Genomic DNA, 71,079 nt, shown 5'->3' with positions numbered 1-71,079 from the left:
CCTGGCTCTGAGGTTGTATCTGTGTCAGTAAATCCATTGTGTTTGTGTCATGATGGTTGTATTGCATCATAAAAACATGAGAGTGACTTTTACAGCCTGAAAAACTTTGAACCACAGACTGTTCAGTCAGCTGAACAGTCCATGGAAACATCCATCAGAGCTGGATGTTTCCATGGAAACGTGTTTGTTGTGAGCTGTTGTTTGGGGATTTTCACTCTGTACGTTTCCTTCTGTCAGGACACGCTGTGATAAAAAGCAGAAGGCTTGCCGAGGCTGGCACACTTTAAACTCTGACACAGTTTTAACGTCAGGCAGCTTGCTGGAGTGTGTTTCATAGCAACACACGAACACGTCAGGAAGAGGAGGAGGAACTCTTCCAAAGGCATTCGCCTTCATGGTTAGAATCTAACAGTGGCAAGGCGGCGGGGCTTGCAGTGTACAGGTGAAAGTATGTCAGTGGGAGTGTCCTCACACTCACAGCAGAGAAACAGCTGAATGAATGAAGGCTCATGTTTGTTACAACAGCAGCACAAGGACTTTGTAGGCATTTCTCACTGGACTTTCCCAGTGATGAAAAAATCTTTGAAACTCGTCTAGAGGAACAGCAGAGACGGTGTTTTGGCCGCCACCCTGTTGGCTTGTCAGTGACCAGAAGTGACCATATTTGGGTGAGAGGGTGGAACACTAAGTTATCTTTTAATACTACCTATGCCGGTTATCAGTCTGCACTTACCGACGTTATGGGAGCATCACACAAACACAGATACCTGCTGATTAGAGTTCAGTCACATCCAGGATAAATCCCAGAATTTCACTCAGAAAAGCTGGAACTCAGACTTCTCACTGTGTTAATACAGTAACCTCACTCCAGACATATTAATGGACAGATAATGTCATTAAAATGCTCCAACAGCAGGTGAAGCTAGCAGACAGCTAGCAGTCGGTTACTTACTGAGTTGAAACGTCGCCGAGACAAAGCACTGAATCGGTAAAGTAAAAAAGACAAATACAGGTGTCAGAGTGGTTAGCACTGTTGCCTCACAGCTGTGCAGCATTTACGTGTTCTCCCCGTGTCTGTGGATTCTCTCCAACTTGGGCCAAAGATGGGTTAATAAGGTAATTGGTGATTTTTAAATTGGCTGCAGGCGTGAATGGTTGCCTTTAGCCTTGCGATCGAATGCCAACCTGTCCAGGTGTACCCTGCCTCTCGTCCTGTAACAGCTAAGTGGCAGCACTCTCAAATACAGCTGCAATGTCAAGAAACCTCACTTAAAGGGTTAAACCTCTGTAAACCACCCCTCTGAAGTAATGCATCATAAACAGCATTTTTTCTTTGGGCCTCAGCTATCAGACCTTTTAGAACCTTTATGATCGTTATAACTTACAGAGCAAATGTTGGGAGTTTTTCCTTCCCACTGTTACTAAGTGTTTGCTCATATGGGGTGTTTCTCTGTGTTATTGTAGGGTCTTTACCTATATTAAACACTTCGAGGCGACGGAGGTTGTGATTTGGTGCTATAGAACTAAAATTTAATTGAAGCTCAGCTTTTAGAAATGTTCTGGTAATCAAATCGAAGACTTTAAACACAGTATGGAGTCCCACAGGGCTCTATTAGTGTGCCCCTACAGTTTAAAATATAGTATCAGAGCACTGCTATAAATTTGACAGCTGGCTTTAGATGTAAACATCTGGAACAGATCCAGTCGTTCCACTTTTGCTGCTGCTTTATACAGCAACAAACTGCCGTCGTAGCTCTGAGACCATCTTTAGGTGTTAGACTGGTCCAGTGTCAGAGTTTTGAAGTTGTGTGACCGTGCCGTTTGTTCACTTTCAGTTTTCGCCCTCGCGCTGCTGCCTGGTCTTCAGCTTTCTGCAGCAGAGTCTCCATCAAGTCTAACCTGTAACTCCACACGGCTCTCTAATGGGTCGGTCCTGTTCCAGCTGCCACACGGGCCCAGTTCATCCAGCTGCAGCACCTGCTGGGAGGATCAGAACGTGAGTCCACCACACTCAGCATGATGCCATTGCTGTTACTGCTGCACACATGCTCTCAGAGTTAGATCAGCAAATCACAAGCAATTACACATTTCACTTTCACAACCTGCTGCTATTGATCAACACCACGATTACATCATAGATTTTGTTCTTTTAACTTCCTTGTTTGGAGAACTCTGGACACTTCAAACATTGGGCGGGTCATTGGACTGGCTGTGCACCTCAGAGAAATCCATAAACAGACAGGGAATGTAAACCCGAGTGATCACAGGCGCTCAAGGTGACTTGGCTGCTAGGTGACTAGCAGCAGTGAAGGGCGGGGCTCACATAGCACAGGTGAATAATAAATTAATTGATAAAGGCTAAGAGAAGAACAGCATGTTTGCTCCTAGAGGACACATCTTCAGGTACATTCAGGCTCGTTGTTATGTCTGTAGCTCGTTTTCAGAATGCTCACTGAGTGCAATGTCAGATCCTGCCATACATAAATACCTGAATGTGTATCAAATCTAGTCCTTCCAGTTATACTTCCTAATGCCTCAGCTGCCATGTTTTGGGTGTGGCCTTCCTCAATTGCTTAAGTGTTTCTTTTGATTCTCAGACAAAGCAAAAATCAGCTGGCTGAGTGAAAAGTTGATTTTAGTGATCATGAAACAGAGCATCAGTGCCAGTGATGCTGTGAGCCAGCAGGAAGCTCTGAGGTGGAGGTTTGTGGTGTTTTTCACAGAATCAGGTGTCTTTGAAACTGAAACCAGTTTTCTTTGATCTGTGGCAGTAAATCCGTCACGTTTGTGTCATTTAAGTCAGACTGAAGCTAAACAGGAAACCAGATTCTGTGTTTGTGTGATGCAGACAAGTAAGAGATACTCTGCAGGCAGAAGGACTGAAGTCAGACTCTGACTTCAGTCTCTTTGAGACCGCGTCTCAAAGAGACCGCGTCTCAAAGAGACCGCGTCTCAAAGAGACCGCGTCTCAAAGAGACCGCGTCTCAAAGAGACCGCGTCTCAAAGACGGCATCTCTTTGAGACTTCCTCCCAATCCTCCCAGAGAATTCGATCAGCAATTCCCAGAGAATTGCTGATCAAATGCCAAACGCCTGTTTGTGAACACACTGAAACATGACAGCAGTGGGTCTGATCTCAGGCAGATTATCAGGAATGTTTGAGAATGTCTGACAGAGGCTGAGGGTGAGGTAATCAGACAGGAAGCAGGTTTGACTGCTGTATTACATCATAAATCATCAAAGCGACTTTCACAGGCTGTGGCGCAATGCACTGTAGGGAAAAAGGAGTCGCCCGGCTCAGTCAAAAGTCGGGTTAATGGGTTAGTTTAACTGCCGATTATAAATTGGCTGTATGTGTGAACGCATTCAACCTCACTGAACGCTTGTGGGATCAGCCTTTTGTGCCAGAGTGGCCAACACAACCACACTGGCTGACAAACGCTAGTTGATGAATGGGATCCATCCCACAGCAGTGTGTGACCAGGCCACTGACCTGCACGAGGAAGAGGTGCCAGGTGCCAACAAGCATTGTTACAGCAAAAATAATCAACCAAACACAAATCTCTTTACTTTTGGTGCCCTTATATACACAGAGTTGTAGCTTCTTTTTTTTATTATTTCTCATCTATTGCTTATTTTCTCTATTGTGGCATCTATTTTGTGTTTCATCCACAAATCTATTCTGTATGTTTTGGAAGCTTTTTGACCTTCCCCTTGGATGCTAGGACTCGGTGAATCTACGTATAAAGTTGATGAACAGAGTTTTAAAAAGGGAACAATAGCAGGAGGACTTTCCCCAGATTTCCACTGGACTTTCCCCGTGAGGTGAAGCGGAAGAAGCAGAGCAGAAGAATTTGTTTGTTTTCTTAGTCTGCAGCTCTGATGTAACTCAGTCACAAAGTTATTAACATTCTTTGCTTTATCAACCTCTCAGTGAAAGCTGGAAGCTTCGTGTGGTTGTAAAGTTGTGGCTGACGGCATTGCATAGAGTATGTGTGTGCGTGCGTGCGCGTGTGTGTGTGTGTCTTTGCTCTTTTGTTTTTCGTTTCATTTCTCGTCGTTCTGTGAAACCTGAAACTCGGAGGGTTCAGGCAAATGTTACACAGCAGTAAAGTAACGTTTTCACTTTTTAAACTCGATTATGGAAACAACACAGTTACAATAACAACATTTAGTGGCAACAGCGTGAAAAATGAAACAAAAAGTAAACCTCGCCGTGGAAGATGTGGAATCATTTGTCACCTCCAGTCAGTAATGTTTAGTCTGTGAACTCTTCACTCAAAAACACAGAATGACCCACTGGACCATACTGCATTCAGGTCCTAACACTGAGTGCTTACAGTCCAGCTGAAGATCTTCTTATTGCCTTTAACTGTGTTTGTAACATCAGCCTGTGTCTCTGTTCAAACCAAATGCACTTTCTAAATCCCGGAGCAACAAAATTTGACCTGTTGCTGGTGCTAGATGAAAGTTGAGAGAGTCTACCTCTGTGTTCTGGTGATCAATCATTTCAACCTTGATTAGCTGCTGAAGAATTACAATAACCCCCTCCGTGAATCGCCACCTTATCGTGGTGGAGGGGTTTGTGTGCCCGTGTGATCCCAGGAGCTATGTTGTCGGGGGCATTTAGCCCCTGTTAGGGTCTCCCAAGGCAAATTGGTCCTGGGTGAGGGGCCAGACGAAGAGCGATTCTGAGACAGTTATGAAAGGTCAGCAATAGGTGTTACCTGAGTCAGCCAGCTAGGGTGGTTTAGTGTCTGTCCAGGACATCTCCTGGCTGGGGATTATGTCTGCAGGATGGTGTGGGAATGCGTTGATGTTTTCAGAGGTTTCTGAGAAAGGGAGGTCTGAGAGTCTCTGTTAGACTGGTGCCTCCGTCACCTGCGTAAGCAGCAGTGGAAGGATGGACGGTAATAATCAAGTATTTTGTTTCTTTTGCAGAAAACTGTCATGGCACGAGGCTCACGCTTTCATGAAGTCTTTGTCCACAGTCTGACGGACAACTCCATCATCCTGGCTGACTGTCGTCCCCTGCGCTACATCCTGGAGTGCTCTGGGGTAAAAACAAGCTTCTTGCTCAGATTCAGACCTTTTTTTCTGTGGTTTTATTACAAAAAGACTAAAATCTTCCACTGCTGAGCTCAGTCCTGAACTATCAGTGTGCAAAGTTTAACGGTGATATTTTAACTTTACAGAAACGGAGTTCATCATTTCAAAACACAGATTTACATTTCAGTGCGTGCAGCTGAACACTGAACACTTCTGTGTCACTGACTGAAAAACAAACTGTGCATCTCTGTATCTGATCTGTTTTTATTTTGTTTGTTTGTTTAACTTTATGACAGGAAATTTAAACATGTTATTTTTGAGATTATGGAGCTGTTAAAAGCAAAAAAGGAGCAGAAGAACGTGAGGAAATGGGGCGGGGTTACACATTGATTAACAGGTTGCAAATGTGAGCATACTGTTTCTTCAGTTTCTCAGTCAGAGGAGATATTACCAGAAAAATCAGATCATCTCCACAGTTTGACAGAGCGACTGTTTCCTGTTCTTTGTATGCTCTCAGAAAACTATTTTTTAGCTCTGACCTCAACTTTTTTTTCCCTCAGATGCTGCAGGAGATCGAATGCGCAGGTGAGAGCTCTAAAGAGTAATTAATAATTAATTCATACAGGTGTTCCCACACTCAGCTTAAAAGTTTTTTTTGTTTTTTGTTTGTTCGTTTTTCCAGCAGACAGGAAATGCTTTCCATCATCCGCTGTTTCATTCACCACATTTCTTTTTCTCTTCTAGTGAACTGCAGTTCTCACCTGGACCCTGCTTCACCTTCCCGTAAGTCACATGTTTCCTGAACAGGTTGGGGTGTTCAAGTCTCCTCACTCTGCTCTGACATGAACTGCAGCCTCACAGAGTGTCAGTAAACGCCACACCGCCTCAGCTCAGAGGAACACCTGGAGACTGTTTCTTTAAAGTAATGGATTACTTCACATATGTACTCCCTGTAGAATCTAACTGGTTATTTTGCATTAATAACAGTTTAGTGTCAGTTTAACATCGAAGACTAAACTGTTCATATCTGAGGAGAGCAGACAGGAGAAGCCACAGATATCAAACTTTTGCACGTTTCTTCACTCAGTTTAAATCGATGATCTTAAAAACTTTTTCCTGAAGGTTTGTGCCGCCCGTTCACTTTCAGCTGTGCCACATGACTTTGGTTTAGGAGCACGGGCACATACAGGACGTCTTTCCTGGGCAGGTTGTTTAAGTCTTAGTAAAAAGCTAACAGCAGAGCAGGCTGAGGGTTATATCTCAGCATCCCTGGGTCATTTCATACATAAGCTCCTCCCAGCAGAGCTGAATGAAAACAGGTCCAGACTGTTCTCTACGTTCTGTTTAATCGCTAATTCTTGACAGTCCACCTTCAATTAAATTTGCCTCATTAACAAACACTAAACAAATTCTTCTTGTCCTTCCTACGGCCTCATCAGAGCGCTCTGCTTTCAGCACATGCTCATTTGAAATATTTTTCGCCTCTATGGACTCTGCGGCGCTCTGTAGAAACGGAAGTAAGACTTTAAAAAAAATTCTGTTTCTGTCAGGGAGTCAGATCAGCACCTCATCATCTGGACCACACCATCACCATCCAGCAGGATGTTTCTGTTCGAGCTGTGAAAATAATAATGATCCTGAGAATGCCCTCATGTTTTTGTCTCCTCAGCAAACCCCACCCACCCAGACAAGCCGAAGTGGACAACCCGAGCCATCGTCGCTGTTAGCCTTCTGTCATCTGTCATCTTCATCATTGTCATGCTTTGGTGCTTCTATAAGAAAAAACGTTCTGTGACGACCCCAACTGCTCTTTACACTCCAGCTCAAACTGTTTAAACACTGCAAACAAACCCATTGCACGGCTCCATCATCAACAATAATAAAAACAATAATAATAATGATAATAATAATAATTGACTGTTAAATAAACATTCAGTGTATTATTAGATATTCTCTTTAAATATATATATGTTTAAAATGATGATGGAGCCAGATGTAAAGATAAACGTTTTGTTTTAGTCCAGGAGCCCCAAACAGATCCAGCTGTTTAAAAAAAAAATAACAAAAAAACCCCCTTTTTTTTTTTTTTGCTTTTTTTTTGCTTTTTAGCAATAAGTTCGTTGATTTCGTAGCTTCAGTCCGACCAGAGGTCAGGGCTACACAGGTACCCTCAGGATAAACAGAGCTTCTAAACAGGGAACGATCACAGATGAATCTGAGCGAGCAGCCAGCTGTGACTTCACTTCCTGTCCATCAACGCAGCGTCGACATTCCCGTGTTAATCAGAGAGAAGCTGTTAACCCTGTAAAGCCTGGATCATGAAATAATTACTCCAAACAGTCACATTTTTTAATCTTTAATTAAACCTGACAGACTTGTTTTTATTTAATATCAGTTTGTTTATGACTTTTACTTTTTAAGCAACTGCACAAAAATGTTACAAACGTATTGTTCGGTTTATCACGGTTACACAGGAAAAAAATCACGCTGATAAATGTAGAGGCCTCAAAGTCATGTTTCACGTGATACATTTGGCATTACAGGGTTAACCGCTTCTTCAGATCCTCACAGGTCATCCAAACCCCACCCCCACCTCAATCACCCACCTGCTGCACCAGCAGACGTTCCCACCTTGAGCAGTTCTTATAGAAACGTTACAGGAACTGGCCATGAATTCATTTTAATGCCGTCAGGATAGAAGTTAATTTCTCGTTTTTCTCACTGAAAATTTCTTTATATCCTGCCCGCACCAGTTTTACTGCCGATCCAAACACACACGACAGTGGACTCTTCCTTTGTTTATCCAGTGTTTGGGGTTAAAGGTGACCTTCGGGTCCCGATAGTTTATGTTCACGTGTTAAAACGAGCCAGGAGATCCAGTCTGAGGTTCTGCACAGAGATGGTTTTCTTGGTGAAACAGATCCTGGAGCAGCTTCAGGTCTGGCTCTTCAGGTTACAACGTAAAGCTGCATGTCTGTAAGCTCTGTAGCCCAGTGGGCCGTACGTGACGCGTTTACTCACTATGTGCAGCATCATGTTACTCGTGATGACTTCATTTATACTTGAATGTTCACGCTGTCAGTCCCACTGTGTCCAAACCATCACCAACATCCCAACTTCACAGTATAATTGTGCTGATGCACACCGCAGGTGCAGGTGCCCCGTGATTGTGTTCACAGCACAGCTCACACCTGATGATCCAGACTGACATCTCCTCATGAAGCTTCTAGTTCGGAGATGTCGTCTGAACGTTAAAAAAAAAAAAGCTTCCAAAAAAGAAGCGGGTGTTACGACCGGCGTTTTTTCCGTCCTGTCTTACTCCTCCTGGTATATGGACCTCCGTGTGTTATTCACCTGACGTTCGTAACCACATTCAGTGCCCCGACACACCAAGCTGACCTCAAACGACCCTGAAACCCACGCTGCCCACATCAGAGAAAAAAGCTTCATGGAGAATCTGGCCTCTGCTTAAATCCCACATGAATGTCACAGGAGCTCTGCAATGTTCATGAAATCACTCTTTAGTTTCCTTTAAGATCCGATCCTCTGGACGTCCAGGTGGAACAGGGCTCGGCTTGGTGCATCGGGGCTTTTGGCTCCTGGAGCCAACAACAGGCTTCGAATGCCGAATCCTACTAAACGTTATAAACCCGACAGTCTGTTACATATCGCCGCGTAGGACGCAGAGCCATGGTTTATAAACGAGGAAACGCGATGAAGCAGATACTTCTATTTATTTTCTGAAGTATCACATAAAGTTTTCAAGTCAGCAGCAGAGACACAAGCTGTGTTTCAGCTGCTCTGACTGGTCTTCCGCTGTGGAAGTTGGGAGATTTTAATCATATATATTACTATAATATAATAAATATATATGTATATATATGCTGATGGTTTTCATGTTGCACACAAAGACATGCAGTTTGTCTGGTTTTCTGTGTCAGGGCTCCTGGACTTAGATTCTTATATTGTATAAACATTGATGTAAAAATCAGGTCAGCTGGTGTAAACATGGTTTGATTTCCTCTTTTAAATTTATCTGCTCTTTGCTTTTTCTGTGGTTTGGTGTCATAGGTCTATTATGTTGTCCCTTCTTTGACAGTAACCGCGAGAACCTGCAGGGTTTCTCTCGTTTAAAGCTGCAATGATTGCTTTAACCTCGAGGTGACGGTTGTTGTGATTTGGCGCTATATAAGTAGAATAGGATTAAATTTATCAGCCTCTGCGATGTGATTGGTGGATAAAGGTTTTTGTCTGGTCTGATGTTCATTTTCTCCCATGTTTAATAAAGAAAAGCATCAAAATTGGTCTTTAAATTTGAAGTCAGGCAGTGAATGTCTGCAGAACCGAAACTGCAAAAGAGGCTGAAAGGCTTGAGTGATTAGTGCAGCTTTAAAGACTGAAGAGAAACTCATCTGCTTTTCGAAAATTGTTGTTGTTTTGGTTTTTTTTTTTAATCAGGCTGTTTCTCTTATGCAGTGAATTATCACGTAAAGCTTAGAATCTAATCGTATTCTGATCATCTGAGCTACAAAAATGAATTTTTAATGAAAGATGATTGTATTGATCTGTAAATCGGTGAGGGGTTATTGATTATAGCTTCATGGTTATCTCTGTGCTTTAATAAACTCTTTGAAAATGATTCCCCGGTGTCTGTCTGATGTTTACATTCTTCTCTGTGATGAAAGCTTTAGTGTTTTATGAGTTTCCTCTTCACATGTGTTTAAATGTCTTCAGTCAGGGAAAAAAAGGTGATCACGCTGAATATGAACAGGAAGTGATGACATCGGCATCACGATAGTCGAGTATGTGGCACGCACTTTAAATAATGAAAGTTAGAATAAAAAGGTCGAGTAAGGTCAGCAGTGAGAGGCTGGAGAGCCTGAGGAGCTGTACATGATTTAAAAATAAATCAATAACAATGCAGCTCAATATCAAGCAGGTAAAGTTTGGAGTCAAAAATAAAGAGCTGAGCTTCAGTCAGGTTTCTTTTTCTCTGTGCTGCAGCTGCTCTCACACAGACTGTTCAATAAAACAAGTGAACTGGATACATTTATAGCGACAGACACTGTCTGACACATCTGCCATTGACTGAACCACAACAAGAGCCAGTATCTGCTGCTCCTCCTAACTGTGTGTGTGTGTGTGTGTGTGTGTGTGTGTGTGTGTGTGTGTGTGAGTGATGCAGTGACAGGTGGAGTGCAGTGATTGGCCTCTGCCAGGCTCCTGTGTCTGGATTGGATCATTAGTTTGAGTCCTGGCTTCAGAGTTTTGGTGAGTTCTTGACAGTGACTCATACACACTTGTCACGCACTGAAAAACTGAGAAGCAGTTTCTAGGTTAGGAGCTATATATATATATATATTATAACAGCAGTTCACTTGCATGGTCTTAAAACCTGATTTGGCCACTTCAAATATCTTTATCAAACAGCAATGTTATGTTTGTTGCGATTTCTGCTGCCCTGTTGGCTACATCCTTTATATGAAAAGACATAAAAACAAAAATTTAATTCAAAGGGTAAAAGTCACTTTTGCCAAAAACTGACAGGACAGGAATGTCCTTTCTGCCTCAAAGTGACTTTATATCCTTCATCACTCATATGTTTGGCAAAGCTTTGGCAGATTATATGCCAAAAAGTCATTTACAACACTTTTTGTCACAACACCAGCTCCCAGACACTGAATGAATAAATTGAGTCACAGCGCCATCTACTGGATATACACTCTAAGCAAGGCTGAAATCACGGGGAAAGCTTTTGAATGAAATAAAGTTTCCATCAGGTACACTGTCAGGTTCTACAGTGGTTTCTCTGCAGGCATCAGGCAGGTGAGCATTTTCACCTGTTCTGTTTCAAATGTTGGATCATTGCAGATCCTTATAGTTTGTGTCATAATGTAAATGTTTAAAGAGCGCACAGATTCATATAAAAACCGAGGCAATGATGTGTAGAAGGAAACAAATGTGCTGAAAAATATAGTTTCTGCGAGGTGTGTGAGGTCAGTTTTGTGGGGCTCTGTGCAGATGCCTGCATGGTTGTAGGTCTGTTGTAACTGCGTGGTCTCGACTGCAGAGGCTGCGCTACAAGGCAGATGCCCTGCAGACGGGCTGCAACAGCTCTGCTCTGTGAGTGTTGGGGCAGCACATATCTTTCTACTTGTTCTACTTGTTTATTCAGTGAGCTAGTTTCAGTCATTGTGTAAATTGTGTCTCTTTTTAAAATGCCAGCCCCGCCCCCTGCTGCTCCACCTGTTCTTACAGCACTGCACCATCTGCATGTGTTTCCTGCACATGCATGAACCGATCAGATCCCTCAGCTGAAGTTTCTCACAGTGTGAATCTGCAAGTGTGTCTGCCTGCTGCTGCTGAGGATGATGATGCTGAAGATGATGATGATGGGATGAAGATGATGAAAATACTGATGATGAAAATAATGGTGATAAAGATGATGATGATGATGATGTGATGATGAGGAAGATGATAATATGATCATGTGATGAAGATTATGAAAATAATGATGATGACGAAGATCATGAAAATCATGTGATGATGATGAGATGATGATGTGATGAAGATGATGAGAATGAAGACAATGGTGATGAAGAGGATGAAGATGATGATGGTGCAGTAGTTCCAACAGGCTGCTGTCCTCGCGCTCCTTCAGCCTCCTCCGTTGTTATGAGTCATCGCGCGCAGCGTCTGCGGAGCGGCGCGCTGTGATTGGTTGAAGAGGAGCCGCCTGCGCGCGCACGGAGCCGCTCGTTGACCGTGGAAGAGCCGCTGCTGGCGCGTGAGGAGCAGCAGGAGTTGTGTGCAGCATGTCATCCTGCCGCCGTGCGTGAAACAGCTGCGCGCGGACAGATTCAGACTCTTCAGATCGTTTCACAGCAAACATCCGGTCTGCACGCGCCTCCTCCTCTCCCCAGCACAGGAGCCACTGCTGAGAACACACGGATTTTATCTGCACACCGAGACACCGAGAGAGCGTCCGATCCGCCCAGCAGAGGTGACACACACGGACACACACACACACACATACGGACACACACACACTGATCCAGAAACGTCGGTCACACCTGCACCGGTGCGACACCGGGGCTCGTGCATCTCTGCGATTTTCCTCCAGCCTCATCATCATCATCTTCACATCATCGTCGGTGATCGATGGCTTCGATCCTTCTCTAATCGATGGTTTGTATTTTTCGACGCTGAAGCTTGATGACGTCCATGTGGGATGATGGTGATGATGGTGATGATGAAGTCAGAGGTGCAGCTGGTCTGCGGGGATTCAGGCTGCTCCGTGGCTTCTCCTCCCTGCGGAGGCCCTATTGGAGGGATGGCTGCTCATTCTGATTATCAAACAGCACCTTCATCAACTTCACCTTTCATTTAGCGATAATAAGCGTGCTGATGTTAACCTGGTGATGATCAGATAATCCTCTCTGGTATGATGCTTCTGATCAGGAGAGCAGCACGTGAGCTCAGACCTGCTGGGTGTGATTCTGTGGTCCCTGATTGGTCCCGTGCCTTCACACACGTTTTACATGATACTTCATGAAGTTTAAACCTCTTTTGTTCGTTATACTTTTCAATCATTTTTATCCAAAGAAGCGAAAACGCGACTATTTCCATTGGCCTCTGCAGCATCTGTGTTAGTCATTGTACCCCATACAACGAGGTGACTGTTGTTGTGATTTGGTGCTATAGAAATAAAATAAAATTGATTAATTTTCTTATCCAGCTGATAAGTCTGTCCCAGCTGTCATAGGGTGACAGGCGGGCACGCCTGCACAGGTATCACAAGGTTAACAGAGAGAGAGAGAGACAACCATTCACACCTACAGCCAGTATAAAATCACTATGGTGATTATTGATTCATTAAACCACCAATTGTTGCTTCTTTAATGTGTTTATGACTTTAATGTTGCACCTTTAATGTGTTAATTAATTTATATTTTAAATCTACAGAAGAAGAAGAAACAAAGTACAACATCCAAAATAATTAAAGTGGCTGAGATCAGAAATACTTCAAGGATAAGTACATTAAGTACATTAAGACTGTATTTAAGTAAAGTACTTGAGTAAATGTACTCAGTTACATTATCTACAGTATGCTCTCCACTAGTGGTTGTTTTGGGGGTAACAATCATATTGCATTATGACATGCGCTAATGGAAGCGGCACGGGATGGCTCGGGTTCAGCTTCACCTGATGGATATTACCAGCTCGGGCTGAACCCTCTGCACCTGCAGTTCTTCTCTTCACGCTACACACAGTGCTTCCTCATGTTGTGATGTAACTTCCAGACCTTTGACCTCTGAATGGACCAAGCTGTGATGTGTCCTCTCCTGATGGATCTGCTTGATGTTTGCACCCAGAACGTCCTTTTTTATTCAGCTCCTTCAACCACACCTACAAATCAAACACCTGGAATCATCTGCACAGCTTTGACGATTTATTTACGATTTACATTGCACCGCGTCATTCTGTGGAGGAGCAGGCAGATACTGGATGCCGTGCAGAAAACACCCACAGGCCGTAGAAAAGACTAACGCACCTTCAGGTGTGAAAAATGAAGCCGGTGTGGAAAATGCCTTAAAGCTGCCTTCTTTTTAATGGCCACCAGGGGGCGAGAGCTGTGGCTGCAAACAGACTTCGGTCCTGTAGAAGTCTATGAGATCTCTGACCTCTGTGTGTTTTATCTGCTCAGCCACTTGTTTTAGGTTGTACTGAATAAAACATGAAGTCAGTGTTGGTTATTCTACGTTTCCTTTGTCTGCACGTTATGGACTCACCAGTGAGGCAGTCGCTTGATGTTGTTGGTGGTGAAGTTGACTGGTTACACTAGGTTAAAACGACGCTCATGCCACCATGAAATCTGCTCCTGTAGTCCACGCGTGCACAACACTCTGCATCCCACCTCAGAAACACCACTGAAACCAGCAGTGCATCAGACCTGTACGAGGTTCAGGCACCATGAGAGTGAGTTTTAGGCGACCACAGACGTCTGCTGTTCAGGTGTTCTCTTCACTAAATGTTTAATCACCTTCAAAGGATTTTCTTTACCCTTTTTCTATACATTCATGGGTCTAAATAATCAAGAGAGTTTGGAATACTGAGTGACAACACTGTAAGCAGACAGATTCTTCCCATCCCAACTGATCCCATCAAAGTAAAAGAGCTTTTATACCACTGACATGCTCAGACTGTTACACAAGCAAATGTAAACTCTGCAATCTCAGGTGAGACTTAAAAGAAGCTCTCAGTCTGGATGAATATTCATGTTGCTGATTCTTGTGTTTTTGTCCTTTTCAAATCTTCAGATGGCAAAGGCAGACCAGCGTTTCGGCCAGCGGGATGGCTCTGACCAGAACTTCGACTACATGTTCAAGCTGCTGATCATCGGCAACAGCAGCGTGGGGAAGACGTCCTTCCTGTTCCGCTACGCCGACGACTCCTTCAGCAACTCCTTCGTCAGCACCGTGGGCATTGACTTCAAAGTGAAAACGGTGTATCGCAACGACAAGAGGATCAAGCTGCAGATCTGGGTGAGGACGGTTTGCTTGTCTGAGATGCCGGAGACGAACTGGCTTGTGGAAACAGATGCTGATGTCACAAATTATGCACATGGTGTCTTGTTGCATTGATGTCTTCAGTCTCTGCCTCTGTGATATTCTTTTTTTTTTTTTAGCTATAAAGTAAAAAATAATAGAAAGAAGTTGTAAGGCTGGTGGTTAGATGTTAAACCTGGTTCGCTTTGACGTCAGAGGACACCTGCATTGGTGTCAGGCCTCAGAACCAGCCCCTCTGTTAGGAAGAAGTGGTTTTGCAACCACAAAATGTTTTAGTCATAAAATTAATTATTGATCATCAGATTATCAGTTTAAACTCTGTGTTTGTGTGTCTGTTTTTTTGTGTGGCTCTTTTGTTAGTCAGGGAATGCGATGGTAGCGTCAATTAGCAGTGAGGAGTCAGCAGGAACTTCTCTTTGTTTATATTTTGTCTCATTTGCATCATCCTTACCTGGGCAGGTGGTAGGGTCCATGCAGGTAAGGCTGAGACGGTGAAAGGTGATGCAACATTACCTGGATTCTGTAACAGCCCTTTAAAAAGTTGGTACCAAACAATAACCTCTTTCCCTCATACAGACTCAGGGCTCAACACTGATGGTCATTCAGGGACGTAACACACAGCTGCTTCAGTATCTCAGGATGTTGTTTAAAAGGGATGATAAAAGCATGAGATGCACCAATGTGTCAGTCGGACCTCGGACTTAATGCAAGCTTCTTATCGGTGTGTCGTGGTGACGATGAATGCTGAAGCGGAGCTGGTTTACAGAAAAGTTTAAAGGGGGAATAATGATTTGATCCCAGTTGAAATGAAGAGTCTCTGTTTTTTATGGTGGTTTCATTTTAATGATGAGAGATGAATATCAACCAAAAAAACCCAAAAAAAACACATTACATAAAAATTATAAACTGACTTGCATGTCTTGTTGCCTTGTTGGCGATCAGAGCAGTAAGATGTTTCTTGTTGTTGGTCATTAGGTTTGCTCACTTCTCAAGTTGCCAACTCAAAGCCTTAGTAGCTTCACAGGACTTGCTTCTTTTTTAGCCACTCCTTTGTTGCCTTGGCGATATGTTTTGAGTCATTCTCATGCTGGAAGTCCCATCCTTGACCCATCTTCAGTGATCAGGCTGAGGGAAGGAGGTTCTGGTTCTAGTTTGGCGTCATACATCGGCCCCCTCATCATGTACCCTCAGCAGAAAAACAGCCCAAAGCATAATGTTTCCACCTCTGTGCCTGACTGTGGGGATGCTATTCTTTGAGTCGTACTCAGCATTTCTCTTCCTCTAACCTCAGCAGGAGACCGATTTTTGTTTCATCTGACCACAGGTCTTTCTCCCAAGCCTTCTCTCATTGATTTAAGTGTTCACTGGTAAACTTAAGATGGGCCTGAACATGAGCCTCCTTGAAGATTCCAATCCATTACAGTGTAACACGATAACATTATGAAGCTCATCCCATGGAGTTCTGGGCTGATCCACTACTTTTCCTATGATTATCCTCATCGCATGAGGCAAGATCTCGCATGAAGCTCCAGACTTAGACTGATTGATGGTCACTGAGTTTTTGATTGATTGATTGATTGATTGATTGTAATCTGTTCGCCACATGGCAAACAGCCAGTCTATAGGAGGTTCTGGCTGGTTCGCAGAGCATCAAATACTTGTTTCCCTCAATGAACATACAGATGTATTTATAACGTTTATGTAATGTCAATTTCTGGATTTTCAAATAATATTCTGTCTCTGTCCATTAAAATGAAACTATCATAAAAAATAGAGACAGTTCATTTATTTGTAAGTGAGCAAACTTACACACTCCTACCCCACATATGACCAAGAGCTGTGGGCAGTGATGGCAGACTGAGTATACAGGCAGCAGAAATGAGCTTCCTCTGAAGGTTGTCTGAGCTCACCAAATACAAAGTTAACCTCAGGTTACCCACTCAGATACAGTCGCTGGAAGAGTGACACATTTTCTCCAAGGTCTCTCCTTTTTTTAGATACATCTCTGTGCAAAAGTGAAGATGAACCATAGAGAAAGTCACAGTTTGTGAGCCAATCAGCCCCTCTTACAATGCTGAGCATCTCAGCTGACACAGCACCAAGTGAGCTGTTAACAAGGATGAAAGGTTTTCTAAGAGAGATCTTTCAGCTGAAAATGTTGTTGGGGAAATGGATGTCTGCTCACCTGCAGCCATTGGGGAAGTCTGGAGGTCGGGCCAGCTCCATGGACGCACCATGTTCCTCATCCTGTTCCTGGTGAGGTTTTGTGGTATGGCAGAACACGCTGTCCTGATGGGTCAGGAGGATGCTGACTGAGCGGACCCATTCTAAATACTGGAAATACTCCATGTGGTTTAGATGTTGAGCTGCAGAGCCAAAGTGCTTGAAGATGCACTTTTCACCAATCAGCAGAAATTCGGAAACACCTTAAAGCACTTGCCTGATCAAATCTTATGTGATTTAACTTCCTGTTCAAAGGGAGTTCTTTCTTCCTCCTGTTGCCACGTCCTGCTCACACAGGGGATCGTCTGATTGTTGGTGTTTTCTCTTTATCTTACACTATGAAGCATCATGGGACAATTGTTGCTCTGAATTGGTGCTGTCTGAATAAAACTGAATTGAACTGGAGCAGTTATTGTGAAGAATTACTGAAATTAACTTTTTTTTTTTTTTTTTTTTTAATTTTTGCTTTCATGTCCATAAATAAAAACTGCATGAATAGAATGATCTCACATTAAGTCGAGATCAGACCACATCTTTCATGCATACTACACCAAAACAATCAAAAACCTTCCACAAACTGACCACAGACATCATCTGATGTTCATTTGACAGCCCAACGCTGATCTAAGGTTTGATCGAATCTTTAGCCGCTGCAGATCGCACTGATGCTTCCTGCTCTGTTTTTTATTTGATTGGCTTGATTGATGTGGATTTAGCCTTTACTTGTTCCATTCGGGCAGTTTTTGTAAAATTGTCTGTTTATTCCTTTAAATTAAAGTTTAAAAAGCATCTTTTCCCTGCAGGTTAAACTTGTGCCTCCATCTTTACTGATGCTGAATCTCTCAGAGGGTTCAGTGATGTGTCTCCTCGTCCTTTAATGTCTCTGCTCTCGCTGCTTTAATACACTGCGACGAAACGTTACAATTCTGTGACGTCAGTTGTAATGTTGAACGTGCTGTGACAGAGCGCACGTCTTCATAAAGCGCAGTAATGATCAGCTGCATGCGTTTAAAGTGGATCAGCAGACTGAGCTCTGCTTGCAGCAAAAACACACTCACAGCTCCTTTTATCAGTGGTGATGTTGTTGCCATGGCAGCGGCCCTTTACGCTCACACACACAGGCACACACACACACACACACTCCGTTACTGTGTTGACTTTAGTGGCAATTAAAAGGAGCTCTCAGGGTGGAGAGGTTGAGACCTGGCGGGAGACAAAGGGCCCAGAAGGTGTTTGTGTGCATGCGTGCGTGTGTGTGTGTGTGTGTGTGTGTATGTTGTTGACATAATTGGAGCCAATCAGAGCCAGCTGATTCAAACTGAAAGCATCGTTGTGAGTAAAAATAGACTGAACACAAACTGTTGGATGGAGAGCTATGACCAAAGCATCATGGGAGGTGTAGTTTATGGCTGTTAACTTCAACATGTTAACACAGATTTTAGATCACTGGCTCTGCTTACAGACACATGTAGTCACTACGGGCGACACCTCTGGTTGTCAAAAGTGTGATTGGATAGAAGTTTAAGAGGAGATTGATCCTCCCGCTCAGCCGAGCTCAGTGCAAACCTCTGATGAGTTTATGGCCTCAGGTCTTATGGAATAAAACGTGATATTTATTTTGGACTTTTTGGCTCTGTTAGTGTCATACAGGAGTAGGAAGTAGGAGAGTGTTTCAGCTGTCTGCATATTTTTGAGGCTGATCATCCTCCATCGTAAACACACACACACACACACTCCACAGTCTGAATTAATTAATCGTATACGAGCTCTCGCTGTGTCTCTCCGGATAAAGGCAGAATCAGGAAGTGTTGAGTCAGAGCTAAAATTAGCAGAGTGACTCGGGGCAGCTGTAGTGATACGGAGGATGAAGTGGTGGAGGACGGTGGCGTGAAAGTCACACTGTGGCCCGGCTGCTTGTTGCAGAGATCAATGGCCTGAGACTAGCTGAAAGAGTCTCTGGTGCTTTCTTAGATCATTTTTATTGATCGTCTTCAGTTTCCACAGTAATGATGTGTATTCAATCTGTCATATCACAAGTCAGAGTTATTAAAGCAGCACTGACACATATACATTAGCACAGGGAGGGATGCTGATGCCGTTAGCTGAATGACTGTTTTGCTTAAATATTAAAAACGAACTTTTTATTCATCACCCTTTACTCTTCAGAAGTTGTTCTTTCAAGCCTTTGAGCTTCTGCAGAAACCCAGCAGGTGTCTAAAGAAACACTTAAGCTGAATCAACACACTCATATTTTAGGTTCCAAACAAATTATCTATAATGAACCTGCTGTGTAGTTTATGTATTTGTGAGGATGTTTGTTTCAGGAGTTTTTCCCCGCTGTGTCTCAATCCAGCGTCTTCCTCTCTTTTTCTTCTCCTGCAGATTTACAGACATTTTTACAGCTTTATTTCTGGAGCTTCAGCACTGATGGCTTCATCATGGTAGATTCATAGAGTGGACCTTAAATATGGATGCAGCCACGAAGTCTGGAAGTTTTGGAGTTTACTTTCGGCCTTCACCGTGCTGTTTTTTTTTTTTTTTTTATTGTTTCCAGATCATATTCAGACGAGAGGCTGGAATGCTAAGTTATCAGCTAACGCTCTTGTTATCAGTATGCATCTACAGACTGTATGGGTACATCACACAGACACAGATACCTAGAATTTCACTTCCTAGATGGTCTGTTAGTACAGTAACCTCACAGCAGCCATATTATTGGTCACATAATGTCATTAAAAAGGCTCTAACAGCACAAACAGGGTCCAGAGGTATTGACTGGTAGCAGCTACAGCCACTTGTGTCACCATTTACCTGTCAGTCAAAGAGGCCACGCCTCTAATAATGCAAACTTTCCAGGCGAGTGCTAAAACCACTCCCCCCATACTGTTGTTATAAAGGGGGAAATTATCGATAGAGACCAGACAAGCTTGTGTATCGAGCTGTAAATATGTTTATTTTTGCTGTAAACCTTTAACATCGGAGTCTGAAGGGGCTGACTCACTGCTGGAGCCTCTGCTGGACGTTGGAAGAACTGCAGCTTTTAGTACTTGGAGGCTGCTGATTAGTTAAAGTCTGTTTGCAGCTGGCACAGTCATGTGCAGTGTTGGTCAAGTTACTTGAAAAAAGTAATCAGTAACTAATTACTGATTACTTCCCCAAAAAGTAATCCCGTTACTTTACTGATTACTTATTTTCAAAAGTAATTAATTACTTAGTTACTTAGTTACTTTTTAAAAACATGATTTACAACCTGAATAGGTGATGAAGCGATAGATATTTCAGCCCAATTCTACTCTTTCTACATAATCCATCACACAAAATGTAATCAAATGGAAAAGTATCTTTTTAAAACTTGTTTTATTAGTTTTAATCTTTTAACTTTATGCATCAAGCAAAAATGTAATTATATGCAACATTCTCTGACTGGAAGAAATTTTGTTTAATATTTAAACCTATTTTCTGCACATTCCAGCATATAAAATAAAATATTTTTTTGTGTTTACACTCACTCTTTCAAATAGATGCAAGTAAAACACAGCAGAAAATAAATAAAATCAAAGACTAGCGGTCCTGTTGCTCTATTTTCACCTGTAAAGCAGGAGTGGGGTAGGCGGAGGTTTACCCTGGTGTAGGTGTGCCGCAGCGGTCAGTGGAAGAATCCGCGAGTTTCTCTGTGAATTTCCCATTACGTCGTAGCGCACTCGGTGCTTGCTCAGAAGTTTAGGGGGTTTTTTGCTAATAAGGGGAAGTTTTCTTCCCACGCACAACGGACACTAATGTTTTTGTCACTTTTTACGAAATCAAACTCAAAGTAAGGTCAGTACCTCCACGCTTTAAACGCTGCACGCTCATACTCTCTCCCGCACTCCATATATGATCCCTTGTTGATCTGCACACAGCTGTTGTCACGAACGTCGCACTCGCTTACGTCACTGTCATGAGACATTCTCGCAAAAAAAAGTAATCAGATTACACTAACGCGTGCCCATCTCTGGTCATGTGACTAGCTGTGTGTTTGTTTTCAGGACACGGCCGGTCAGGAGCGTTATCGCACCATCACCACAGCCTACTACCGCGGTGCCATGGGCTTCATTCTCATGTATGACATCACCAACGAGGAATCCTTCAACGCCGTCCAGGACTGGTAGGTGATTGGCTGGAAGCCTGTGATTCAGCTCAGAAAGTGAAACTCAGCTCAGGTCATGTTGCTGTGTGTTTGCAGGGCCACGCAGATTAAGACGTACTCGTGGGATAACGCCCAGGTGATCATGGTGGGCAACAAGTGCGACATGGACGAGGAGAGAGTGGTACCCCCTGAGAAGGGAAAACACCTGGCTGATCAGCTAGGTGAGACTCAGCTCTCTTTCACCTCAGGTGGTACAGACAGCAGAAGAAACGTTTCTTCTTCATTAGTTGAGATGGTTGCAGTGAGAGAAACACTGCCTCAGGGCCCCAAAAAGGAACCTAAAGAGAAAATTATATATACGAGCTTATTTAGTTTAACTATTCAAAGAAAAAGGGATGGCTCATCTCTTCCTTCAGCAGCTCTGTGCTGAGGCTCATGGGACATGTAGTATGTATGATGTAGTAAAAAAGTAGAAAAACCCATAGTGTGATTAAAATACATACACACAATCCCTCCCCTTCCTCATATTATCTAACATTTACCTGCAAACACTTGAGCATGAAGGCAGTGCAGGAGGAGCCTTCAGACTAACAGGGATGGTTTCTGCAAACAGGTGTGTTTTCACCAGGTGAGCCCTGTCTGCCGAAGAACTTTCTTTAAATTATACCTGTTGGAGGAAATCTGATTATAAGTTCATTTTATTTTTGCTTTTTCTTGGTCTGAACATTTAGAAAGTACTCAGTTTAGCTTTAATTTTTCTTTATGCACAAGAACACGAAGAACAAGAATATGAAAGCAGGTAAAAGCTGCGGCTCTCAGCACTGACAGGGCTAGTAGCTTTTTATTCCAGTAAAAGCAGCATTGCACTTTATTGTTGATAGATTTTATTAATGCACCACCCTACGTGAATTCATTTTCACACACCGTGTGCTGACTGCAGAACAAAGAAATGAATAACTGTGATTCAGAGCACCAGCATTGATTTTTCCTTTGTTTGATGGTGTTTAGCCTGAAAATTATTATTAATTAAAGCACACTCATGAAAACACCTTCAAACTTTTTCGGCCTAATTTTACATATGATCAATAATGAACATGCAGAAAAATAGAAATAAACATTATCATGTCTGTACTTTACTGACATCAGACTTCACTCCCAATGTTTTTAGACGAGCTCAGGTGTTATTCAGGGCCCTCTGTTCAGGTCACGTGTATTCAAAGCTGCTCTGAGGTCAGTCCATCAGAGAGCTGTGCTGACACTGAGCCGAAAGCCTGAAACACCTTAAACACACAAATATGGGATGAGATGCTTCACTCTTCATGCTTTCTGTCCTAATGCAGATAATTGAGCTGAAACTGAGCCTTGCTGCAGCTCTATTAACTGTTTAACTCACCTTTCATGTAGCCTGAGAAAGAGAGTGAATCAGATTCTCCACATCAGCTAAACGAGCGTCTGTTCAAGTGTCTGCTTCTCACACAGTCTGATTTATAAAAAAAAAAAAAAAAAAAAAACAGAAAATAATTTCCATGACACGGGAAAAACCTACTCGAATAGAAATGAGGAGGACCTCATGTCTGTCTGACAGCTCTTACATGAACCAATGTTCGCTCTCCAAACTTTAAGCTTTATTATATTAAGGATCTCTCTGGTATCAAATATGGAGTGTATTCCCTTTCATTTTTAAAACTAGAGCAGACATTGACACGTAGCTGAATGGCAACAGTTTTCATAAAGCAAACAGACAATATAAACAGTTAAAGTTCAATATAAACAGCATCTATCTTACTAAAGCTAGAAGTGAAAATACTCAGCTTAAAAGAAGAAAACTCTTCTGGTTCTTTTCCAGTAAGCGCCTCCATCTCATTCTCAGGGTTTTTTGTCTTTCCTCTTGCATTAATATTCAAGAATGTACTTAGTAAAAACATATATCTAAATGATCTTTCATATATAGCCCTTTTCTACTCTTGCAGAGCACTCAAAGCTATGTGCTTAAATTGTCAAAATCCGGTTGTAGGAACTCAGGCGCAGAGCGTTTAGACGCCTCCAAAAGACAGTTTATTTACAGCACCAGTGCACAGTATATACAGTGAGGGGAATCCAAAACTCCAGGGAATCACAGGGTAGCTCTCTCACACTCACACACGGCAGGGAGGTCACAGGTCCGGGGAGGAAGGTCTGAAGCAGAAGAGAAGGGAAGTCACAAACTAATCACGAATCTCAAATTACTAAGCACGAGTTCGCAGGAGCTACAAGAAACACTAACGTCAGCAGTACAATCATCCAGCGACGAGAGGATCTGTGTTCCAGCCTCAAATAGTGCTCCCGGTGATGACAGGTGATTGTTGTCAGGTGTGTGGGCCAAGGGCGGGAGCCCACAGTGAGCCCCGCCCAGGCAGAGAGGGAGAGTGAGAGAGAGAGAGAGAGAACCAAAACGGCAAATGTAGCCTTGTGGGGCCGGCCGGGCAGGCACGGAGACCATGACATAAATGTTTTCTATTGAACAGTCAAACTCAGGTTGATGCATCAGACAGCACGATGAGGTTAGTGTCTTGCCCAAGATGCCAACTGGAGCAGTCAGGAATCAAGCCACCAACCTTCTGATTAGTAGATGACCTGCTTTACCTCCTGAGCTACAGCCACCCCATCTGAGCAATACAATGCATTGTCATCAGCATGGAAAGGAAAGGAGATTTTATGTTTCATTCATTAAATTAAAGAAATAAACCCATGAGAAAGTTGTTTTCCTGCATAAATTGGAAGGTGGAGGTGTTGGAAAGGGTCCAAATCCAGAACACCAAGGAAGGTAGTGGAAAGAAAGCCTTTATTTGTTGGAATATCCAAAATTTTGCAATCCAAAGAAAACCCATGGAGATGCAGGGCAGCACAACACAAAGCACAGATAAAAACCTAATCTGACAAGAACACAGAGGGAGACAGGACTGTTTACACACACTAGACGAAGGGGGAAATAAGCCACAGTTAAACATATTCAAGACAATCAACAGACAGGAAGTAAAACCCAACAGAACCAGAAACACAGAAATAATGAAACACTACTGAAAGTGTGAACTGAAACTAAGTACGACCTAAAAACTAAAACAAATATCCATGAAAACACATCTGCATTACCACAAACTAACTTCAAAATGCTATAATAATAAAATCCAACAGAAAATTCAGAGAATTCAGACATGTAAAACACTAGGACAATGTCATTTCCACTGAGTTTAAAAGCACTTTGTTTATGAGCTATACAACATGGCATCATCAGCATAAAGGAGCATTTCGTTTATCACTAGTCTAATGTGATCCACTGAGTCCGACGCCTCTAAATGTTGCTGCAGTGGTTTTTAAGTAAAGCTCTTCTGCTTCCTCCTGCAGGCTTCGAGTACTACGAGGCAAGCGCCAAAGAGAACATCAATGTGCGGCAGGTGTTCGAGCGCTTGGTGGACATCATCTGTGTGAAGATGTCAGAGCGTGTGGACGTAGAGGCGCCGGCAGCTCCTGGTTCCAAGACCACCAGACTGACCGACAAACCTGCCCAGCTACCTCAGAAGTGCTGCTGATCGTCTGTCATACCCCAAGCTCTCAAAATAAGAAAAAGAAAAAAAAATATATAGATTATCTATTGTAACATTCCTCTGCACACTCGCTCTGCTTCATGTTTGTGAGCGGCCATCCATTACTACGCCTTCTCCAGGCCCTGCTAACTAACATCTATATAACCACTTTTACCATCCCAAGTGTCCGTGGGAGGCCCTTTAGCTGTCAGCGTACTCCATGCTAATGCGGATTTGGCGTGCTTGAAAAGGTTATTGTGCTGCTGGTGGTGATATCACTGTGACCAGTGACTGTTTTCAAAGATTTTTCTCTTATGCAGAAACAAAAAAAAAGAACAAAGCCTTGATTATACTAGAAAGTGACACAGTTACAGACAGGCTGAAAAAGTGACATCAGGTACTTCCGGTTCGTTCTCTTAGCTGTCGCATGGATAATTAGCATCTGATGATGAGCGTGCACGGTTTATTTCATAGTTAACTGTGAAATGCTGACATTCATGTGTGTGAAGTAGAGGCCTTTTACTGTGGAGTGAGGAGTCAGAGGTCAGGACTGTGAGGAAGACTTTTGGTAAGTGGGGGGAATTTGTGAGTCAGGGGTGGAGAGTGGACTGTTTCCGCCAAGAAACAAATGCACTGAAGGAGTTTCCAACAGGATGATTAGATCTGCGCATTTTCTGTGCTGGTGTGACTTCAAGGTGGAAACAATTAATGTCTAAAAAGCTGCACAGCTGGTAACCACAGACTCAACTTCTTGCAAGCATGAAAGTCGAATCCAACAGAAGCTGATCCAGAATGCTGCACAGATGTGAAACATCCAGCAGGAAACCACTGCAGGTCAGAGTGACAATAGGATCCATCCAGTCCAGCTGCTGCAGAGACCAAACTGCAGATGATTGTTAACACTAGTAAAAGGCTTTTTTCTGCAAGCCGTTGCGTGCCACTCTGTAGTGCAGACTTCTTCACAGAGAAATAACCACTACAAAGTCGGTGGCTCTTGAGTTAAACTTTCCTTAACTTAAAGGTGAGCGGTTAAAGCAACTACCAGTGGAGTGAAGGACATCTCTGACTGACATATCAGGGGGTGGTAAATACATTAGAGGGCTACCTAAGCAACCACAGCCAGGAACAGCCATAATCCAGCTGCCATTAAAATGATGCAAGATGAGTGAATCACTTCCTGTGTGGACACCCCTTAAGAAGTGTGCTTCATTCGCATGCATCACAAAGATGCCGTCCGGCTTCTCTTTGTTACCCTGAAGATGCTCTCTTTGATTGCAGCACTGTGATGTTGACCGAGACACCGAGGGTGAATCTTCTTACTCTGCCTGAGATTAGACGCGATGATTGACACCTGCTTGCTCCGTGCTGTAATGACACGTGTAGTGAGGCAGCAGGCCTCTAACTGAGTAACACTGCGGGTCAAGTTTAGTGTCTCAAACACGCCAAATGCCCATTTAGTTGGAGTGTGATGTCAGCAGGGTCACAGGTCAGCACAGCACTGCCTTTCCTCTCAAAGTGTAGCACAACGCCACAGCTGCTCATGTGTTTACAGTCCTCCTCTGAGTCATCACTCATGCTGCTTCTCTACAGCTAGCATTAGTTCCTCTGATATAACATGCCTATAGCCCACAAACTCTTACTGGCCTTACTCAGACAGACGCTTTAAGGCTGCACCACCAACGCACAACTCTGACAGGGCTGCAGTCCAGTCGCTCGGGTCAGAGGAGCCGGGTCAGAGGTGAAGAGACAGCACCCCCTGGTGGTTGAACAGGGTCTTAAGATAACTACAGAAACTTCAATGAGAAGGAAAACACTTGAAATGGTGTTAAAACAAAGTATTACTGAGACAACACATAAGTTTACATCCAAGAAAAAACCTCCATTGGGAGTTCTGATCTGTAAAACCTCAGATTAAATCATTACTTTCAAGAGTCATATCGGATGAACAGCTGTGAGTATTGATGACACCTGTAACCAGGTGTGAAATGAAGCTGAAACTGCATTGTGATTTTATGGATGTTTGTATGATGATTTCAGTCTTGGTTTCAGTGATGCTAAATCCCAGAGGTGAAGATATTTTCTCTGCTCACTCTGTGAAAACCAAACTGAGATACACTGATGCTCTTTGAGCATGTGCAAACCATCCACTAAAAAAAAAACTCTGAACTCTGACTCAAATTGTCTGCATCGGGAAGATTATTAACAACAAACAGAACAAATATAAGTCTGATGTGAGCGTGTGCAGGAGCACAAACAATCCCTGTTTGTTATCTCTGTCCTCTCTAATCTGCAGCCTCCAACAGCTGCCCTCAGTTTGATGTTCTGCAGGACTTAACGTGATGCTGCTTGACTTTCAGCTCTCTTTGCATGTCCTTCATAGCTTATACAACCTTCCTTTTTCTGTCTGATGAAGCAGTCCTTCAGATCTTCACTGTTCCAGCCTTCAGTCAGTGTTTCTTCTCATTGACAGGAAGCCCCAAAACGTCTGCCCCTGTACCAGCTGTTTCCATTGTGTTGTGAAGGTGTGGAAGGATTTCTGAATGGACCAATGGGGTCCAAGACTTCCAAGGAATCAGAGGCCTCAGAGCCATTTTTATTTCTAAAGCCCGGTGTGGGTGTGGCTGCTGAAGCCTGAGTTCAGGTGCATTTTGCTGTAATGTAAGGCTGCGCTCAGAAGTGAGATGCAGAGTTCCTGCCTTCACAGAGCCGTGAGATTCTTTAAATACACGGCAGAGAATCAGTGATGACCCCGAATGAGATATGCTTTAAACTGAAACGCTGTCCTTCCTGTGGGACTGAAGCTCTGGATTCACCTCTCTGACCTCTGAGCTTTAATTACAGAGAAACAGAGCACGAGTTAAGAAGACTGGAGTTATTTAAAGCCACTGAGACCTGACGACACAACCCAGAGCTGCAGCAGTCAAACCTTCCAGCACCAACACACAGTTTTTCTGGTTCAGGATCAAGCCAGCGGACTCACATTAATGGAAGCTGCAAACAGCAACAGGAACTCCAAAGTAACCGACATGCAGGAGGTTTGTTTCTGAGGTTAACTGACGACTATCTGACCGTCATAGCTGAATGATCATCCACTCCCTTTGGTGGTGTGAGCGTGCTCATAAGGGCTTAGTTCACATACAAATTCTGTTCCAGACAAATGGAGACATGCTCGGAGCTCTTTTGGTGTTATTATGAAACAATCTGAGATGGAAAATGAGAGTGGAAAGAGTCGTGTTTGCATTCACACTAATCATCAACCTTCAGGTGTGAAGTGAACCTGTTTGAATTGCACTTTGCTAGAAGCTGAGTCAGAGTTCACGAGTCATAGAAGAGTAAAAAGCATCCAGGGTCTTGCCTCTGGCCAGTGCTGGAGTGCGTGCTCGCTGTAGTTTTGGTTTGACTTCCATGTCTGCTTTTTTCCAAAATCACAGAAGAACAAAGACAGGAAAGGAGATCAGGATCAGAGCCCCTGGCCCGGGCCACACTGAGCGCTGCAGCCCTGCTTCATGGTGGCAATCAGCTTTTGCACCGGCGACCGTGCCGCCAAGGCCACACGGAGACTGATTTTTAGTCACGCACACACGTGAGTGGAACTGATGAGTGAGGAGAGCACGTCTCTCGCCCCCTTTAGCAGGTGTAGTCGCACAGCCGCCGTGTTTGCAGTGTTTCCTACATGAGTGTGTGTGTGTGCGTGTGTGTTCGTGTTGAGTATCATGATATTTATCGCGTGTTCAGTTGTACGGGTTCTTGTGATATTTTGAGATCCAGTGCGTTTGTTCATGGAAGACTTGAAGAAACATTTGTTCTTAAATATTCTGATAAACTTATATCCTGCCAAACTGTTGTATAGCAACCACAGCGCACGTTGGTGTGTAACTCCCTGCCGTGTGTCTTCATATGGATAAGAACTTACAATAACATGGACATCGTCTTCATATGATTATTTTCTAAGTGACTTTGTAAATGATAGAGGTAGATCTGATCCTGGTGTTGAGTTTATTTTTCTGCAGTGTAACCATGGACTAATTCTTAGAGAGTTCCTGTAAACTTGTTGTCTTATGGTTTGCTCCTGTTCGGGGAGAAGCACAAAGTGATTGTACAAAATATTGTGAATGTTTGTATATTATAGATCAGATTTAGTATAATAAAAATCACAATCTTTAATCAGAATGCGTGTCGCTTTTCTTTGGTAGAATACATACGTAAGCAGTCGTCACCAGAGAATCTTTTAAAAATTACATAAATCTGCAAACAGTTCTGAAAGTTGTGTCGAACCTCTGTGCGATTTGCTCCACAGGGGTCTGCTGTATCACTCCTGTTCACTTCATAATCCTCTCATGGGTCACAACACCTACAGAAGAACTTTGTTGGTTCTGCAGAGGTTGGATATCAGTGATGTCCAGGAGGACTGTACAGAATGTGAATAAAAGCAGAGAGATGGTGGTCAGCTTCAGAACGAAGATTGGGATGGGTGTGAGTGTGTGTTGGAGAAGTATCTGAGTGTTTACATCAACAACAGGCTGAACTGGAGGGATGACATAAGAAGGAGACAAGCAGGCTCTGTTTCCTAGGGAAGCCAAGATCCTTCACTGTGTGTAGCAAAATGATGGACATGTTCTATCAGTCAATGAGTTCTGCTGGAGAAGCAGCGTATTCAAGCTGACATAGGGCGAGAGGCAGGGTATACGCTGGACAGCTCACCAGCCTGTGGCAGGTCTAACAGAGAGACAGAAAACCATTCAAGTCTAATTATTAATCATCAACTTCATACTATGGGGACAAAGCTAGAGTACCCGGACATGACATGTAACCACACAGAACAACCTCAGAAACATCATGGATTTGAACCCATGACCTTCTTGCTGTGAAGCAGCAGTAATAACCACCACACGTGGTAGTTATTATCTGCATTATTGTTTTGGCTGCTGTAACAGCTTAACTGTGGATTTTCGCAGGGTTAAAAAAATCAAATCAAATCAAAATACAGTCAGCCCAAACGATGCAACTTTTTACTTAAGAAAACAAACGTTTCTTTATTTTAATGACAACAATAACCGAGACTGTGACAAACAGGAGGCATCTATAATTTATTAATTATTATATTACTACCGGTACCCCCTTCCCCAGCATGTTTCTCGCACAAGCTTTACAGCTCGATTAGTGGCAACCAATCAGACGGCCAGTCTTCTGTGATTAACGTGACCTCAGCCAATCAGAGGCCTTGTTTTGACCAGCTGGGTAGTACCGGGCTACTTCTCTTAAACTTCGGCGGCTTCAAAGACGAAGGTGAGTGTTTTATTCCTCCTGGCAGGTAAAAACGGCTCCTATCGTCCGTATGTTGGAGTCCAAGTGAAGCTGCTCCCAGCTGACGGACACACAGCCTCCACCTACCCAGCCCGGGCGGCTGGCTGACGCTACTTCCGAGTATCTGGAGTAGCTAGCAGTCCGCTAACCGCTAGGATTAAAGTATATTGAATTTATTAGCTGTGAAACGAGCCGGCAGAGCCTCCACCTGAAGCTCACGGAGCTCGGTGTGTTTGCGGAGACGCCGTCGGCGGTTATATGGAGTTTGCTGCCTCGGTCAACCCGTTAGTGCCTCCGCTAGTTTCATAACGGGGAAGCTAGCAGTTAAATAAACTGGATTTCACATGAGCTTCCGCTCAATTTAAATCCTTGTTAACGTTCAACGTTGTTCTCGCGAGAGACGATGCCGAGTCACCAAAATTCCCTCATAAAATCTGATATTTACCTTTTACCGAAAACCCTTACTTGCTGAAATAAAACCCGAGGTACTTTTCAAAGCAGGAGGCGTTGTTCTTCAATTCGGCATTCATTTAATCTATATATAGTATTTTATTATTGGCTACTTGATGCTGATTCTTTCTGTAAATTAGGAGTTTAGTTTTATGTATGAAGTGATTCCAATAACATCCATGATTAAATAAAATCTGCACAGTCTGGATTCATGTTTCTCCCACGCTGTCCTAAAGAAAAGTGACCAGTTTATGCCGATTATCACAGTCAGCGCTGATACGTTTATTTCCAGTGAATTAGTCATTGATAACTTGTTAATGTGTGTGTCTCACTGTAGAGGACTCTCCAAAATGCCTCAGACCAGCAAATCGAGTGGTGCTGGTGCTGCCAGTCCAGCATCTGCGCCAGACCAAGGTGAGCCTCCGCCCCCAGAGGGCGCCAGGGCTCAGGTGGCTGCTGGAGACGGGGAGGAAAGAGCCACTGTAGATGACCAGGGAGACCCAGAGATCGTCAAATCACCTAGTGACCCAAAGAGATACAGGTGAGTGACACAAGCATTTATTCAACCCATGATGAGGGTTCAAATGCAACCAGAAAACTGCTGAGTCCAACTGACAGTTTAACCCCACAGACCTCCATTTCACATTTCAGGTGTTTGCTTCACAAGTGAACTCCTACCTGTGATTGGTTGAAACAAAAGTGTTCCAGCCAGTGAACTGTTAGAAATACTTTGTTTTGCCCCCCCCCCCCCCCCCCAGGCTGTTATTTTTGTAAGGTCCTCCTGAAGGTTCATTTTATTTTTCATTTCAGAAAATTAGTGTTCGTTTCTGCATTTCTTTCAGGCTTTGCACTTTGTTTCTCTCAGTTTAGTCTGACGCCTCTCTGACAGGAACGTCAGTGTTTAAAGTTGTTACCTGAGATCCAGGTGTGACGTTACTTGAGCGTTCACTGTATAAACTCTTCTGGTCTCCTGCAGATACATCGAGCTGAGCAACGGCCTCCGAGCACTCCTCATTTCCGACTTCAGTGGGGCCGACGGGGAGGGAGGCGATGGAGAGTCGGCAGAGCAGGAGGAAGAGCAGGAAGAGGAGGAGGGCGGGGAAGAAGATGAAGGGGACTCAGGTGAGGGCTCAGAGGAGGAAGAAGGGGACAGAGCAGAGGAAGAGCAGGACAGCGACTTTGAAGAGCTGGAAGAGGAGAACCCAGTGAAGAAGAAGAAGAGCTCTGAGAAGCAGGTAGGTGTGTGGAGGATGGGTGATGAAGGCTCATCCTCTTCCTTGGAGTGTCTCTGAACAAAAACAGTTTAACTACGTCAGCTCTCTGTGACAGATCCACCGGCAGTGACCCTTATGTGTTTTCAGGCTGCAGCAGCTCTGTGCATTGGTGTGGGGAGTTTCAGTGACCCTGATGAGCTGCCCGGCCTCGCACACTTCCTGGAGCACAGTGAGTGTGAACGTCATCGCAAACATCACCTGAGCTTGTCTTACAAACGATCATCCATGGTTTTAATTAGAATAAAGCTTTATTAATGAGATGTTAAAGTCAATGAACAGTCATCATCAGGTGTCTGTTTCCAGCGTCAAACCTACCCACCCAAATCTACCCACTCTCACGGTGTGCTCACACCAAACACGAAGCAATCGTACACCTCGCCTCACTCACATGAATACAGCTGCGTTGGCCCTCACAGCCAACGAGACAAGGAGGAGTCCAGCCAACAGCTGGAATCAAATTAAACATCCATGTTTTCAGAAGGGATTGCAAAGTCCTCACTTTCCTCCACGTGCTTTCATTGTTGAATCGTGCAGCTCCAGCTATCCCTTAAACAGTGTCACTAAACCCCGCCTCACCGCCTCAGGAGAATCCTGATGATGCAGCACAAAGAGACTTTATTTCAGAAGCTAAAATGCAAATGCAAACTTGCCTCTGTTAGCAGTACCTGTTGTAAGTTATGAGTAAATAACATGAATTTACTGAAATCACTGGAGAAACTTTAATATTAAAATGCTGCCAAAATATTAGAAACATGCTTTTTTTCACTTGTATGAGTACTGCTGGAAAAAGAAGCTGTAAACGTGGTCAGTTCAGCCTGTGTGGCTTCGATCCGAGCCTCCAAAAGCTCATCAGGAAGTCCTCACTATGAGAAATGTTTAAAAAGCTAAAGACTTCCTGCTGCAAAGGGAACATCTGGGTGCACAAATCAGCACAGTCTGACTCTTACAGGTTGTTCTGACGCGTGGTGACGCGGCACTGACTTTTTAAGTGGTATTTCCCACGTAGCTGCTTTCACCAGCAGCCTGAAATAATCCAGACATCACCGTGAGGAGCCTCAAACATCTGAACGTTAACACGTTAACCTGCTGGACCTACAGACGATTACGTAGTTTAAACCCAGGATTGGGTCACAAGTTGCCAGGAGCTGCTGGCAACTTGTGATTGGCCAGCAGAGACATGCTCTGACCGCTCTGTGCTTCTTCCTCCTCCTCCCCCTCAGTGGTGTTCATGGGCAGTGAGAAATACCCGGCGGAGAACGGCTTCGACGCCTTCCTGAAGAAGCACGGCGGCAGTGACAACGCCTCCACAGACTGCGAGCGGACCATCTTTCAGTTCGATGTGCAGAGGAAGCATTTCAGAGATGCGCTCGACAGGTGAGCTCCTCGGGTTTCCTGTTACCTGCTGTTCGTGGGATCCGCTGTGAGCTTTCAGGCGTGTGAAGGCAGCGCCCTCGCTGCGAGCGGACGGAAGCTCTTTGGGCCATCTGGACCTCTGATGGGAGGTCAGCTGTTCACTGCAGACGCTGTGAGGTAACATTGTCCTGAGGCTGTTTTTAGAGCAGCGGACAGACGGACGGCTGAGGACACGAGCGATCTGGAGGATGGAGAAGCTGTTATACCCACTGTTTCCCGACATGTATTTGTGGTTCAGAAATATCAGAAACTGTTAAAAAGTTCCCACATTCTGCTTTCTCTGTGTGTACACTGCCAAAAACAGCTCTATTTGAAATAAGCCAAATACTCTTAAATCTGACAAAATTGTGTTGTTTTGAGAAGAAAAATCTGCCAGCAGCGGTTGCTCAAATCCAGGCCGGCCGCTCTCAGCTGTCAAATACAGTTCTTAAATTGAAAAGTTGTCTCGTTCTTCCAGAATAAGATTATTTTTCTTATTTAAAGAGTACGGTTAGATTAATTTGCTAATTTTAAGGAGCAACATTTGCTTTCCCCATTGGCAGATTTTTTTTTTTTTGTCAAAACAAAACAATTTTGTCAGATTTAAGAATATTTGGCTTATTTCAAGCAAAGCTGTGTTTGCAGTGTACCCTGTAACTGGTAAATAAAGCTGGAAATGAGCTGAAATATCTTATTGAGAAAAAGCTAGACATTTTTTTCTAGATTGAGCTTAATGTTCTTATGCAAAACTTGCTTGTTAAGAATATGAATAGAATAGAAAAAAAGTCCATAACCAAGGTTTTTTACTTTCTTGAAAATTTTTTTTTTGCAGTGTCGTCAGCTTATTTGTTTCCCATGTCCTCTGCTTGGCAGACATTTCCTTAACATTCAGGGACAAATGTTAACATTTCAAATGAAGAGGGTCGCCGTTTACAAAAAGGAGGAAAAGCAGCTTAACTGTTACACTCTTGCCGCCTGGTCGTTGTAAAAATCACACACATTAGTGTCATGAGCTTAAACTGTCCTATAACACACTGAGCTCTCCTACCAGACAAACTGTTGGACACAATATTTAAACTACACATATTGCTGCCTTTCTCAGTCTCAGCTGACACACCAGCTGTGGCTCTGACGTCCTGTCTGCGTTTCAGGTGGGCTCAGTTCTTCATCTGTCCTCTGATGATCGAGGACGCCGTCGACAGAGAGGTGGAGGCTGTCGACAGCGGTGAGTCCAAACATGTTTAAATATTAAAATCTGCCATACATTACGGCGCCCTCTCGCGGTCTTCTCCTCCCTCTCTTTACATCTCCCTCTGTGATGTCACTTCCTGTCCTCTGATACTCAGAGTTTCAGCTGGCGAGGCCGTCCGACTCCCACCGGAAGGAGATGCTGTTTGGGAGTCTGGCCAAACCGGGACACCCGATGAGCAAGTTCTGCTGGGGTGAGAACACACACACACACACACACACACACACACAAGCTGACTCCACTGGCTTTGTTTGATGGTTCAGTCTGATCAGGGCTCAGTAACAGGGAACATTTCATGAAGGTGTAGTAACACGTTTTTAACAGATGTCTAAATCAGTGGGCTTGGGCTCATAGCCTGTAATCTGCTCGGTCTGTTTTCAGTTCTTTTGCTGCACCTGCTGCATTGTGTTTCCTGCCCAGGCAGACCTGCACACACTTGTTGGTTGTGGACAGATTTTTGTGTTTAACAGGTGTCGTTTTGTTCCTGTCAGGTAACGCTCAGACATTAAAGCACGAGCCCCGAGAGAAGCAGATCAACTCCTACGAGCGGCTCAGGGACTTCTGGAGGAGATATTACTCAGCTCAGTACATGACACTCACTGTTCAGTCCAAAGGTAACAGTAGAACCGCCACCATGCCGGTCTGTCACGTGTTTTCACTCTGAGTCTGTGGGCAGGACTTGTCCTGCTGATGAGCTGAGTTCAGCCTTGCACCTGTTTATTCCTAATGTGTCACAGAAAGCAGCAAAAACACAAAGTGCCAACAGACTGGACTGAACGCTGTTTATTTATAGAGTAAAGTTCAGCTTTAAACTGAAACTGCGGATAGAAACGAGCTCTGTAACAGCTGGATCACAGTGTTTGTGTTCTTCAGAGACTCTGGACACACTGGAGGAGTGGGTGAGGGAGATCTTCATCAGGGTGCCCAACAAGTAAGACACACACAGACACACACACACAAATATTTAGGTGATGTCACATGTCTGCATCCAATCACGTGTTGCTGTAGAAACCCTGAACTTTGTTCTGTGTAGAATTAATAAACAGTGATCATCAGAATCTTTAAATGAATAAATGATGAGTTCTTTCATCAGTTAAACCTGTTGATCAGCTTCTTACCTGATCTGTTTAAAGTGAAGAGGTTTGATATTTATTGATATTGATTACTGGACAGAGTGCTGATCAGATGGATCAGTAATGGAAATTACGTCAATGTGCCTGTGTTTGTTTCCAGCGGTGAACCTCGACCTGACTTCTCTCACCTGCAGCAACCGTTTGACACGCCGGCCTTTAACAAACTCTACAGAGGTGACTCATACTGATTATTGATTTTTATGTCATGTTGTTGTTATTATTAGCAGCAATCCTTTGGTTATGAATATGAAGCATGAGCACCTGCTGCTTCCAGGTGTGTTTCCTGTCCCTGTTGTAGCACCTGGTTTATCACCTGTGGCTCAGCATCAGGTCGTCCTTAGTAAAACTGAGAGAGGCAGAAATCTGAATCTAAATCTAAACACCTCACAGTCAGGAGGAGACCCACTGCCTGATCAATACAGTTTATCAGAATCAATCTGTAATCACTAATGTCAATCTCTCGGGCTAATAAGACTATAACACTTAGATAACACTTCCCCTCTCTGACTGGCCAGTCTTCCATCACCTGACAGCAGAGTTCCAGGAAGTGAAGCCATTCGGTTTCCTCCCACATTGTTTCCATGGAGACGTCCTGAAACTCTGATAGTAATGATGTTTCAGTGAGAAATTGGGATTGATGAAGACTGCTTGTGTGTTGCAGTGGTGCCTGTGAGGAAGGTTCATGCTCTGACCATCAGCTGGGCCGTCCCGCCACAGGGGAAGCATTACAGGTGAGTCACTTTCTGACCTTTAACCCTCGACTGTTCAGCGCAGCTGGCTGGGATGTATCACAAGTTAAAGAGCAGGAGTCTCAGTCAGCTCGCACTCAGATTTCATTGCACAGCAATCACTGATCACCATTTTGATCGTAACACGCAGCCTGGCTAGTGCACGTGGCTGTTGTCTAACATCATAGTCACCATCAGTAAGACGAATCCTCAGTTTGAAGCTGTTTACTCTCCTGAATGAATCTGAAAGTTTTCCTTGTGCATCAGGAAATAGACCAATTCAGACGTGTTCTCAATCAGGAAATACTCAGAAAACACGATGACCACTCACTCGCTTTGACATCACTGAACTCTTAAATGCTTTATCCTCACATCATCGCAGACCGCCGTCACACAAAGCTTGTAGTGTTGAACGTCCGGTCTGATGTTTGTGTGTATGTGGATTGCGGCTCGGTCATTTGAAATGTTCACAGCTGAGTGTGTGAACACGTTTGTTTGTGTTCCTGTGTCAGAGTGAAGCCTCTTCATTACATCTCCTGGCTCATCGGACATGAAGGGACAGGCAGCATCCTGTCGCTGCTCAGGAAGAAGTGAGTCATGAAAACAGACGTGTGAATGAAGGAAGGCACTGCCCTGTGTGTGTGTTCTGTGTTTATAAGTATGAGTGTGTGTGTGTGTGTGTGTGTGTGTGTGTGTGTGTGTGTGTGTGTGTGTGTGTGTGTGTGTGTGTGTGTGCAGATGCTGGGCTCTGGCTCTGTTTGGAGGAAATAGTGAGACCGGCTTTGACCAGAACACCACCTACTCAATCTTCTCCATCTCCATCACTCTCACTGATCAGGGCTACCAGAACTTCTACCAGGTACACACACATACATACATGTTGGGTTTTCATATCTTGCTTTCCCTAGCCCCTTACCGTAACCACAACCATAACCTAACTGTAACCCTGACACTAAAACCACATTTTGAGTCTCAAAAATGCCTTCAAACTTAAAAAACTTAAAAGATATTAAACTTCTAATTTTTGTCTTTATTTTTAGTTAGCACAGACCTTAAACACTTAAAGCTGTAAGCTAATGATAGTTATATAAGAGCAGATGCTGCTGGTGCAATAAGCTGTACGTTTTACGTCCAGTGGATGATGATCTGATTAGTCGACTAATCGCAAAAATAATCGGTGACTAGTCGACTATCAAAATAATCGCTTGTGGCAGCCCTAATGCTCACACACACACAAAAATGTGTTTGCTGATGTAAAAGCTTAGGTTTGGGGCCTCACCGTGCTGCTGTTCTCTCTGCAGGTCGTCCACTTTGTGTTCCAGTATCTGAAGATGCTGCAGACTCTGGGCCCCCAGCAGAGGTCAGGCTTAAAAACCTAATTCCCATCTCAGCTGCAGACGTCCATAGACAATGCTTTCTAGGTCAAATCTGGTCATCATCATTTAAAAACAATTCTATTTAGGATTTATTTTGTTGTTGAAAGACTATAAGTCATCTTTGCAAGCTGTTCCAAAGGTGTGAATTTAGCCCAATTCCAGCTGTGACTTCCTGTTTTCCCTCTGAGCAGCTTCCTGTTGATTAGAGCTCTAATTGACATCTGATTGGCTCAGATGTAGAAGCTAAAATCTGTCACGTTTGGTTGAAAAGTGAGAGCTCAGCAGATGTCTCCATTACACCATTCTTCTGTTGAAAATCAGGTGTGTTGTTGCTGACATTGTATTTATGTATGATCACGCCACCGCACACCATCCACTCAGCGTCCACCGTCACTCATCTTTAAATCTACAAACATGTTTGTGTCGTTTCTCTTTTATCTCCATGTAAGTTTCTGTATCATTGTGAGCAGCATGCTGAGATGATCCATGCAATGATCCATGAGCGTCTGATAGTTTGAACTTACTGTTCCCTCGTCCTCGTGCGGCGTGTTGCTACAGCATTTAGTGAGGAAGAGGCATCCTCTCACTGAAAACCACACCCACACTGGACAGGAGATCTTTCTTCTACACATCACTTAACCTAAGTTGTCTATTTAGAGTTTAGAGACTCAGCTGCACATGCTCACATTCCGATACACCATACAGGCATCATACATGTTTTGCTCCTTTGTATCTGCTGTTGCAGTGCTGGATGTTCATATTAAACCGTAGTAATAACGAGGTCAGTGTATGTGTAGTAGTCTCTGTGAGCCAGCAGCTCAGATTGCTCGTTACCTCGGTGAACTGACATCACCGTGTCACAGATTTCTTTCAGACACGGCACGCTCAGAAATGAGAGAAGATCTACAGTTTCTGCTGCAGGTTCAGACTCTGGCGTGTTCAGATGGATCTGAGGAGGTTCAGGTTCAGTTTGTTTTTTAGAACTTTCACACTGGCCAGATGAGTGGGTTGTGCTAACAAGCTCCAGCCCCTCTGCAGGCTTTCAGAAGCTGTCCAATCAGAAGAAAGTTGTATTGGAGTGGGAGGAGCTAAAGCATCACTTTTCAGACAGGATGAACCGCAGGGCTAGACCCAGTTTAACATAAGGAAGGATTATTTTGAAGTCTGAGAATAAAACTGTGGAACGGCTTTAATCTAACTAACACTCATTAGATAAACTAACACTAACAGACACACAGTCTGCAGTACCACATCCAATCAGAGAATCCCATCTGTAATGAAAAGCACCGTAATTGGATCGATTTATTGTTAATTTTCTTCTGTAAAAGATGCTTAAACAGAACTTCAGTGAAGGGCAGAGTTCTTATCACACACTGAAGTCAGATGTTATGTGATGAGGGGACATGGCACTTCTGGTGGGAGGAGCCAGACACTTGTTGAGGAAGCTATGATGTCATCAAACTTTGTGAAAAATGACGTCCAGGAAAAAAATCTTTTTAAGCATTAATCTGGGACGAAGTCACCGAGCTCTGAGATTATTTTATTTTATCTGCTTTTATTTCTTTTTCTTTGTCTGAATGAAATCCTCTGTTTCTGCTTTCTTTATTTTTCAGGATCTATGAGGAAATTCAGAAGATCGAAGCCAACGAGTTCCACTACCAGGAACAGGTAGAGGTATTGCACCACAGACACACAGTCAGGCTGAAGTGATGTGAGCTCAGGGAGGAGAGCAGAGGCTGAAGGTAGACACTCAGAGGAGGAGAAGGTGCTTCGTCAGGGACAGCAGAGACAGAGTAGGACAGAAACGATAGAGCCAAGCGTTGTGTAACTCCCCATGATGAGCTTCACTCTTTACTGTCTTTCTCTGTGAAACGCTCACTTCCAATTGTGTTGGGCAGACGGATCCCATCGAGTTTGTGGAGAACATCTGCGAGAACATGCAGCTGTTTCCCAAACAGGACTTCCTGACCGGAGACCAGCTCATGTTCGAGTACGACCCCCAGGTGAGCATCACCGTGATCCGGATCTTGATCCAGAATCAGTGCAGTAATCTGTCCTGTGTAGAGTTTACGCTCTCAGTGAACTGTTTGTGTTGTCAGGTGATCAACGCCGCTCTGTCCCTGCTGAAACCCGACAGAGCGAATCTGCTGCTGCTGTCGCCGGAAAACGAAGGCTGCTGCCTCCTCAAAGAGAAATGGTTCGGTACCTGCTACAGCGTGGAGGGTACGACGCTTTAACCACAGCACAGTTACTCTGTTAGTCTGCACCAAGGAGCGCGTAGCTAAAAGCTAACCCTAACCCTGAGGCAGGGGGAGGTCGTCGTGTTGGGAGGGCATGAAGCGCTTATTATTTTCATCACTTAACTCACACAGACCATTTTTATACGCTACTATAGTAACATCAAACTTCACCTTCGAGAACGTGGAGGTCTGAGGTAAAACGACTGTTTAGTTTAGTTTTTCAGCAAACAGTTGAACAAAATAACAAAAAACGTTTGTGTGCATGAAGCTGCAAAATTTGTTGTGTCGACATTACTGATACATGCGATTTTAAATCATTTATGGAGTAAATGTCTGCTTTGAAACAGAGTAAAGCTGTGAAGGCGACTTTGAGTCCTACCTGTTTGTGTAAATGTCTCAAATTTAAAATAATAAATAACGTAATAATAAACGTACAGCAGCCTGATAACTCAAAATTTAAAAAAAGCCAGATCCAGTGTAATTTACACTAAATGCAAATCAGCTGTTTATGTTTTCATGTACAGCTGATTCGGCTGTGAACCAAACATGCTTGTGTTTGGGCTGTGAGAGGAGGAACATGCAAACTGCAGCACTCCTGTTTCTTCATCATAATAAAGATGACTGAAGAAATCTGCCGTTAAACCTGCTTCTTTGTTCACAAATGTCTTCATCATCGCCATTACTGCAAAGTCTTCACAGGAAACAGGAAGTGACCAGACAAGCCAATCAGAATTAAGTGGTGTGAAGTTAGCGCAGAGTTTAAAGTTTCAGGGGGTCCTCGGCGGTGACAGTCTGACCCTGTGACTGCTTCCTGTTTGTCGCTAAATGTGGGTGTGTTTGTTTTGTCTCGTCAGATATCCCAGAGGAGTGGGCTGAGCGCTGGGCTGGAGACTTCGAACTCAACCCTGAACTCCACCTGCCTGCTGAGAACAAATTCATCGGTCAGTGTGAACGCATTTGGCAGCTTCAGATGATGAATAGCAGCTCAGGCTGAGTCCACATCAAGCTGATTTAGGATCAGCTGAAGGCTGAAAAGTTCAGATGTGCATCTTAGACTCCTACAGCAAAGCCGGGAACAAGTTTCCAGCCTTCGGAGAAGTTTAGATCTGAAATCAGTCAGGATTTAAGAATTTAAATAACAAAAAAAAACAATTTCTACATCCTGTAACATCACAGCGTAAAGCTGTACATCAGTACGTTTCAGTGTTTCAGTCATCACAGCATCATTACTGACAACCAATAAACTCAATCTTCTGGGTTTTTTGTCGCTTCTGCAGCAACGGATTTCACCTTGAAAACGTCTGACTGTCCGGACACAGAGTATCCTGTGAGGATTGTGAACAGCGAGCGCGGCTGTCTGTGGTACAAGAAGGACAACAAGTTCAAGATCCCCAAAGGTGAGCTGGGCCGGCCAGGTCTGCTGATGGAGCTGAACCAGAAAAGGGAAACCAAAGTTTGGACCAACCAACAATTCAGAACCAAATAATCTCACGTTTACCTTCATGTAAGACAAAAAAGCCATCATGGTTTAGCCCCGCCCGGAATCCTCTCCTGCTGCCTGGTCTTTTGCGACTCTAACAGGACCAAAATGAAGTTTGTGTTTTAGTGATTTAGACCTAACACCAGAAACTTATCAGGACAGACTTTCCTGAGCTCAGAGGCAGCTGAGCAGGAGGGTCACTTCCTTATAGACTTCTGTCCAGACAGACTTCTTTTTACAACCAGAGGAGTCGCCCCCTCCTGGACATTAGAAAGGGTTGCTGTTTAAGGAAATGCTTCCACCTTTATTTACAGTCTGTGTCTGACAGTGAGCGAGTGCGGCAGAGTTAGAGGAGTTAATGTGCTAGTCTGACTTCTGCTGAGTCTGCAGCATCTTCAGGCACTGAGCACAAAGATGACGACCTGCAGAGTAAAAACTTTCAGTCAGTGTTTCAGTCCAAGTTTAAACCATAAAAAAGATCTATACTGGTTTAATCAGACAGACCAGTTTAAACTATCCACCTGAAAACTGCTCAGGCATTAAAGCTCAATTTTATCAGGACATGCCTGATAGGAAGCAGGTGGAACAGCAGTGTCTTGTGGACACTTGATGTCATTACACTTTATCCAAATAAGAGTGATGCGGTGTGATGTCAACTCAATTAAAAACTGTATTTATACCTACAGTTACACAAAACACGAATCAGCAAGACAATAACGGCTGGAAACAGTCAGCTGTATCAGAATCTGTTTGGATAAATAATCACTGATGTGTTTTTATTTCAGCCTACATTCGCTTCCACCTGATCTCCCCGATGATCCAGAAGAGCCCAGAGAAGTAAGAGCCACCGACACACCTGAACATATTAGATCCACCTGCAGTGCAGCACAGTGTTACCTGGAAACAGTGACTGACACAAACATAGCTTTGTGTGCTACATATTCAGCATTTGTTAAATTTGAGCGGCACAGATGGAGAGTGGGCTGAGCCTCACTAAAGTCTCTAAATCTGTCGATGCAGTCACTGAGTTCTGAACAGAGAGGTGAGCAGAGCGTGGCGATCACAGCTCAGAGTGAGAGTTGCGCTCGGTCTGACGTGGTTCAAACGGACACGTAGAGAATTCAGATCTAGCAGTTCATTCACATTCTGAGATGATCACGATGATGATTATGATGATGAAGGTAACTCTCTCTCTTCTCCTCCTCCTCAGCCTGGTTCTCTTCGACCTCTTCGTGAACATCCTGGCTCATAACCTGGCAGAGCCGGCCTACGAGGCCGACGTGGCTCAGCTGGAGTACAAACTGGTGGCCGGAGAGCACGGACTGATGATCCGGCTGAAAGGCTTCAACCACAAACTGCCTGTGAGGAAACACACAGACACTCAGACACACACATTTTGGTATGAAGGTTATTCCTGCTCTGCATGAACCTGCAGAGTCAGCACTTGCAGCTCTGACAGTCTCCATCTCGGCTTTTATCTTCTTTATTCTGAAAACCAAAGATTGCAGGAAGTGTCCTGCAGATGAGCAGGTACTTATTTAGGCATTTATACTAAAGCTTTTTCTAAATTAACTTAAACTTCAATCATCACCAGTCACATGTGATAAACTACTGAAGGGTTGCCCCATAAAATAAAATCCCACCGTCTTCGTGTCACTGAATTCTCACAAACTTCAGGAACTGTGAGTGCCGGTCTCTCTGATAATTCAATTCAATTTTATTTATACAGCGCCTAATCACAACAACAGTCGCCTCAACACGTTCTATATTGTAGTATAGAGACCTACAATAACACAGAGAAAAAAATAATCTCCAAAAGATAAAAGTCTCTACAAAACACATGGGTGAGTGCTCTATGCAGGTCTCATCAGCTTTTTTGTTGTGGGCTTTTGCTGAGAGTAGTTCGATGCTACTTGACTGTGAGGGTATCTGTTAGTTAAAGATGAAAGCACACAATAATGAAGTTGGTTTGATATCTGCGAGTTGGAGTGTTAAACATCATTTCAGCTGCTTTGTTTTCCTTCCAGCTGCTGCTGCACCTGATCGTGGATCAGCTGGCAGACTTCAGCACCGAGCAGAGCGTCTTCACCATGTTCTCAGAGCAGCTGAAGAAGACCTACTTCAATATCCTCATCAAGCCGGACAGGCTGGGCAAGTACGTCCACACAGGCCTTTTGAGTTCAGTATCTAGAGGAGCGAGGGGTTGAACCAGTGATTAGTGGATGACCTTCTGAGGCACAGCTGCTCCTGAACCAGTTCTGTTCTGTTTTAACAGCAAATCGTGTCACATTTTAATAAGCTAATCAGAAACTTTTCCATCAAATAAACGATTCCCAGTGATTTCCATCAAGCTGTGTTCATGTTCTCTGCCCCGTGCTCAGTCAGAGCATGCTCACTGATGTCAATATGTGGGCTCGTACATTTAAGAAGATAAGATAAGATAAGATAGAACTTTATTAATCCCTCAGGTGGATTCCTCTGGGAAATTCGGTTTCCAAATAGCACAGCACCAACAGAGCACCAAAGTTACAGAATGTGAGCAGAATACCATATAAATACAGAGACATATATAAATAAAGAGTATACAAAAGGAATAAATAGGAATAAGAATACAAGGGAATTGCACATTTCAAGTATTGAAGTCTATTGCACCGTTGGTTATTAACAAAAAGTATTTCACAGTGAAAAGGCACTACAGCTTAGTTGTTCCCCCCTCCTTTGTCCTCCTGTTTCCCCTCCCTCTGCCCTCCAGAGAGGAGTTAAACAGTCTGATGGCGTGTGGGACAAAGGAGTTTTTAAGTCTGTTGGTTCTTGTCTTTGGGAGAAGCAACCTGTCACTGAACAGCTGTGCAGAGGATGCCCAGCATTGTCCATAATGTCCAGCAGGTTTTTTTTTTAGTGTCCTTTTCTCTGCCACTGTCACCAGAGTGTCCAGCTTCATGCCGACCACAGAGCCAGCCTTCCTGATTAGTTTTTCCAGGCTGGGCATGTACTCCTTTGCTGTGCTGCTCCCCCAGCACACCACAGCATAGAAAAGTACTCCAGCAACCACCGACTGGTAAAACATCCTCAGGAGCTTCCTGCAGATGTTAAAAGACCTCAGCCTCCTGAGGAAATACAGTCGGCTTTGGGCTTTTTTATACAGGTGCTCTGTGTTGCATGACCAGTCCAGTTTGTTGTCCACCCACAGCCCGAGGTACTTGTACTTGTTGACCACCTCCTCTCCCTCTATCTGAACCGGCAGTGGACCTGCTCTAGACCTCCCGAAGTCCACAACCAGTTCCTTGGTCTTCGAGGTGTTGAGTTGCAGGTGGTTTGTGTGACTCCATGTGACAAAGTTCCTCACCAGACTTCTGTACTCCTCTTCCTGATCATCCCAGATACACCCCATGATGGCTGTGTCGTCTGCAAACTTCTGAATATAGCATAATTCAGAGTTGTAGCAGAAGTCAGAGGTGTACAGGGTGAAGAGAAGAGGGGACAGCACAGTTCCCTGTGGTGCTCCTGCGCTGCTGACCACAGTGTCAGACGTGATGTCCTTCAGCCTGACATACTGTGGTCTGTCAATGAGGTAGTCGGCGATCCAAGCGACCAGGCAGGGGTCCACCTGCATCCTGTCCAGTTTCTCCTGGAGCAGACAGGGCCGGATGGTATTAAAGGCACTGGAAAAGTCAAGAAACAGGATCCTGACCATGCCTTTTCCCCCATCCAGGTGTGAGTGGGCTCTATGTAGGAGGTACAGGATGGCATCCTCCACTCCGACATCCGCCTTGTATGCGAACTGTAGTGAGTCCTGGGCATGCTGTAGCTTTTCACCTCCCGCTGTGCTGCTTTCATCTCCTCCTTCACTTTGCTCCTGAAAGCCTTCTTCTTCCTGTTGAGGACAGCCTTGACTTCCTGTTTTACCCACGGTTTGTTATTAGGATAACACCGTACCGTCTTAGCAGGGGCGACCGTGTCCACACAAAAGTTGAGGTAGTCTGTAAGACAGTGTGTCGCCCCCTCTATGTCCTCACCATGTTGGGCTCAGAAGCACATCCCAGTCTGTGGTGTCATAGCAGTCTCTCAGAGCATCCTCCTTTTCTGGGGTCCATCTCCTGATTAAGCGTGTTGTGACAGGCTGCCTTTGGACGAGGGGTGTGTATTGTGGCTGTAGGTAAACCAGGTTGTGGTCTGACTTCCCTAGTCTGACCTACTGTATGCATCTCTCACATTGACATACAGTAGGTCAATTGTCCTGTTGCTCCATGTGGGACAATTCACAAACTGGTGAAAAGCAGCCAGAGTAGAATCCAGTGTGGCATGATTAAAGTCTCCAGATATAATAATGAAAGCCTCGGGGTGTTGTGTCTGCAGTCTTGCTGTAACTGTGTGTATTTCCTCTGTATTTCTGAGGGTTTGATCAGTATCGGCTCCCAAACTGAGCATTTCCGGAGAGAGACTCCGTCTAAAGCGAAGCTGTAGGTGGATGTGATCAGTGTGGTGTTTCCTCTGCAGAGACATCCGTCTGCTGATCCTCGAGCACTGCCGCTGGTCCGTCATCCAGAAGTATCGCGCAGTCTCAAAAGGTCTCACTGTCGACGACCTGATGACCTTCGTCAGAGGGCTGAAGGCAGAGCTTTATGCTGAGGGGCTGGTGCAGGGAAACTTCACTAGTGCGGTGAGACACACACACACACACACAGACTTGTTTTCATATAGTGAGGACATCTAAGGCTACGTTCACACTGCAGGTCTTAATGCTCAAATCCGATTTTTTGATCAAATCCGATTATTTTGTCTGCTTGTTCACACTACAAATAAAATGCGACAGCAAACGCTCTCAAGTGTGAACGCTCAAAGCGGCCCGCATGCGCAAAAGAAGACGTCACACACAACGCGCTCTGTTTAGACCCAGAGCAAACAGTATTGTTTGACAGATGGCCCTTAATATAAAGACTTCGGACTTCACGTTTCCCAATTTTTTTGCTTTAAGTTATTTTGTTATTTACATAATAATAATGTAGATAACCTAATAATTATCCTTATTGCTGTTAGAGGAGCGGTGCTTCAAAGGATAGTTGGTGATTTCTGTCAGAATCTGCAGATTATTCAGTACAAATAAAATGTTCACGTTTCTCCAACGTTGTCTTCCCAACAGTTTCACTGACATCTACACGGGATGGCCAGGAAGCGTTCGCGATGTCTTCTCCGGCGCTTCTCCGGCGCTGATAATTGGCGTCTGTCTTCTGTCAGTGACGTAAAAGACGGATTTAATGCGACTTCACCATTCAAACAGCAGTCGTTTTCTAAAACATCGGATATGTATCAGTACCACATACGAAAGTGACCCGGATCGGATTTGAAAATATCGGATTTGTGCCGTTCACACTGTCATCTCATGATCGGATATGGGTCGCATAGGGTCAAAAAAATCGGATTTGATGCGCTTTCGCCTGCAGTGTGAACGTAGCCTAATTGACATAATACTTTCCCTAGCCGGTTACCCTAACCATGAAAAATGAATGACTAATCCTCAGCCTAAACCTAAATTTAACCATAACCCAACTGTAACTCTGACACTAAAACCACATTTGGAGTCTGAAAAAGGCCTTCAAACTCATGGGGAAAGGGCATTTTGTCCTCAAAAGGGCTGTTGGTCCCCACAAGTATAGTAGCATTCCAATTTTTGGTCCTCACAAGTATGTATAAACATGGTTCACATAGACAAACACGCACACAGAGCTGAGGTTAAAGGTAAAGTCTGTCAGCGTGTATCCTGGGACTGAGTTCCTCCTAAACAATATGCATCAAAACAGATAAAACCTCCACAGCGGCGCTGCTATACAAGAAGAAGAAACAGGAAGTACAGAAAATGCTGTTTTCTCTAGGAAGTTTTTTTTTTTTTTTAAACTCTAGAATCTCTGCTTCTCTAAGTCCTGATTGTGTCTTCAACCGCAACAGGTTACAAAGATCGAGGTGTGTTGAAACGCCACCGATGTGCAGATCAGAATCAAGTAGAAGAATATTTAGTTCAGGTTGAAGGTCTAAGCTCACTGATGATGTCATTTCCTCCCACAGGAGTCCAAAGAGTTTCTGCGCTACTTCACTGAGTGAGTATCTGCTGCTGTTCATCAGTTCACAGAGACATCTTCAGTCCTCTAAATGACGTCAGCGAGGTTTTACAGATTCAGGGAAGAGTTCAGCTTTCTGCTCTGATGTCACACCAACCTGTGTGCAGGAAGCTGCAGTTCCAGCCGCTGCCTGCAGACGTCCCCGTGCTGTTCCGGGTGGTGGAGCTGCCGCTGAAACATCATCTCTGCAAAGTGAAATCTCTCAACAAAGGAGACGCCAACTCTGAGGTCACCGTCTACTACCAGGTAAAAAAAACAAAAAACACAACACCACAGAACTGCTGATTCCCGCTTTGTCCAATAGGGGGCACTCTCAAGCTCGTCCAGAATGAACAAAACTGTAAATTTCATGATGTTCATCCTGGTTTTGATAGAAGAGCTCAAGACAACAGATATAATTCTATTTTTTATATTTTTGTGGTTTTATTTCAGTAAAATGCCTTAGTGCGAGTATCGGGGACATCACAGCGCCACAAGTTGCTTTACAGCATCCTCTATTTTACAGTTTTTTACAGACGCTAGGACACATTTCTCAATACTTAGGTCACTTTTGCAAAACTCCTCACACAGTGAGCACAACAGAAGTCTATGTGGGCTAAACTGAGGATCAGTTATCATTGTTTTGGCACGAAATGCATTCAATGACTACATCTCTCAAATTTCATGAATTATTTTCTCACTCAGACACAACAACTGCCAAAAATCTTTGTACGTACAGGACATTTTGCATGTACTTACATACTGTTTTCAAAACTGTTAAACTTCAAAACAATAACACAATGCAAAACTGAATAAGACAGCAAAATTCAACAGCAATATTTTATTGAAACATATTTTAAATCTAAAAATGCAGTTTAACCAGCCACAGCTGATTCTCATTGTAGATGAACATCTACACAGTTGTTACTCCTTCAATTTCATTACAAAAGGAGATAACTGCTGAATAGGTTTGTTTTGTGATGTAAACATGGACCCAGCCAGAAATGGAGAAGATTAGCATTACTATTGTATGTGTATCAGTGGATGGTGTGTATACAAATTCTTGTATTTTGGGATTACTTAGTGCAAAAAAATAAAAATACATAAACAAATATTAACGAATTCTGCATGATGTCTGATTCATTCCAGTAACATATATTGAAATTATAAACAGAGATGTGTCCTTGTTTTACACAGGAAAACACTGTGTAATGCTATATGTTGTTAGTGTTTTTTAGGTCATTGTTTTGTGGGTGACAAAGTGTGTTTGTCGGCTGTCAACCTTTGCTAGTGTTCTGGAGGAATGTTTTTATTTGAGACCTGAATGAAGTGTTTTGGTAGTTGTAGTGCATTTTGAATGTGGAATGAACTGCTTTGCCAAGCTGACGGTCAGTTAGGAGGATTGTGTGAAGAGTTTTGCAAAAGTGACCTAAGTATTGAGAAATGTGTCCTAGCGTCTGTAAAAAACTGTAATTTGGGGCATGAAGCCAGCAGCGGTCTCCTGATAGTATCACCTTCAATCACAACCAGCTGCTTCCTGCTGGGCTTTAATTCTGTGTGTGTGTGTGTGTGTGTGTGTGTTGCAGTCCGGGCTGAAGAAACTCAGAGAGCACGCTCTCATGGAGCTGATGGTGGTGAGTGTCGCCTCAAACACTGAACACAATTTTAACATTTAGAAGCAAATTGAATAAATCTAGATCGTTCAGGTTCACAAAGTTCTGTGACTCCACCCATAAGAACCTGTAGCCGATGTAAAGATGGACGATCACCCCTCTAAGGTCGTCTCCCTGTACACCTGCTCTGACCACTCACCCTGTGATTTGACCTCAAACACGTTCGCAGAGCAAACACGAGCCTCTGCTCTGGTGAGGAAGGGGCGGTCAGCACAGGACTAACAGGAAGATATTTAAAAGGTTCAGAGGAGACCGCCTTCAAGGAAAGATCATCCAGGTTTAAGCAAGTGGGGTTTTTAAATCTGGGTGAAGTGATGAAGCTTTTAGATCACACCTCATACACATTAATTTTATCAAGCTAACACCTGTTCACTGGTACGTATTCTGACTGAAACTACAGGAAGTGAACTCGTTACAGCTTCCTGTTTGAAGTTTATGTGTGTGTTCACAGATGCACATGGAGGAGCCCTGCTTCGACTTCCTGAGGACGAAGGAGACGCTGGGGTGAGTGTTCTTCCGGTTAACTGTCACACTGATTCAAACCACAGCATCAATGGGCCTTGACCCATTGTTGTGATCTGTACGCTCGAGTGGGATGGCCTTCGTTGTCCTCCAGGAGGTTTGTTCACTGGTGCATCTTTATTTATAAGGCCCTGCTTGGACAAATGCCCACCTACATTTGCGATCTGCTCACACGGAGGAGTACTGTTTCTTACAGCCTGCGTTCAAGCGATCTTTTTTTGCTCAATGTTCCATTTGCAAGAACTGAACTGGGAAAGAGGGCTTTTACTTATGCTGCCCCTTTCACATGGAACATGATGCAAAAAGACTGGAAGATAGCAGATCTTATTTCATTAAATGCTTTTAAGTCCAGATTGAGAGAGCCAGAGAAAAATGTTTTTAAAATGTAATTGTTATTTATAATATGTATGTAACTTTGTAATTTCAACATGTTGTCGCCTCTTGGCCAGGACTCTCTTGAAAAAGAGGTTTTTAATCTCAATGGGACTTTTCCTGGTTAAATAAAGGTTAATAATAATAATCATCATGTTGATAAAGCAGGTTTCCTGAAACAGGTTTCCATAGCAACACAATCACTGATAATGAGAACCTCCATCAGCGAACAACTCTCCACCCTGAGCCAACAGGAAAGGAGATCCCACCTTAACGTCAGCTGAATAAAATCAGAAACCTTTAATAACAAACGATCACGTGTTCATATCTGTGTCACACAGACTGGAGTGTGAGCTGCTTTTACATTCAAAGAAACAGCAGGGGGCGCTAAAACGCAGAACTCCCCACATCATCACTGAGTTTTTAACTTGCTGACCTCCAACTTCCAGGTACCAGGTGTACCCCACCTGCAGGAACACGTCAGGTGTGCTTGGATTCTCCGTCACCGTGGAAACTCAAGCCACAAAATTCAGGTGAGGATACCTGTGTGAATTTAGCTGAGGTTTTCAGGTGAGCCAGTTTAAAGCTTCTATTGGTCCTCCTCACAGCTCCGAGTTTGTCGAGGCAAAGATCGAGGAGTTCCTGGTGAGTTTCGGTGAGTGTCTGTCGGGTCTGAGCGACGAGGCCTTTGGGACTCAGGTGACGGCGCTCATCAAGCTGAAGGAGTGCGAGGACGCACACCTGGGGGAGGAGGTGGACCGCAACTGGTTCGAGGTGGTCACGCAGCAGTACGTCTTCGACCGGCTCAACAAGGAGGTGACGCTCATGTTTCTGCATCTGCATGTTACTTTACCAACATCCACCCATCCATCCACCTAGTCTCTTTTCTGTTTATGTAATTCAGGGTTGCAGTGGAGGTGGAGCCTATCCCAGCTAAGTTGAGATGGATGAATGTGAATCTTACCAGAAGTCATGCTATGAAGTTTTCTCTCAGCACGTTCTACAGGCTCAGGTTTAACCAAACCAGCCAGTGACCGTGCCAGTGCTGGTGAATGGCCTACCGACCACTCACTCTTACAGCTGGGATGGGCTCCTCCTTCCCTGAAACTCTGAACTGGAGAAAGGAAAGGGATGGATGGATCTATTGCGAGTTTGTCCCGGGAATTTGATGCTGAGAGGCTGTGTTGCTGGTTCTGGTCCCAGTTGATGACCGACTGTGGTTTGCGTTGCAGATTGAGGTTCTGAAGACGTTCACCCAACAGGAGCTGGTCTCCTGGTTCCTGGAGCACAGAAACAACAGCAGCAGGAAGCTCAGCGTGCATGTGAGTAAACAGGAAGCAGTATTTCTCTCTGAGCTGCGTTTGTAAGAAACAAGCTGTTTCAGTAAAGTTGAGTTGTTAAAGTCACACTCTTTATTTTCCTTCCTGTTCCTGTCTGCACTCAGGTGGTCGGCTTCGGCGTGGAGGAAGGTGATCAGAGCACCACCTGCAGCCCAGATTCTGCTACCTCGTCCTCGGCCTACGGTGAAGTGAGCGAGCTGACATTTGTGCCGACCTCGTCGCCATCTCTTCAGGACACCACGCTCATCACCGACATCAGAGCTTTCACCTCCTCCCTCCCCCTCAACCCCTACCACAAAATCATCAACTAGGCTACACCCCATAAAAGTGAAACGCCTACTGATTGGTCATGTTTCTGCTGTGTCCTTTTCCTCTCTGTGATTGGTTACAACAGTGCTACATTCACTTCTTGTGGGAACTAATATGCTCTGAGAATCAGATTTCAGGTCAGTTTTGGACAAAGAGTCCAGAAAAACTACAATCATGGCACCTTCATGGGTCCGATGAAATTCCCCTCCTTGTAGCTTTCAACTGTGAAATAATGATTTTTCCCACAAGACATGAATGCAGCGTGATGACTCAGGGCTGTGGTATCAATAAAGTCATTATTTTATTTGTAAACACACACGTGTTCTTCCTGTTATGCTCACTCCATGCTTCAGTTTGTCCTTCAGTAATAAAACATTTAAAGACATTTCATATTTCATCTCCAACTTCTTGTTTTCATTTGGAAAGAAATCAGAAATAAAGCAGACAAAAAAGGCAATCATTGACCTCCCTTAATATCACTGACTATAAAAACTATAATAAATCCTCAGATTTTTGGAATCCTGCAGTTTAGAAATTGGAATAACCACTAATAAAAATAACTCTTAGCTAGAATATGAGCTTAAATGAGTGGGAGTACATGCAGTGTTAAGCTTAACATATGCTTGGATAATGTGAAAGGACGCACAGGAGAACTGTTTCTTCTTTCTCGCCTTTTTATCCCCAGTAGTCCACACATTTATCACCGTATTTGATTCGTTGTTTTATTAGTTATTTAGGTAGTCTGATAACCTTTTTAAAAAGGCGCCAAATGCAACAATCTCATTACTTAAGTTTACTGTTAATATAATCAGACAATGGACTCAGCCTGATCACCTCAGAGGGTCACAGCTCCATTTCAATGCAGTGGACTAAATGTCCTTGAGCAGCACAAACACTTCTCTAACCAGTCGGAGATGAATTTGCATTGCGTTTTTTCCTGCACTGCTGTGCCGGCACACCACTTGCCTGTATATATTTGTGTTTGTTTAATTGATTTTATGAGAAAATTACATTTGAAAAAAGTGCCACATATATGTGGCACATATATATAGATATATATGTATATATATCTATCTCTCTCTCTCTCTCTCTCTCTCTCTCTCTCTACATATATATATCTATATATACATATATAGATATATATATGTATATATATCTATATATATCTCTCTCTCTCTACATATATATATATATATATATATATATATATATAGATATATATATACAACAGTGAAAAAAACCCAAATCAAAGTAAAAATAAAGTTAGCTAAAAAACAGTAAAACTAAGACTGACATCGTAAAGTACACTTTAACTTTGAGGAATACAGCTACTTGAAGTCATAATACAAACGTGTGTTTGTGATCTTAAGCCCGACAGGTGTGTTTACCTGTCATTATGTGGATTAGCAAGCGTAGATGGCGTTTCAGAAAAAAGGGCCCAAATGCAAATGCAGGACTGGTCCTAGGAAAAAGGCGAGCCAGATGATAATACATAAATACCCATTGAGTCCAAGTAGTACCGAGTTAAATGTACATACAACTTGTTTAAAACACGTGTATGAGCTCAAACATTTAGTAAAACAAAACTGAGCAACCCACCTAATGCATGAACCAAAAAACAAAAAGCAATACAAAAACTGGACACATGGATGAACACAACACAATGATCCCTTAGTGACTGTTCCACAAGTATTTCGTCTTTCCTTTGAAGTTTGCAAGACAGCAGTTAAAAATTCTTTAAAGAAAAATGAGTTCAATTCTACATGACCAGTGATGTTGTAGACAAGCGAATAAGGACTTGCAATTATAAGAAATAAAAGCTTTAATAAGCATCTTTAGGAAGATAAACAAAAACTATACTTTTAACACATTTTACCTTATTTTAAGGGTCAGGTGACCATGTAATTAAAATAGCATGATTTCATAATCATATAATACACCAGTGCTATGGTAAAGTTCTGTGGGTGATCTGCTTTTGGTAGTAAACGGTAAGAGAGACGGATGTTTTAAACGGGGCTGAAAGATGGGTACCCTGTGACAGATTTTTCTGTTTCTGACAATGGAGCTCACTAAATCCTGTGCACGGGTATTGCAGCAGTGATGTAAGCACCACAGGCATAGATACACATATACAAATAGAAAACACAGGGGCAGAGAATAAACACCTAATACTTCTGAATGTAAGCAGGACAGCTTGAAGTAATTAACACACATGCATATGAGATACTTCAATTTAGGGTTTTAAATGGGAGTGACAGGTGATTATGCACTAAAATGTTTGGTCTTATGAGTATAACATTATATTGATTATAGTATTTTGATTTTCCAATATATAAGTAATTGTCAGTGGCATTTATATTAATCAGGCTGAACTTTAATCATACTTTAGATCAACCTGTTTTACTTATTGTTTCATTTGTGCTTTGGTTTGGGAAGTTGTTTCTTTACTGATCCTTTCCTCTCTTCTGTTATTAGACTTGAGATATGACTGCTCTATGTTGTTGCTGTTCACGCCAGTCAATTCTATAAGACATGCTGTGTAAGTAAATACGACAACAGTTTGGTCTGAATTTCTTAAAAGATTATATCTCACAAACTTAGTTTAGAGGGTCCACATTGTCTACACTGTATATAGTGAAGTCTGCAAGTTTTTGAACAGGGAAATTTGCTTCTGCAGATCATCACAATGAAAAATTATTGTCCATGTTTGCATATCCCTTTTTAAAAAACTTGTTTTCATGACATTATTGTGTGTCGGTGGTCAGGGCTATCCAGACTGACAAGTGGGACATTGAGTGTCACCTTTCCGGTGGGGAGGGAGCCTGAGATTGTCTAAATTGAGGTCTGTTCTATAGCAAATGCAGGAAAAAAAATTGTTAAGAAAGGAAATAAGTTGGTTTTCTAAAAAATATGATTGTTTGCTTGTGGACCACCAGGACAGATGAGTCCTCCGTCACAGATAGTATGGTCAGTGAGGATGGTCACCTGCACTTTTAAGGCCATTACATCTCTAATCCACATCCACTGCCACTGTACCTAAGGGTAGTTGGGACAATGTTAAAGACTTTCTTCTGCACTTGCATGTGGAACACCTAAATCCATGACAGTCATTCAGGCAGTAATACCAGGCCTGGAACCAAGCAATCCTTAAAATATTACAACATACCAAGCTTCTGTGTTTGAACGCAAAACAAATGTTTTGTTTGATCCAAAGACAATAAATACATTTATACTGATTATATAAGTAATGTAACTTGCAAAACAAAGTTGTGGAAAGCCTAAACTTGGATTCAGAATAACTAAATCTGAGACTTTTTTTCATTGTAATATTATTACAATGATGGCAATGTAATTGTTTGTTGTTCAGCAGAGTCCAGTATGTTTGCTGATATACTTTTTTGCATTTGAAAATAAAAGTTGGGCTGATTTTAATACCATTACAGGAAGTGTTGTTAATTATTATTTTTGAATCATACTTGCATACAGTATAACATTAGTATAAGCGTTGTACTAGACATTTCAAGGATAATAAAACTGTTTTTTAATCACATTAAGTTACCACAAATTGATTTTTAATTTAGTAGAACTTGAAATTTTAATCAGTGGGTAAACAATTAGTATGACACAGTCAGTCAAATTATTCTTGGTACTGTATACTTGCAATGAATAAGTTGTTCTAACATAGTTATCTTAAGTAAACATTACTAGTTCTGGGAACTAATTAGACTTTATAGTGTATTTGAAGCTGATGGTGTCTCTGGAGTCGCGGTGTAAGATCCTTCAGAGGCTTGCAGTTGTGCATAAACCTGCCATTCAGCCATCCCTAACCAATACCCACAAGCAGAAGCAGTTGCAGTGGGCCCAGAAATGCATCAAGATTAATTTTCAAACAGTCTTGTTCACTGATGAGTAGTGGATGGCAACCATGTCCCAACTTGAGTGCAACATCAGCAAGGAGGTGGGGGAGTCATGTTCTGGGCTGGAATCACGGGGAGAGAGCTGCTAGGCCCCTTTTGGGTCCTGGAAGGTGTAAAAATGGTCAATTATATAGAGTTTCTGACTGAACACTTTATTTATGGTACAAAAGGAAGTGTGCATTCTGTAGCAAAATTATCTTCATGCATGACAATGCACCATCTCATGCTGGAAAGAATACCTCGGTGCCATTGGCTGCTATGGGAGAAAAACTAATGCTGTGGCCCCCATCTTCCCCTGACCTTACCCTTATTAAGAACCTGTGGAGCATCCTCAAGAAAAAGATCTATGAGGCAGTTCACATCCAAACAGCAGTTGTGGGAGGCTATTCGGACATCTTACAAAGAAATTCAAGCATAAACTTTTTAAATATTCACAAATTCAATGGGTGCAAGAAATGTGAAGTTTATATCAAAGAAGGGGTCCTATATTAGCATGTAATTTGACCTGTTAAGATGTTTTTGATTTAAATAGCGTTTGGTTTCAGTAAGTATGGCCACCCTAAAGCTGCAAATTGAAGAAATAACAGCTTTCAATTCTTTACAACCAATAAAATGTTTTTAAACTCTGTTGTGCATAATAATTTGGAACAGTGCATTTTGAGGTTTTTTTTTTTCTTTTTTGCAAAAACGTAGATATCATTGGGAGGTTTTGAATAATGCAATTTGAATTGTGCTCTAATGGCTGATGACTTGAAAATTATACAGACTGCCATTTGTATCAACTATATTATTTACATAATAATTTGGAACGCAGTGTGTTTTCAGGCTAAGATTTAAGACTTTTCAGCCATTAATATCTACGCATGCTCACAGATTTGACACATTTACAAATCTGGTTACACACAAATGGATTTCAACATGTACACATTTATTTCCACGCAGACCAAAATGCGCACACACATTGCTAAAACAAAACCAAGTTAAACCACCTGTGTAGTGATGGCCCGCTTGAAGCTGACGCTCCGGAGCGTGTGTCGAAAAAAACAACACACTGGTTCAGAAGCACTGTGTCGAGGCTTGCTTCGTTTGGCAAAAGTCACGTGACCACTGACGTCCGAAGCTTCATTACGCACGTAACTGCTTCGGTACCTGATTCAAACGGATATAAGGAAGTGAATCATCCACGGGATTCGTGGAGTGTGTTGATGGTGACAGAGAGCGACGAGGTGATCATTCCACTGACAGATATGGAGCCAGCGAGGAAGAGAGGACGTTCTGGCGTGTGGGAATATTTTGAGTTGATTTTGCTCAATTCTTTTTATCTGCCGAAGTGAAAAACTTGAAATGTCCAAAATCATGTTTTCATAATGTAAATATCATTACAGCATATGACTTTAGGAACACTTCCATGTGAATTAAAGCTGATGAAGACTACAAAAATGTATTTGACACTATACGTACATGACATTGCCACAGTTTAGAAAATCATTTTGTTTATTGTTTTTAGGTGATAGTCTGCAGGACCCAGGAATACCTGCATATCTACCAACTTGCAGTGTAGTTCCTGCACTCCACAGCCTCTTCTGTTCCATGCAAGTGGATTTTCTCCAGGGCAGGAGAAACTATTTCTAAGAAAAGAAACAGACTCAGCCAGCGCACAGTAACACTAATCCTCTTTTTAAATGTAAATAACAAAAGGGCTACCTGACATAGAGCATGTTTTTACTTTGCAAGTTCTTGATTAGGGGTGGGTTTTGATTATCGCCTTTCTGATTACAATCCATGCTAAATTGAATAAAGTGATATTGATTCATTAAAATCCCGTGTCGATTTGTAAATTAACGTTATTATGCCTGAAACGCCAGCATCTCAGGTTAAACCTCACAACATGTCGTCAAACACCATGCAGCTAAAACAGTAACTGGGAGCAGGTTTACGGATTCTGCATACAAACGTGAACACAGAGTGCGGACCCGACGCGTCAGAGTCAGATTTTGGTGCGTCGTCGGGTCCGCGCTGTGTTTGCCTCTTTTTTTTTTTCGCTGGCTTCTGCAGCTGCAGGTTTCATAACTCTCTGTTTACATCTCTAATTAAGTCTCACATGTGTCAGCTTTCTTTTAATAGATACGAAATTATGGATATATACTGTTAAATGATCAGAATTGTAATATTTCTGACTGAGGCAAAACTTTCCAGATTCCAATCAAATTGAATCGGATCCTGTATCGAATCAAAAATGATTCTACAAATCAGTGACGATGCAGCCGTACTCAGCTTCCTAAGCATTTTCCCTTTCCAGTTCACAATCAATCCCACCCCTAGGTCAAAATTATGTATAGGACAATTGGCCTAATCTAATATTTTGTATGAACCTGTCCAGCTGTCCAGTGATTAAAGGACAAGTAGATGGAGGCAGGACTTCACAGCAGGGGCATACTCCATAATGTGCTGTGCATTCTCATATGTATATTATATATATTGCTCACTTATTGTATTTACCAACATCAAGGAGTTATGAGCAAAGAAAGGCCACCATAGTGCATGTTTAAATAGGGAAAGTTTATTGATCAAAATGTATTACGCAGATACGCATTACATTTTTTTCAGCCCCCCAATCGAGAAAACAAAACCAATTACATGTTCAAAGCAACGGAACGGTGGCCCAATATCAGAGAGAACTCCACTCTTGAGTGAGCAGTGATAATTGAGCAGTCCGTTTTATTTTGCAGATTCAAGCTGCTCTTCAAAATTTTCACCACCAGATGTCACCGGAGAGGACTGTGTTGAAAAGCTTCGAGTAATGAACCGTTTTTCAATACAAGCTTCAGTGCTTCGGAAAGCTTCATTTGGCCATCACTACACCTGTGGGTGGGTGCGACTATGATTTGAAACTCCACCTCACATGACTTCCTGTGAAAGGAAGCTCTTTCACGCAGACGCTTTGACCATTTGAAGGAAAACAGAATGTAGGCTACATAGTACCTCCGTTATAATGACCGTGCACCTATATTTGTGCACACAGTAGACGCCATCATATTTCATATTCACTAAGTCGACTGCCAAAACGAAGCCTGAGGTGAGAATTTTGTTTATGAATTTTTTTCTTTTTTCTATGTTCCTGTAAATCGGCTAAATGTTTAAGTAGAGGCAAAGAGAATCATTCAAGAATGAGTTAGTAGATATGATTGTGCAAAGTTTTAATGTTTAGAAATTGTTAAAAGTATCGTTTTTAATGTGAGCGTGTGCTCTTTAACTTTAAACCGAGCTACGACTCGACGGATTGTCTTATTATTAGGGAGGGGCTGTGCAAATCTTATGCTGACAGCAGCATTCCAGCCAGATCCGACATACAGCTGAACTTCCAAAGTTTCTTATATTAGATTCTAAAGGAAAGTCTTTAAACACACTGAAACGGTAATTCAACACCGAAATATTGTTCACTTGGGGAGTTTTTCAATACCAAGTAGGCTACATTTAGTCATTTGTATATGCAAACTTGGTGCAAACAAGTTCGAACTTGCCCAGTTCACTTTCAGTTTCCGAGAACACAGCTCAGCTCCAGTTTTTTCTTTACTCACTACCCTTTTACAATGGCTGCTCGATAAATCTAATTCCCACGGGTTTTTCTTTGTTTGTTTTTTCCTTTGTTTGTTTGTTTGCTTGCTTGCTTGCTTGCTTGCTTGTTTTTATTTAAAAAAAAATGTATTCTAAGGACTTTGGCAAAACAATTTGGGAAAATTTCAGTTTACTCTAGACTGACTTGTGCATTAATTTACATTGTCAACTTAGAACTGGTTAAGAACTGGAAACTACTATACTGAAATAGGTTTCTGATGTAGAAACTATATTTTAATTCTAAAGCTGCCAACTACAATTATATGAATTTCATCTGTAGATCTAAAGAACACCTCCATATCTTTAGTCTTATTCATGACCTTTATTAATTGTCTTCCAACATCCAGATATTTATTAGAGGTGGGAATCAACATACATCCCACGATACGATATTATCACAATACTTAACGCACGATACGATATTATTGCAATTTTTTAAAATATTTTGCGATATTCAGATTCTGTACATAAAGGTAAACTTTATCAATATTCATTTTATCTAATATCAAAGTCTCGCACTCAGTCTTTCTCTCATTTCAGTCAGTTTTATTGTTGACAAACTGAACGGTTTGTATTACAGTCTAGTCCAACTTAACTGAATGCAACCATCTGGTACAATTATAGCTATTCTGAACTATGCAATTTATGAAAACTATGCAGCCGATTCAGCAACTGAAGAATTTGAAAGTAAATTAAAACAAAATATAATTTTACATTAAATAAAAAAGTTTTAAACTTAATTAAATTAAATTAAATAAAACATGTCTTAAATTAAAATAAGTAAACTGTCATGTTTATTGCTGCCAAAAAACAAGTTAAACACATTTGGACAGTGAAGGAATGTCAGGATTCTTGCTCAGAAAAAAGATCTGACCAACATGCTCTGAAGTCAGAGCATGTTCCAGTCCACAAAAACTTTTTTTGTAATAAAATATCGATTTCTGCTGTCCCTGTATCGATACATTATTAGAAAACAAAATATCACGATACTACACAGTATCGATTTTTTCCCCCACCCCTAATATTTATGTGATGTGTTTCATAGTGTCTCATAGTGTCAAGCATAATACTGTTGAGCAACAGCAGTCCCTACATGACTGAAAGACAGGCTTCACCTGTTTTAATAACGACATGCATGCATGCAGCTCATTCTGCTTGTTGAACACAAAGCGTTCAGATTTGAAAATGATTTTATTTTTATCTTTTACAATTCTGAAAATTACAATAGACAGTCTGTATTTATGATACGTTTTAAGAAGTACATACAAAAAATACATAATTTAATCCCGTGGTGTTCAGTGACTTTTACAGAAAGGCAAGCAGAGAGGATCCTTCAACATCCATATCTTCACCTTTCTGTATTCATTCCTGGCTGAAGAATAATTAAATAATATTACTTGTACTACTTGTATTGTTAAATAAATATACCGTATTGCAAAAAAATATTTCCTATTAGTAATGAGGAGTGGTGGAGGATTTTTTTTAGAACCATTCCTTTAGTAAAAGAAGCAATAAAACACTTTGAAAACGCCCCGCTACATATAAAACTGTATAACTGGAAAATTATAAATAAATGAACAAAAAGTAAAATACTCTGCACAAAAATTTCATCTTTATTGTATAGATCGATATTACTGCTAGATGTTTACGTTTGAACCCATTTTAAATACTAAATTCTGTTTAATGTCCAGCATCATATTCTGTATAACCATGTTTGTAAAATATATTGATAACAAAAACATGACAAGTGAATTAAAAGATTTGTGCAGTTTGTGAAATGGTTGACTGCTAACGGGGAACAGGTTTATCCACAATGAGCTTGATTCATTGCTGGTCCAAAAATGATGAAAATGCTCTTGCTTTTCTCCCTGGATTAAAAAAATCTTCGAAGTTAGTTTTAATCAAATCTGAGATTTTTTTTTAAAACTAGTATAACACATTTCTACAAAATATACTAACCTGAACTAAGGTTCAAACTAAATATTCAATTAAAAATATACCCACAGCTCCAGTAAGACATTAAAGTAAACGAAAAAATCCAATTATGAAGTTTAACATTAATCTCAGCCAAGTACACTCAAGAGTGCTTGTTGAAAATACTCCCTTAGGTCGGACTTCCAATCTAAAAAGTCCAAGAAGCCCCTACAACTCCAACATTACAATCCAAGATAAAACTCACTAAATGAGCCATATGCTGAGCACTGACCAGACTATTGTTGGGTTCTTTGTATGAGAGAGAAGACGAATATGCTCAAAGTTTAAATCTTGAAAATTTATTATCACACAGTTAGAATTTCAACTTAGTTTTTAAGCTGTCTGTAAAGGGACTGGAGAGACAAGAATGCCACACCCAAGCAGTAAACACTTTTATTATGAGACACCAGGGGGGGGGATGCTTCCCTCTAACAAACACGCCATATTTATAGCTTTGTTTTCTTGCAGGTATTAGAACCCCCCCCCCTACAAATTCTCTCTGTCTGTTAGTGTCAGTGTGTATAATTCTACTATCAATGCATATCTTTGTAGTATAAAAGATAAAACATAAATGTGTGGTAAAAATTAAAAGAAAGATAGATAAGATAAGCCGACCCTGAACCACTGAAAAGGCACAGTATTTATACTGGTACACAACAGGACAGAAGGGTACAACACTCAGTGGAGGGTATGGTTTTCATGTGGTAGTTAAACCTTGCTTTTCCAGCTTTACTGTTGGAACATTATCAACTCGAGTGATGGCACTCCCAGCTCCAACCTTGGACTTCTGAGGCAAATAGACAGCATTACTGCAGCATCGTATTACTTCCTGTTCCTGTTTCAATGCACTGTGGTCTTCTTGTCGTTTAATTTGTGGGGCTTGATTAATTGCAAACTTTTGCACAGAGACAAATTTTATAGTGTACAACCCAAATTCCAGAAAAGTTGAGACATTCTTTAAATTTTAACAAAATGAAAACTAAGACTTTCAAATCATATGAGCCAATATTTTATTCACACCAGAACATAGATAAAATAACATGTTTAAACTGAGAAATTTCCTAATTTTATGCTTCCTACAGATGGTTGAAAAAGCAACAAAGTTAAAAAGATTCAGTTGGAAGAACATTTAGCAAGTAATTGAAATTAATTGATATCAGGTCTGTAATGTGATTAGCTATAAAAGGAAGGTCTTGGAGAGGCAGAGTCTCTCAGAATTAAAGATGGGCAGAGACTCTCCCCAGAGAGTGTGTACAAAGATTGTGGAATACTTCAGAAACAATGTTCCTCAAAATCAAATGGCAAAGGCATGGCAACTTATATCATCTACACTGCACAACATCATTTGTGTTGTCAGATTTATGCGGCAGCTAGTTGGGCATCACCGCACACTTTTGTGCGGTGTTATCGGTTGGACGTTACAGCCTCCCTTGGCTCAAACTGTCCTTTCTGCTGGGTCTACCACTCACTAAGGATGTGGTGGTCCAATTCTGGTTCGGTGCCTGCTCTGTTCTGCGTGTATATATGTCCCATACTTATGTGCTGAACCTCGTTCCTCTCCTTCAGGGAACAGAAGTTATAGACATAACTATTCGTTTGTTTGTACCTTCTCTCTTCAAGCCTCCGCTGTCTCACACTCTCCCTCTTTCTCCTCCTGTGTCCCTCACCTCTACATCCATCAGTCAGTCCATCAGTCTGGCTGACAAGCCAGCCAGGACCAGGCTAATCAGCTGATCTCTGGATTAAAGAACACCTGCATTGTGTAGCTGCTGCACTGAGGTCCAATTCCTCAATAAAAGTAACAGTTCCATGGCAACAAGGAGAACAAAAACTCTCTCAACCCACATGTTTAAGAGAAAGCTATTAAAACAAACTAACATTCTAAATAATATGTAAAGACAAAGTAAAAAAGAATAGCCAGTGCACACATTAATATTTGCCATTTAATTATTATTAGTTATCTGATAGCCACATCAGCCATTTTTTATTATTATTATTAACGTAGCAGCTAACAGACTGTACTTGGATAAAAGATAAATAATTGCTGCAGGCTGGAACGGGTGGAATATTGAGCCATGAAGGAGTGAAATATGGACACATAGAGATGATGTGGTTTTTTTCCTCAAATTTAGGTGATCCAAAATGAACCAGTCAACAACAAGAAAACCACCTCTGATTGAAAAGTGGACCACAGAGGATGTTCACCAGTGGCTGACGGCAGAGGTCAAAGTTCAACAGAGTTGTGCAGACAGATTTACTGAAGAGGAAGTGTCCGGGGCATGTTTAGTTTCCTTCGATAAACAAGACATTTTGGAATTGGGAATAAAACACGGTCCTGCTGTGAAAATCACAGCTTATCTGGAAAGTCTGAAAAAAGCATGTAAGCATCAATCAGAGTTCCCAGAATATGTGGAAAAATGGACCAAAGAGCAGGTGAGCCAGTGGTTAGAGCAGCATGTGAATGTATACAGCAAATATGCAGAACGACTCAGAGAGGAAGATGTGTCTGGAGATTGCCTTGTTTGCTTCAGGAAGCAAGATTTAGTGGATCTAGATGTAAAAGGTGGTCCTGCTGTAAGAATTATTTCAGCACTCAAACAACTGAACCAGAAACCGGAGCCAACTCTGCAACCTATTACAGACCAAAAAGAAGCTGCCAAACCCACTGAACCAGGAAATGCTCAGGCCAAAGAAATAAACCGTCCAGAATCATATGAAAACACTGAATCCAAAAGAGATGGGATAGTGGAAAAAGACTCCAAACAGATTCAGTTACCATTTGATAAAACTTCAGAGAAAAAAGAAATTCAACAACCAAAGCCACAGAACACAGGGGTCTGGAACAAAGGAACTGTTGTGGTAAAGTTTCTGTTATTATTTATACACCACACTACATCAAATATTATATACATATTAATATAGCTTTATACAAATGAAAATGAAAAAATAAAAATCAATAAAGCTGTTGGATTCTTAAATATTGCTTTCTTCCAGCAGACCACAGTGTCACCCGATGCATCCAGGAGTACTGTGGAGATCAAGAACATCCTTGATGACCTTTTGAAAGTGGATCTTAAAACATTTATTTTTCGTTTAAGATTACACACTGAATCCAAACGTAAACCTATTTGTCAGAGTAAACTGGAGGATAAGGACAGCATGGATATTGCTAAATTAATGACTGACCACTATGGAAGCAAGGAAGCTCCACAGGTCGCAATACAAACTCTAAAAGAGATAAATCAGCTGAAACTTGCCCGTCAGCTGGAAGAAAGAATAAGTAAGTAAGAATCAACTAACTCTTCATTTCATGGTTATGTAGTGGCTGAAGCCTGTTCCTACTAAGAATGCATTCAAATAATAAAATGTGCAACTTAGGTATAAGCTATAAATTCCTGAGAGCTTTGGGATGTGGTTTAGAGTATAACCAACTGCACTCCTGTAGAAGTACTATAACAATATATGTTGGATGACGGTATGAAAATGTCTACCGTTTCATATTACGCTATTGTTTGTTTCATGGTGTCGCAAAATAAACTAGTTATTCAGCCTGTCTGGGAAAGTAAATGGTAAATGGCCTGTATTTGTATAGCGCTTTTACTAGTCCCTAAGGACCCCAACGTGCTTTACACAACCAGTCATCCACCCATTCACACACACATTCACACACTGGTGAAGTAGTCTCATCATTCTTGACCCCCTGTCTAGGTTTGTAATTTGTCAGTGCCTTTACTCCCTGTCACATTCGCTTGGTATTTCCTGTCTCACAGAGGTGTCCCTGGATTCTCTCTGCATAAGTGCATTTTGCAGCCTTTATTCCTTTATTAGAGTGCAGACCTGGCCCAGCAAGGAGCACTCTGATCCCCTGTCCTGAAAGCCACATCTCAGGCTGTCAGCTGTGAGCGCACCTATGTGGTCATCCAGGATTTCTGGTTGTCTGTTATGTCCAGCAATGTAGCAATCAGAATTATTGTCTGAAGGCCAAAATAAATTCAGAACAGATTTATTTTCCCAAGTTGACCCTTTGGTGCTGTTATTGAGTCATCAGTGTTTTTGATTAAAAACTGATGGCTGCTTAATGTTGTCCTACTTTCTGTTCACACTTTGCTCCTAGATACGTTTCCACTGCAGGTCTATTTTAAGTTCCAAATATGGGTGAAACACTCGCATTTACATGGTGACAACTGAGCACTACAGAGCTGCGCATTAAAAGGAAACTTTAAAAGCAAATAATTTGTCTTATTTTTAATAATAAAATTATTCAAATTACTCATTGAATTGTTGCAGCCCCAGTTTAAATTACCATAGAAAGTACTTGTCAGGACATACTTGTATTCTATATACTGGAAAATTCAAAGTTTTGAGTGACAGATATCGTTAATTTTTATTTCTCTTATGATTTTATGAAAATCACAATAATATATAAAATACATCAAGCTGAACCGTTAACCTTCAGAGTGATCCTGTTTATGCTTTCTTTTGGGTCTGCGCTTGCAGGTCCTGCTGGTTCAGAGACTTATCACCTATAAACAAAGCAAGATAAACAGCGATCCATTTTAACTTGCAAGGGAAGTCTGGTTAGAACCAGGCTCTTGGAGCTGAACGCTCTTCACCTGTTTCTCAGCCAACTTCAAAGAAAACGCTTTCCCTGCAGCCTTTTATTCAGTGAATACAAGCACCACCCATTGTAAAAAACCCAAAAAAAACCTGTGGTGCATCATAAAATTAAGGCACTGTGTGTGTGTGTGTGTGTGTGTGTGTGTGTGTGAGAATGTGCGAGCGTGTGTGTGTGTGAGAATGTGCGAGCGTGTGTGTGTGTGAGAATGTGCGAGCGTGTGTGTGTGACTTCCTGCTGATCACAAAGGGCCATCTCCCCTCATCCTGTATATGGATTAATTTCTTTAAAGGGTCACCATACACAAGCATAGGTGAGGCCATAAAGGGCAGGAAGAAAACATCCTTACTAAAAAAGGACACCTAGAACCTCACATGCAATGTGCCTGCAGTTAAACACTTGTAGCTATTGCATCCCCCACCTAGAGACAGTGGAGGAACAGAAAAATATCTAAACATGCCATGTAGGACAAGGTTTACAAATTTAAGTACCACAATGGCAACATTTAACATACACTCTAACACTTTCTTTTTACTTTGATTTATTTTTCTGTTCATACAGGTCAGCTGATGCAGATGACTCTATCAAAAGAATCTGTGAGGAAAGAAGCAAACCAGGGAGAAAAGCTGAAGACTTTGTTAAGTTGTGGTGGGAACTCACTTGATTACTATGACAAATTTGTTGTTGTTGTAAACAAGAGCAATCCAGAACAACTACATTATCTTCAGTTTCTGACGAAGTTGAAACTGTTCTGCGTGTTAGACTTTGACCCCAATTCTGCTGCCTCAGGTGGATTGTGTCACTCATACAGAGAGTCAAGGTGGGCCAACCAGCATACACCACCACAATTTCAAGGACAGACTGAGTCAGTGACAAAGAACCTCAACCTCTACAAACAGACCAGCTGGGTGTTCTGTAATGGCCGACATGACTTGGACAGTCACTCAAACTTGGAGCTGGATTATAAGAACTGGCTCAGGAAATCCTGTAAAGATGTAGAACAGGTAGTTTCATTCATCTGCAACCCTGAAGTTCTCCACCATGGAAGATATCTGATCATCTTCCTCCTACTTTCACCTGTGGACACTGAGAAAGACCCAGTCTTTGATATCTACAAGGCATTCATAAAGCACATAAAGGAGGAAAACATCATCAGCGTATGTGAGTCTCAGAGCACATATCTGAAATGGAGGGAGCTGATCAAGGAGAAGTGTGACTTTGACATTGAGCATCTGTCCATAAATGAACTAACCCTGAGTGAGATCAATGGCACCATAATGATGATGGGACCATTCAGTCAGTCATCTGTACGGCTACTTCCCTCTTCTGGTTCCAGTACTGTTGTCCTAACACAGAAGGATGAAGATTTATTGACAGCTCTAGATGTTCTGTGTACGAACCAATGTGAAAGCGTATATGATGAAAACAGTTCAGAGTTTCATGAATTTAGAATCAGTGTTGAAAAAGAATTCTACAGAGGTGGCAAAGTGAAATGGTGGAACTTCTACTTCTGTGACAAAGACAAAGAGAAGCCATTTATCAAGAGAGACAAGTATGAGAATGTGATGAAGCTGATCAGATCTCAGTGGAGAGCTTCAAACGACATGTGTGTTCTGCTCAACCTGTTTCACCATCCTGGCTGTGGCGGTACCACCTTAGCAATGCATGTGATGTGGGACCTCCGTCATGAATTCAGATGTGCCGCGCTGAAAGACAACTCCATGCCCAAAACAGAAGTTGCCATCCAAGTTATTAAACTAATGAAACTTGAAAGTGACAAACCGTCTCCAGTTCTGCTCTTAGTTGATGATTCAAAAGAGACTGAGAAACCTTATGACCTTGTAACCCGCATACGTAAAATAGCAGTAGATGAAAACTTAAATCTAAGTTTGGGTGATCCACCAAACTGCAAAGTTATCATCCTTAACTGTGTTCGTTCCCATAGTCCAAGGGAGCAATACAGACAGCACAATCAAACACAGAATCAGTTCATAACTGCTTCTTTGACCCCACAAGAGCAGAAAGATTTTGAAAAGAAACTCAAAGAGCTTGAAGAAACTCATGAAAAACCTGAAAACTTTTATAGCTTCATGATATTGAAGAGAAACTTTGATAAAACATATATTAATGGCCTTGCACATAACACAATGGAGAATTTTGATTTCAGCACAAAGGAGTCCCAGCTGTTTGCCTTTCTAGCTTTACTGAACACTTACGTGGAAGAATCAGAAATATCTCTCTCTCTCTGTGAGGATTTTTTTTGGGATGAAAATGAGTCGCTGGACAGAGGACAGTGTTTTGGAAAAAATGAATCAGTATTCAAACTTTCTCATCATAGACAGAGTTGAAGAATGGGGTGGATACAAAGGACTCAGAATACTTCATCATACCATAGCATCTGCCTGTCTGGCTGAGTTGGAGACAAGCTGCTACAAAAAAGTCAGTGATATCACTATGCACATGCTCCATTATGATCTGTTCTTCAGTGCTGGAGTCATTAAACACCGACTGATGCTCTCAATTCAACGAATGTTGATTGAAAGGCAACGTAAGAAAGATGGAGATGAGAGAGAACAATTTTCTCCTCTCATACACAAAATCCATAACCAGCAGGGGAGACAAACCGTCCAAGAAATCTTTGTGAAAGCCTCATCCAGATTTGTGACAAGTGCATCTATTCCTCAGGCACTGGCGAGATATTTGTACATCAATGAGCGTGACTACTCAGAGGCTCTGAAGTGGGCAGAAAAAGCCAAAGACATTAAAGAAAATCCTTACACCTTTGACACAATTGGACAAATTTACAAAAGCAATTTAAAGTTTAACATGGACAAAGAAAAGCAGGAGAAATCACACAACCCAGAAGACTTGCACACAAACATTAAAATAGCCATTAATGGTATGAAAGCTTTCCAAAGAGCCCAAGAGCTGGCAGAGCTTGCAGACGAACCACAAGAAGAAACAGCTGATGATAACTCAGAGGACTACCCCAGAAAGTCATATAATGTTTATGGGTATGTGAGCATGCTAGAAATGGCTTTCTTGGTCTTTGACATACTGAGCAAGTTGCCTTTCTTTTGGGAACACAACCCAATTAAGAAAATGTACCTCCAGAGCTTTCTTAGAGGAAAAATTAGGATGACAAGTGTTCACAAAGAGGACAATGAGATCAACAACAGATGTGTTGAGATCATCAACGAGCATGAGAGGTTTCTTGTCAAACTGAAATCTGAAGTCAAAGAGATATTTGATTTTCTTGACTGTTACTTTGCCTACATAAAAGTGAACTCTGAATTTGATGCATTGAATCATAGAACAGTCTCTGAACATTTTAAGAAGTATGTGCAGCTTTTCTGTACAACACCAGAAGAAATGAAGAAAGAAAAAGAAAACAAGTCCAACCTCAATTTGAAATTGGATATCGAGGAACGCAAAGTGTTTCTTGAAAAGAACCAAGCAGACACTTTCTCAGGAATACTTCAACATTTGGACAAGTCTGCTGAAGAGATGGAGAAGATCACAGAATGCTACGCATTTCTGCACAAAGCTGTCAGCCAAAAAAACGTACAAATGAAAATTAATTACATCATATCAAACATTGTACTTTGTCATCTGAAACCAAAATCTAAACATGTCAAGAGTTACAGATTCCTTTCTGCTCTCCTTTTAGAAACTCTGCAGGATATAGGACTATATCATCATCTCCCAGATGCTTATTATCTGGCTCTGCTGTTATTCTGGCCCAGTCCTACTGAGGAAAACACAGAAATCGGGAAATATGTGACAGCTATTCGAAAGTCCTCCCACAAACGCCTGTCCAAGTTATTGCACAAGAGAAGCACCATTGCTTACTTTTATTTAACAAAAGAGGAAGGACTAAAGAGGCTTGTCTCCAAACCCACACTAGATGAGAGCTTTCTGCCAAAGATTTCTCGTGACACCTTGGCACAACTTTGGAGGAACGGAGACATATTTAAGGAAAAAGCAATCATCAGCCGCCTACATAGGGTTAGTGGAACCATTGAGCAAGAAGACGTGTATGCAAACTATGGTAAACAGAAGATTCCAGTGCGTCCAGCTCGCATAAGTGGAATCAGAAGTGGCTTCAGCACAGAAAAAGTGTCTTTCTACCTTGGATTTGCAATTAACGGACCAATTGCATATGATATTAAATATGAAAACTAGGAAGGAGACATTAAAAATGCAACAAGTGAGCCAAAAAACTGAAATGAAATGTGGTTAACCGCCAATGTGTTGCTGTTAAAAATCAACTTGTAAAAGAACATGTAGGAAGAGACAGTAAGAAAAACTGTAAAGGTAAACTTGCACTGCTGCAGTACATTTATGGACTATCCATATATAATTGTATATAAATTTAGTCTGTTTATTTAATTTAATGCTTTTCAGATAGTTTTGGTTCTGGTATGAAAAGATTGAGTGGTCATTTGGAACAGCATGTTGTAATTATGTAAGGAATATAAAGTTTATTGTTACTTTTCATTTGAAAAACATTGTTCCCATCAGTCATCTTATTAGAATTACAATCAGTTCAGTTTTTTGACACAATTATTTGACTGTAGAGTCAAAGAGATTTATATTATTGATAAATGTTTTCTAAGCTCTGAATAATAAAATAGAAAAATGTGTAAATTTTGAAAATTATTTACAGGTAAACAACAAACAAGTCTTATGTATCATCATCATAATTTAGGTCTTTCTCGAAACTTGAACATCTTGCTTGATGGATATATGCACTTGATTTTGGCCATCTGTCTTTACAGTAATAAATGTCAGGATGTTCCTGAAATAAACACATGAATGTTTATTTTAAACATTTCTGTTTTTAACTTTTGCATCCAGCAGAATTCCTTGACTCATAGTGTTTGTATAATTTTGTCCTCCTAAAATGCGGAAAGTCTTTGCTTCTGACATGATCCATATTTATGTTTCTGATGTTGGTATATAAGGTTTCGCAAAACATATTCAGACTCTAGTTAAAAATTACACCCCCTTCAACCAGAACATATTGTATTTCTCATTCTGCATCCAGTCAAAACAGCATCAACAAATTAAAGTGAAAAAATGCTCAAAAGTGGACAATATATTGCATCTCAATTTGGTGTCTATAAATTTCCCACCAGCCCACTGAATAAACAATGGGCTGTGAGGTCAGTTCCTTAATCATTAATATGAAAGATGACATGATAATTGATCAACAACCACTGATCAATGGCTATGAGTACCATTCACAGAGAGTTGGGCAATGGCTGCAATCACAACACCTTGGAATTTGTTGAGAAGGTGAGAGACGTCATTATGGAGGCAAATGAAATAATGGTCTCATAAGATGTCACATCCAGTGATTGGAGTAACGGCGTTACTAAAGGCGTTACTTTTTTCAGTAACAAGTAATCTAACTAATTACTATTTCTATCGTTACAATGCAGTTACCATTACTAACAAGAAAATGCCAGGTTAAAGCTGATATAAACTATGGT

General features: G+C 42.1%; 4 protein-coding genes and 1 long non-coding RNA gene across 6 annotated transcripts; 4 read left to right on the top strand and 1 right to left on the bottom strand.

The window, feature by feature from the left end:
* The first annotated feature begins 11,812 nt into the window (after positions 1-11,812).
* On the top strand, positions 11,813-28,690 carry rab3b (RAB3B, member RAS oncogene family). 2 transcript variants are annotated; one of them, XM_026157880.1, is made up of 5 exons: positions 11,813-12,051; positions 14,369-14,593; positions 20,866-20,984; positions 21,063-21,187; positions 24,348-28,690. In XM_026157880.1, exons 2-5 carry the CDS (start codon positions 14,369-14,371, stop codon positions 24,530-24,532), a joined length of 654 nt encoding a protein of 217 aa, XP_026013665.1. In that variant the 5' UTR covers positions 11,813-12,051; the 3' UTR covers positions 24,533-28,690. The 2 variants fall into 2 exon arrangements, with proteins under 2 accessions (XP_026013665.1, XP_026013664.1); XM_026157879.1 differs by lacking the exon at positions 11,813-12,051 and adding an exon at positions 12,076-12,236.
* LOC113015716 (uncharacterized) lies at positions 21,200-24,284 on the bottom strand. The gene is made up of 3 exons (XR_003271146.1): positions 23,106-24,284; positions 21,509-22,446; positions 21,200-21,304 (listed from the first exon to the last, which is right to left on the bottom strand). It is a non-coding gene; the product is annotated as an uncharacterized LOC113015716 (long non-coding RNA).
* A 1,892-nt stretch (positions 28,691-30,582) lies between the features above and the next one.
* Positions 30,583-51,852, top strand: LOC113015713 (nardilysin-like). The gene is made up of 30 exons (XM_026157878.1): positions 30,583-30,821; positions 31,257-31,515; positions 31,642-31,723; positions 32,775-32,928; positions 34,098-34,171; positions 34,293-34,388; positions 34,687-34,809; positions 35,069-35,126; positions 35,429-35,502; positions 35,990-36,059; positions 36,569-36,646; positions 36,795-36,915; positions 37,358-37,416; positions 39,046-39,100; positions 39,331-39,435; positions 39,532-39,655; positions 40,527-40,613; positions 40,950-41,069; positions 41,938-41,989; positions 42,363-42,513; positions 43,180-43,307; positions 45,650-45,812; positions 47,213-47,244; positions 47,373-47,511; positions 48,831-48,878; positions 49,369-49,421; positions 50,261-50,344; positions 50,420-50,627; positions 51,044-51,133; positions 51,256-51,852. Exons 1-30 carry the CDS (start codon positions 30,598-30,600, stop codon positions 51,460-51,462), a joined length of 3,318 nt encoding a protein of 1,105 aa, XP_026013663.1. The 5' UTR covers positions 30,583-30,597; the 3' UTR covers positions 51,463-51,852.
* A 6,403-nt stretch (positions 51,853-58,255) lies between these two features.
* Positions 58,256-68,003, top strand: LOC113016528 (sterile alpha motif domain-containing protein 9-like). The gene is made up of 5 exons (XM_026159421.1): positions 58,256-58,453; positions 63,099-63,825; positions 63,961-64,246; positions 66,143-66,229; positions 66,371-68,003. The coding sequence occupies exons 2-5, from the start codon at positions 63,109-63,111 to the stop codon at positions 67,927-67,929; spliced, it is 2,649 nt and encodes an 882-aa protein (XP_026015206.1). The 5' UTR covers positions 58,256-58,453; positions 63,099-63,108; the 3' UTR covers positions 67,930-68,003.
* On the top strand, positions 67,964-69,315 carry LOC113016529 (sterile alpha motif domain-containing protein 9-like). Its single transcript, XM_026159422.1, has 2 exons — positions 67,964-69,145; positions 69,252-69,315. Exons 1-2 carry the CDS (start codon positions 68,036-68,038, stop codon positions 69,267-69,269), a joined length of 1,128 nt encoding a protein of 375 aa, XP_026015207.1. The 5' UTR covers positions 67,964-68,035; the 3' UTR covers positions 69,270-69,315.
* The last annotated feature ends 1,764 nt before the right edge of the window (positions 69,316-71,079 follow it).

This window comes from Astatotilapia calliptera, chromosome 23 (assembly GCF_900246225.1).
Source record: "Astatotilapia calliptera chromosome 23, fAstCal1.2, whole genome shotgun sequence".
NCBI lineage: Eukaryota > Metazoa > Chordata > Actinopteri > Cichliformes > Cichlidae > Astatotilapia > Astatotilapia calliptera.
This window is presented reverse-complemented; position numbering and strand designations above follow the sequence as displayed.

Coding starts and splice junctions, on each gene's coding strand:
- rab3b (XM_026157879.1), top strand. Junction 20,985..21,062: donor TTCAACGCCGTCCAGGACTG/GTAGGTGATTGG, acceptor GTGTGTTTGCAG/GGCCACGCAGATTAAGACGT. Junction 21,188..24,347: donor ACACCTGGCTGATCAGCTAG/GTGAGACTCAGC, acceptor TTCCTCCTGCAG/GCTTCGAGTACTACGAGGCA.
- LOC113015713 (XM_026157878.1), top strand. CDS start 30,598: ATGTGTGTGTCTCACTGTAGAGGACTCTCCAAAATGCCTCAGACCAGC. Junction 31,724..32,774: donor CGCACACTTCCTGGAGCACA/GTGAGTGTGAAC, acceptor CCTCCCCCTCAG/TGGTGTTCATGGGCAGTGAG. Junction 34,389..34,686: donor GATGAGCAAGTTCTGCTGGG/GTGAGAACACAC, acceptor TGTTCCTGTCAG/GTAACGCTCAGACATTAAAG.
- LOC113016528 (XM_026159421.1), top strand. CDS start 63,109: ATGAACCAGTCAACAACAAGAAAACCACCTCTGATTGAAAAGTGGACC. Junction 64,247..66,142: donor TCAGCTGGAAGAAAGAATAA/GTAAGTAAGAAT, acceptor CTGTTCATACAG/GTCAGCTGATGCAGATGACT. Junction 66,230..66,370: donor GAAGACTTTGTTAAGTTGTG/GTGGGAACTCAC, acceptor CTGCTGCCTCAG/GTGGATTGTGTCACTCATAC.
- LOC113016529 (XM_026159422.1), top strand. CDS start 68,036: ATGCACATGCTCCATTATGATCTGTTCTTCAGTGCTGGAGTCATTAAA.